Raw genomic sequence first — 72,089 nt, 5'->3', positions numbered from 1 at the left:
AGTACTTTTTTATGTCTGGGAGACCTATCCCACCGCCATTCCATTTTAAGGTGAGTTTGGTCAATGCTATACGGGACTTTCCATCTCACAGCAAGTCCCTCAGCAGGCCCTCTATTTCTTTGAATTATTATGCCAGAACACATAGTGCTTGTGTGGTTCAACAATGTCCATCGTGAATATCTTGACATTCCATTCACGGTTGAGGATGTGTGCCAGGCCATAGGCGGCATGAGGGCAGACAGGGCACCAGGACCGGATGGCCTCACCGTGCAATTTTATAAAGAATATTCTGAGGAACTTGCCCCCTATCTCCTAGCTGTCTATCAAGAGGCGCTCCAAAATGAAATCCTCCCAGGTTCGATGAGAGAGGCAATTATTATCACTATCCTCAAACCAGATAAGGACCCACAATGGAGCAAGTCTTACCACCCTCTCATTGATCAATCTTGACGCCAAGATATTTGCAAAACTATTGGCTACAAGACTCCAACCACTGCTCCCACTGATAGTCCTATCGGACCAATCAGGTTTTTACCGGGCAGAGCAACCTCACATAATATTAGAACCCTCTTTGGGCTGCTGCACTACTTATCGCAAAACTTACCAGCGGCTGCAGCGTTACTGGACGCCTCAAAGACGTTTGATTCACTGGAATGGGGATTTATTTTTCCTCCACTCAAAAGGATAGGGCTAAGCCTGATCTTCATAAAGCAAATTCAACTCCTCTACACACAACCAACGGCGTGTTTAAAGGTGAACGGGCTGATATCGGAGCCGATAACCATAACCCGAGGCACCAGGCAGGGGTGCCCTCTATTACCGCTACTGTTTGCGATTGCGACGAAACCCCAAGCCGCGCATCTGCGCCAACACCATGCAAACAGAGGGATCGGTTTTACCACCAGAGCGCTCACGGTGTCCATGTATGCAGACGATATCACGCTTTATATGGTGCATCCTAAAGACAACCTAGACCCCATGACTAGGGAGGTGTCCGCTTTGGCGGGCTCTCCAGATTAAACATCAACTGGAGTAAGTCTGTTATCCTCCCCCTCACATCTGATACACAGAAATTTGACACTGAATACCTGGTGACGGGGGCTTCTGAACCTGTTCGATACATAGGGGTCTGGCTCACCAATGACTTGCAGGAGCTATGGACAGCCAATTATGGGAAAGTAGTGGCATGGATTGAAGACAGGGTCAGGAGGTGGAAGACACTCCCCCTCTCATTGGCGGGCCGCATAGCAATCACTAAAATGATAATATTGCCTAAACTACTCTGCCTGTTTGTGAATGTACCGCTCCCACTCCCGATGCACTTCTTCCGGCGATTAAAATCGCTCATGATCGAGCTAGTGTAGGCTGCGGTCAGCCACGAATAGTGTGGGAAATTTTGACATTGCCACAGGACCAGGGAGGGCTGGCAGCCCCGGATTTTGCTCTATACGCCTACAGTGCCCTGGTGCAATTTCTGCACTTCTGGGCCCACCTCAAGCTATACCAACCACACGTGGCCATAGAAATAGACCGCGCCGCTCCCCTACCAATATCGACTGCCCTGTTTCAGTCATATAAGCGCCTGTGCAGGGTAATAGATACTGTGCAGGTCATCAGATGGGCCTGGGAAGGTATCCGTAAAAGAGCATGCCTGGAGATACTGTATGCACCATCCATGCCCCTTCCCAATAATCCCATGTTTCCCCCCTCATGGAACGCAAGGCACAGGAATGCACATGCGTACATGAAATAGCAGTGGATGGAGACCTGTTCCCTCAAAACACTTTTCTTACACTTCAACACATGTGTTCCCCTGCAGAGCCATCAGCACTTGACACGCTGCTATACTGCCAGCTCCGCGTGCCCTAAAAGAGAAAATTCCCCACCTTTCCAGACCCTCCGCCTCCCTTGCCGGTGCTTGAGAATCTGCTGGTGGTGGAATCGGTACAGGAGCTCATATCACACATCTACAGACACACTCAAAAGACCTCTCCAATAATAATCTCCCCCTCCCGTGCGGCCTGGGGCGAGGAGTTGGGTACGCCTCTCACAGACAAACAATGGCAGCTGAGATGTCAACAGTTGGAACGCCTGTCGCCCAATTACCGCCTCAGGCTCATAAACTTTAAATATCTGCATCGCCTCTATCGCACTCCCATACAAATGCATAAATGGGGCTCAGAGAGGATGATTGTTGCTGGAAATGTGGCACCCCACTTGCGTCCTTCATGCATTTAGCCTGGAGCTGCAGGCCCATAGCCAACTTCTGGATTGAGGTCTTTCAACACCTCAAGGATATTGTTGGCTTGGATCTCCCTCTCATGCCCCTCACGGCCCTGCTTGGAGTGCTGGAGTCAGTGCCCCTTAAATCAGGCAAACTACCAGCAATGCTCCTGTTGATGGCTAAACGTCAGATAGCTCTACACTGGGGGGCAACTAGACCCCCGCTAACGAAAGACTGGATCACACAGGTCACCTATTGTAGGACACAGTTATCCACCTATTGAGAACTCCAGCCGACCCAGTCCCGACCTAAAGACATCTGGGAACCATTTGTAACTTGGCTCAATTCCAGAATGGCAGTCGATTAAGGTATGGACTCCATGTTCTGTGCTACTGATGTGACACTTCTTGGATAGTAAAGTATGGACTAGTTGTATGGTGCGAAGTCAAGATGATCCGTTGAGGAAATGTATGTTTTGATGCTTTATATTGTAGACACCATTTGGCAGACCTCACAACGGGCAGATCATGAGAATCGTGGATATGTCGGATCTAACTATTACAGTACAGCACTGCAATGTATGCTACTTTTATTTTATGTATTGTTTTTGTTATGAAAATGAAAATAAAAAACAATTTAAAAAAAAAGTATGATGCTAGAACTAGGTCTAGGGAGTTCTGCAATGCATACAGAAATCAGGGCAGGGACATCATTTTGAAAAGTGCTGCATTACCCAGCAGCGAGAGCAGAATGGCTTTCCAGCTTGCTATGTCCCGCTTTAATCTTTGCAATGGCGGAAGCAGGTTTCGATCAAATCGGAGTTTCTGGTCTGAGGTGACAAAAATACCCAAATATTTGAAGCCAGTTGCAATGATTTGTATAAGACAAGCCTTGCAAAGTAACCTGCTCTTAATCCTCTGCTAGCTGCAACCCTATTGTAGCTTGCCATAAAAACTGTCAGGTTTAATTTAGAGGCAATGTGTAAAGTATGTATGTAGCACTTAAACAGTAATAAAGTGAAAACATAACACAAGAAAAATCCCACACCAATTTAGAAAAATAGAGTTATTTTATTAAATGATCTGACATCAAAATGGCAAAAATACAAACAGTAGAACCAGAGTTATGGTTTAAAAAAATTTGAAGTAAAATATAGTGCCTAAAAGGGAAGAGTCGGAGGTTATGGCCGACCGTGATGGAGCGTGCTTTGGATACATGAAGCGGATTGGGCCCAGTCTCCGCTTACCTTCAGACTTGAAGCAATTTTTGAGGAAAAATGTCTGAGAAGGTAAAGTTCAGTGGGGCATCACAGTAGGCAGTGCAAGAGGAGAAGGCTTTGTTGTCAGGGAGCCGCTGGATGAGGACACAGTGAAGATTTCTATGTTCGGACTTAGTCTCTTTTATGGAAGTTAAAAACATTCTGAAAGACAAAGCTGCAGGCGGTAGCCAACAAAGGCTGCACCAGGCCAGACACCCCGCTTGCGAGGAGCCACTGAGCACGATTTTTTGCTGCGGAGAAAAACGTAGTGGTAGATGCCAATAAGTAAGGTCAACCAGAGATTAAGTTTGAGTGGAACGGCAAGCAGGTAGGTCATGGTCTGCTCTTGGTTCCAAGAGCACTTTTTGCCAGAAAATGTTATGTCCCAAGTTTTGGATCTGAATCATCTGGGCACCTTTTGCACTACTTCCAATGACCCAGGACTGGATGGGCATCACTTGCAAAATCAGGACCCATTTAGGCTGGGTCCAGGTGCGGGTTCAAAATGGTTGAATTGCTTTCTGTCCCTGAGGTACTGATCAGAAAGTCAGCTACCTAGCCCTTGGTGCCACTCTGGAAGTCTTGGTTTCTAGCAGGAAAGCAGGTCGCAAGCAGCAGGGCAGTTCTCTGAGGGCACAAGTCAGGCTTCAGGCAGTAGGTTGTAGTACATGTTCTGACTTAAAGAAGAAAGCCGTTGTGGGCCACAACAATTTTGGCGACGATTTCTTCCATCAACCCACGCTTGGCACTACTGCTTTCAAGTCTTCACTACAAGAGCGGAACATCTCTACACCTCCACCCTCCAAATAACGGTCCTACAGTACTGTCTCAAGGCTGGGTGAATGCAAACGGATGAGCTTTCGTTTTCCTGCGCGATTAGCTCTCCGGTTTTGTTAGTCAACCCACGGATCGTTTTACGCGTCAAGCGCGAGGGAGAGCCAAACCTGTAGGAAACGATTCGCACTGGGAGAAGGTATGGACTGAGTCTAAGTGGCGTGGAAACACTCGCGACTCACCTTTGGGCCTGGTTCTGGTCGCAGTGACGATCGGCGTAGGAGTGACGGTTGATGCTGCAGGAGCTCCGCTAATCGTGAAGTTTCCCCTCCTCTGATGACATCATGGAATCTTCAACGCAGAGTGGTTCACGGCAAGAATCCTGTGACTCGATGTCATCGTAGAAGTTTCCTGGTCTGCTGTCGTCAAGCGTCTAGTTACGCTTCCACGTCTCTGCGTCATCGACGTGGCGGCCATCTTTGTTTAGTATTGTTTCCATGACAACACCTTCTCTGTCAGCCACCGAGCTACGGAACTCGGTTTTCTCGCGGATTTGGGCAGCGTTTCGTTTCAAGCAGCGACACACATGTCGTGTGTCCCATCCTACTCTCCACTGACCTGGTTTGCTGTGGATTTACACTGAATCAGGTACTGTCGTGCTGTTTTGCATTGTTCTTTCTTTTCTCTCTCATTACAGACTTCAGCCCATTTAAGTCAAATTCTCTGTTTTTGTAGAGGGCTTAGCGCGGACAGTCATGACAAACGAAAATCCCTCTATAGTTCTCCCTCCAAGTTTTTTGGCCCTTCCAGGACAACCTAGCATTTCTTGGGAGGATTGGTTCCCGATGTTCGACAACTATCTGGATGCTTTAGATGCGCAAGAATATTCCGCAAAAAGGAAAAAAGCACTCTTACTAGGTTCGTTGGGCAAAGAGGGTCAACGCATTTTTCGCTATCTACCTCAAGCACTACAAGCAAATGGGCAACCTGTTCCTGACGAATATAAAGAGGCCATTTGTAGGCTGGAGGTAAGATATGCGAAGGAAGAGAACTTAGTCATGAATAGATACAGGTTCTACACAAAGAGTCAGAGAACACGAGAGTCAATTGATGACTTTGTTGCCAGGTTGAGAGAGATGTCAGTGAAATGCAAGTTCGGTGGAATGACGGATGAACTTATTAGGGATCAACTTATTGTACAGTGCAATAACAAGAAAATCCAAGAGCGTCTTTGGGCGGCGAAAAATCCTAACCTACAGACAGCAATAGAATTAGCTAAAATCGTAGAGGAGTCTCAGGGGTGTATGAAAGAACTAGAAAAGAAGAGTTCCGGTGACGTCAATGAAATTTCCTGTCAAGAATGCTCAGAACAAACTTACTCTTCTGGAGAACAAGTTGACATAGCTGCAGTGAAAAACAAGAAGCTTGTCAAAAAAGTTCCTTTCGTCAAAAATCCCACTACACAGAAGTCGCCTGTAACTCGCATGTGCAATAGGTGTGGCAGCACTGTTCATCCTTCAGACTCCAAGTTTTGTTTTGCAGCCAAACAAGAATGTTTGAAGTGTGGTCGGGTGGGTCATTATGCGAGAGTTTGCCGTAGCAAACCTCGTTCTTCCGTGGCTTCTGTGGAGGAGGGTGCATTATTTGATGAAGAAGGTCACAAAATTCTAGTTGTTGATGGTGACTCATCTATGGTGTTGAGTGACAAACGCAAAGTCAGGCCTAAGGCACTTTTCACCATAGATGGCAAAGAAATTCACTTAATGGTGGATACAGGTTCAAGGTACACTATTATCCCACATGAACTTTTCTTGCACAACTGGGATACTAGAAATCTTTTACCTAAAGACATTTCCCCGGGTGGATATCAGGGCGAGACCATTGATATTTTGGGGTACTTTAATGCGTACATTGTTTTCTCTTACAGGAACATACAAGGAAAAGTTTATGTTTCTAAGTCAGGCCCAGCAATTCTGGGTTGGGTTCACCAGTATGACTTGGCAATTATTGTCAACCCCCGTGCTTCACCACAGGTGATGATAATTGAGGATAATGAGTTGGAGAAGATTTTGGGGGATGGTAGCTCTGTATTTAGGGAAAGCTTAGGTCAACTCAGGGGGTATTCTCATCGAATTGTTCTGAGGGAGCATTCCATCCCAGTGCAACACAAGGTCAGGCGGGTCCCAATCGTTGTTAGACAAGAGGTTAAGAACATGATTGATGAGATGCTGGCTTCTGGAGTAATTGAACCAGTTGAAGCCTCACCCTGGGTTTCTCCCATAGTCGTCACAAAAAAATCGGACGGCAAGCTCCGTTTTTGTGTTGATTTGAGGTCTTTGAATGATTGTGGGGTTGCGGACACCTTTCCCCTTCCCAACATATCTGAGTTGGTCACTACTCTACATGGCGCTAAAGTATTTTCTAAGTTGGATCTCAGAAGTGCTTACCACCAGATTAATCTACATAAGGACTCTAAGCATTTAACTGCCTTCATTACGCCTTTTGGCACGTTTCAATTTACTCGCTTGCCTTTTGGGCTCAATTCAGCTGCCAGTGTATTTCAAAGGATGGTCTCCGACCTCCTTGAGGGAGTAGGAAATACTGTCTACTTTCAAGACGACATTTTGATCTATGGGCAATCAGTGGAGCAACATAACGTCACTCTTAAGATAGTGCTAGACAGACTTTTGGTGGCTGGTTTGACATTGCGCAAAGATAAATGCAAATTCTTGTCAGAGCGTGTAGATTACTTAGGGTACACTATTAGTGCAAGTGGGGTGAGTCCGAAAGAGGATCTGTGTAGGGCAATTCGCTCTGCTCCACAACCTCAGGACAAAGATCAGTTGCGGTCCTTTATGGGGCTTATCGAATATTATGCTAAGTTTGTCAAGAATTTTTCCGACAAGACTTCATGCTTGAGGTCACTGTTGAAGAGAGGTGTTGGCTTTGTGTGGTCTACTGAGGTACAAGAATCCTTTGAAGCTATTAAAAGAGAGATCTGTGAGGCAAAAGTTCTTACCCCGTTTGACATTAAGAAGAGTTCTGTGGTGACGGTGGATGCCAGTGCCACCGGTCTAGGGGCTATGCTTTCACAAATCTCTGGTCAGGCTGAGCGTACTGTTGCTTTTGCGTCACAAACTTTAACCGAGGCTGAGAAGAATTACTCAGTTATCGAAAGGGAGGCTCTGGCAGCTTCATGGGCAGTGGAACATTTTCGAACCTACCTGTGGGGCATGAAATTCGTGCTCAAAACCGACCATAAGCCTCTCATTAAAATTCTCTCTCCGGGGGGGGACGGGTAAAGGCTCGGCTAGATTAGCTAGGCTTGCTTCCAAGCTTCAGGAATTCCAATACACTGTCCAATATATTCAGGGATGGAGGAACACACAGGCTGATTGCCTTTCAAGGTTGTCGCTAGATTGGAAGACTGTGGGAGCTCCGCCTTCATCTGAGGATGACATTGCGGTTGCTTCTATTGAAGATGCTGTATTTGTTGGTGAGGGAGTTTTTCAGGCTGCTGATTGGGAGCGTGAAATGTCCGCTGATGTCACGTTACAAGAAGTCATTAAGCTTATCAAGCTTGGCTCTAGGAGGGAGAGTACTGTTTCAGTTTCGGTATGTCCTTTTCTAAAAGTTTTGGAGGACTTTTCTCTTATCACGGATAATTTAATTGTCAAAGGAGAAAGGTTTGTACCTCCTGGTGGTTTGAGAAGGAAACTGTTGGCTCTTGCACATGAGGGCCATTTGGGTCAAACTCTCACACAACGTCGGTTGAGAGACAACTTCTGGTGGCCGGGTATGGACTCACAAGTGGTGGACTGGGTGGTGAATTGTTCTACTTGTAAGGAGGGTGAAAAGAGGCTTAAGGTTGGTCCCAGCACCTCACAAACTCACATACAAAACCCTGGTTCACCATGGCACAGTATTTGTTTGGACTTTATTGGTCCAATGGGTGAACTACATGAGAAAGATAGGTATGCTATTGTGGTTGTTGATGTGTACTCAAAGTGGTTGGTGGTGGAATTCACTAACAACATTACTACTGAAAGGACCATTGGATTTTTGGGTGATTTGTTTAAAGATGAGGGTCTTCCGTCTGTGCTTATCACGGACAATGGTACCCAACTCACCTCTTCGGAAATGCAGTCTTTCCTTAAGGGTTGTGGTGTTACTCATCATCGTACCTCCTTGTACAACCCTCAGGGTAATGGAATCTGTGAAAGAGCTAATAAAGTGGTGAAGGGTATTATTCAAATGGCTTCTTCTGAGGGTCTTATTGTAAGGAAAATGGTTAATGAGATGTTATGGGCCTATCGCACTACACCCTTGGTAGAGGGTCAACAGTCATCTTTCCAACTAATGAGAGGGCGAACACCTGGTTCCAAACTAGTTCCTGCTTGGATGAAGCGGGTGGTGTCTTTGCAAAAGAATCCCTCTTCTGTTGCTTCTTCATTCACTCGGCGTCCTTTCCGGGTGGGTGATTTAGTTAAGGTCAAGAGTGGTAGAATTACAAGAGGGTTGTCTAAGTTCAAGGGACCTTTTACTGTGAAGAAGGTTTTGGATCATTGTGTCATCCTAAACAATGGGGAGTGCTGGAACTTTAGACGAGTGGCTCTTTATGAAAGGGGTGTGTCTCTGGCCAGCATGTGTGAGTCTTCTTCAGGGGAAGATAACAGTGGTTATCTTTTGGCGCCCATGCCACACGAATCTAGCTCGGTGCCTCCTGCATCCCATGTGGTTGGTGGATGGGGGGATTCAAGCTCTTCTGGTGTTCACTCTGCTCCTGATTCTATTCCACTTCCATTGCCTTTGCCACAGAGTCGGGTTCAAAGGTTTAGAAGAGCTCTAGCATATTTGCAAGATTTTGTGTGTTGAGGTGTGTTTTTTTTTCTTCATTAGAAAGAAAGAAGATGTGTAGTACATGTTCTGGGTTTACTCTCAATGTTGAGCATTCTCTGGGTTTGTAGAATGTTCCTTTCACTATGTTCCATGTTGCTTTAGGGTTCTGTGTTCTCTCCTTTGGCAGTTGCGTTTGGCTTCTGCTGTGGAGAGTCCGCTCTTGTGTTTCCTCTGTAACTTAATAAAGCAACTTAAAGAAGAAAGCCGTTGTGGGCCTCCTTCCATCTACAACATAGGTCAGTCCTCTTGGTTCAACAGGGCAGTCCTCTGACGTGCACGGCAGGGCTCAGACAGCAGGGTAGTCCTTTGAGAGTTCACCCACAGGTCCAAAAGTGAAATGAAGAGTGGGTCTGGGGGTCTTAATGTTATATCCGGTGCCAGCTTTAAAGTGGAAGAAACTTCTGGAGTTTCCCACCACAGAAGTGTATGGAATTTTCTGCCTCCCTGCCCTGGTTCCAGGCTCTCTGCTGTCACAATAGGTTAGTGTGAAAATTCTTTGTGTGTGAGCAAAGCAGGACCTTAAAGTGCAAGTGTGGCCGTGCACATCTCCGACCCCTCTTCCTGCTAGATTGGCCTATCAATCCAATACCCAGGCCTGCTATTCTGATGCTGCCTGTTGGGAATACACAAAGGCCAACTGACAACTGCACCTAGTCATGTTACCTAGGAAACAGGCTGCAGACAGCAAATGGTTAGGACAAGAAAATGCCAGCTTTCTAAAATTGATGTATTGGGGGATTGGGCCCTTTCATGAACAGCCAAATCGGACCTCTTAAGAATTTACAGAAAACAATAATAAATGGCTGTGATTTTTTAACAACTTGTTTCCTCAAAAACAAGTCAAATTTATGTAGTTCCTTGGTCACATTTGACTCTATAAATCTCGAAATCAGACACTAAGTCAGTCATGAGTGGTAAAGGGCACCAATGTTTTGACTTTCTACAAGGTATGTGTGTGCATGTGTAAGATTGTAAAGTACAAGTTAAAAATGTTATTATGTGCAGAACAAGAAAGGCTTACCCCAGTTCTCAAAGTTTCAGCATTTCCTAATTCTGCATTTGTGTGGTACATAGGACATTGTGTACACATTTAGGTTTGCAAAAATAGACGTTCGCTTGCAGTGTATGAGAACATCATACATATTTATATGAGGGGTACACTTGCATAAGGCAGTAAAGTATATGAATGTCCAAAACATACTTTAGTAGGTAAGCAAGTGCAACATGGATCTAGGTCGGGCTTGTTTAATATAGAACCAGGAATGCCGAATCGATGCTAGATTGTCTGAGTATCCACAAAAATGCATTTAGATACATTGATAAATGTGCATCATTTAACAAAAAAAACAGTGAATATGCTGGGATTCGACCCTCCTTTGTCTATTTTGGAAATCCCTGCTGCAGAGCAAAGCAGCGACAGCTTTAATTGAAGTCGTTAATTTTTCAGACATAAAAAGATGTAAATATCTTCTTTTACCTGATTGCAGCATGTCCAGGGTGTTCACGCCATTATAGAAAACAAATATTCTTTCACTCTTTTCAGTTCACGGTTCAAAATGGCTGCTTTCCTTTTGCTATCATCTACCATTCTGTTGGCACAGACAATACTTGAGCGTCAATAAACATTAGAGGTAGTGATCCCGTCGGCTTAAAATCAATATTTACAACACAAGTGAAAGGGACAAGAACTATATGAACCTCTTAAATTATGTGCAAACTGTTTTACAGGACCGCAACAAGATGTATGAGGCACTAAACTAGTCCTACAGGCAATACACAGAAAGTTGAAGCAAGGCAATATTACGCCCCTGGGACATACTCATCCACAAAGTACCAGTTCTCACTATCTATATGTGATAAGCTGATTCCAAATAACGATCCAGAAATTGACCCTAAAGTTAAAATATCAGAAATTGTGAGTGTACGCACTTTGCACAGAAACTGTTCTATCCCTAGAAATACATCGGACTATCTGATTGTTATTTGGGCACATACACGTCTTCTATCCATTTAAATTAATGTATTTTTCCTCATTTATTTTAAATGAAAACGTAATGTATTTAAGAATATCCAGTGGCTGTCATGCTCACTACATAACCCGTTTACTGATTAGCAATAAACGCTACTCAAGAAACATCTGTGCAGGCGGATAAGGAACTGCAAAACATAGATCCCTGATCAGCATAGAAAAGCTGCTTATCAAATGATGGCATCCATGAAATGTTGGTGAAGGAAATGAACTGCATCTCCCACTCTAAAAAGTGGAACACACATATTTGTGTTACTGAACACAGATCACACACAATTCCACTGACACACATGCAATTCAGGTATACTTTGGAAATACACTGTAGAGACATCTAAGGTTCTTCGAAATGTATTTTCTAATGTAAATAAATGTCACGGAACTAAAATATTAAATAAAAGTAACTGGATCTAAGTTGAGGAAGAAAGGAGACTCATTTTGGAGAAAAACAACTCTTTTACATTAGCCGGGATTCCTAATGTCCTAATGTGCCAAGCACTTTAGGCTACAGTTTTGTGGCAGTGCCGTCCAAATTAATTTTCATCCTTATTGTGACAGTTGTAGTTGTGTGGTATGGTAATAGCAATACCTCAATTCTATGTTTGTAGATAGATGGCTACATCTTGAAAATGTGAACTTTAATGGATAAGTAAAACAGTTCTCTGGGTATGTTGCAGAAATTCGTTTTCAACAGAAGGAGTTTCCACCAGGGGCGGCTCCTCCATTATGGCGGCAGAGCGTCACCCGAATGCTTTCTCGCAGTACGAGAAGCAGAAACATAAAATGGTAAAACTACCATTTTATGTTTCTGCATCTCGCACTGCGAGAAAGTAGAACGGTATGCCTGATTGGGGCAGCCGGGGGGCGGTTTAGGGGAGGAGTGGTTTGTCCAATTCTGTGGGCCCTGACTGTTTGGTTGGCCATCTGGGGCCGCCCAAAGCAGTCATGCGCACTCTCCCTTTTCTCTATGTAGGCGGCATGCAGCCTACATAGAGAAAATGGCCTCCCCATCGGTACCCGGCTCAGCATTGTGATTGGCTTAGGGGAGGAGAGGGAGGCTGCCTGCTTCCTGTTCCTGCAGGAGAGCAGCAGGAAAACGCAAGACCCGGCCAGGAGTGGAGGCGACACATGACCCGGTAAGGTAATTTAAAAAAAAATTGTATGTTGCTTTAAAACATTATTTAGGGCTGGGATGGCATTGGATTAAATAAAAAAATTTGGTGATTTTTTTGTATTTCATGTTTTGTTTGTATATAAAATTGTATATGTGGGGTAATAGTTGATGCCTTTGGAGGATATGTGTTGTAAATTATTTATAGCTCAGTTAATTTTTGATTTTGGCATTGCTGAAATAATGTTACTGTTTTTGTCAGTGTTATCATGCCTCCATGGTCTGTCCAGTGTGTGTGTGTCTGCCATAGGCCACCAGTGATTCGTCTTTGTTCTCCTTGCTATGTAGCCATTTTGTGGCGTCTCTGTCGATAGTCCTGAATGTGTTCTCTTTGTTCCCCATGCCTCCTTGCTTGCTGTTGCTGTTTTGCCATGTGGCTGGCAGCCATTGTGTGCACCCAGCCAGGGTGCATTTTCCATAGGCTTGCATGAGTTCTTTGTTTCCATTGCCTACTTGCTTGCTGCTGTTGTTTAACCATGTGGCACTGGCTGACAGCCATTTTGGGCATCCAGCCAGTATGCCTTTGCCATAGGCTTGCATGTGTTCTTTGCTCCCCATGCCTCCTTGCCTGCTGCTGTTGCTTGGCCATGTGGCACTGGATGGCAGCCATTTTGTGCATCCAGCCAGTGTGTCTTTGCAATAGGCTTGCATGTGTTCTTTGTTCCCCAGGCCTCCTTGCATGCTGTTGTTGTTTGAACATGAGGCAGTGGCTAGCAGCTATTTTGTGCATCCAGTCAGTGTTTTTTTTTTGCCTTAGACTTGCACGTGTTCTTTGTTCTCCATGTCTCCTTGCTTGCTGTTTGACCACGTGGCACTGCCTGGCAGCCATTTTGTTCATTCATCCAGTGTGCCTTTGCCATAAGCTTGCATGTATGAATGTAATATCAGTTTAATAATATGCTTGAGAATCATTGTGTTATATAAATATGATTTTGATGCAAGTGCTTTTATATTACATGTGTTTTTTATTTGCACCTCTTTCCCACATAAAAGGTTTCTTCTCATCCTGCCATACAAACATTGTCAATAATTGATTGTTTTTTTTAAATTTTAAATTACTTTCCTATTTTATCTTTGTAATTTTTGTAATTATTGTTTTTTCATTTTGCCTCAGTCCATCCATCCATCCATCCATCCATCCATCCATCCATTCATCCATCCATCCACCATAGACACACAGCCACACAACAGCATTCAGATTTTTTAGAAAAAAATCAATTTCTTCCTGGATACCCTGGCTGTGGTGCACTGCAGACACATCAGCATCATCCGTTTTTTAATGATTATTCCATTTCCCCCGGACCTCATTGCCTGCCATAGGCGCATACTGACCTCTGTCTTTTAAAAGTTTTTTTTACATTTGCGCATGCAGTTTCCAGAGTACCAAAGGTGTCTCCTTCAGACTATATGCACATAAAGGAAAGAGCTCTATCTGTCTATTTTGTGTGTTTTCCTGGCAGGGAATTACATTTTATGGTATGGTGTTGTGGTTTGACTTTAAAGTGGCAGACAGTGAGGGAGGATGTTCAAGCGTAATTTTTAAACTTGATTGAGCTGATTTGCAATGTTTGGGACCTGAATGATGGGTGATAATTTTTTCTGGAGGTGACTGGCCTTTAAAAACTTAGGGGCATATGTACGAGGATGTGGCGGAGTGAAGCGTTAGCTGTCATGGCTCAATGCCTCACTCCTCCACTTCTGAAACACAAGGCTGCACCATATTTACAACAATATAGTGCACCTTTGCGTTTCCCCCTGCGCTGACGGTACACTTAACAGTGTAGCGCCAATGCAGGCACCCTAGCACCATAGTGCAAGAGTGTCTGCATGCAGGGGAGGATTGTTTATGTGTAGGAAGGTGTCCCTTCCTGCACATAAACAATCCTGAAATGCCATTTTGTCACTTTCATGTGTGCTGCTTAGTACAGCACACATGAAAGTCACAAAATGGCATTTATTTTAAAGATTGTTTATGCACAGGAAGGGGAATGTCCAGTACATAATCACTTCATGGCATTTAGCTTTTTCTATGTGTGCTGCACAAGGCAGCACACATGGAAAATGCAAAACCGAGAAGAAATAATGCATTTCTCCTCATTTTGCAAACTTAAGACCAGGTTTTACCTGGTCTTACCTTTGGCTCTGCCTCCTATGTACGCTGCCCTTGTACATAGCGGGCAGCATCAAAATCAATGGGTGTTGCGGTGGAATGCCCACCACAACAGCCACTGCCCACCCCTTTCACACTAGCCATAGCATGAAAGAGGGCCTTATAAATACGGCTAAGACCCTATCGCCACCAGAATGTTGATAAAAGTTGTGTTGTGGTGCCAATAAGGGCTTGTACATATGCCCCTCAGTTAGTGAAAATTACCCTGTACTGTCCCATCCTCTCATCCTTCCTTTTTTCATCAGCTAGAAGGGATGTCTCAGAAGATCATTTGATTTACAAGACTGCCAAATGTCAATCTGTTGATTGCATCATAGAGGAGATTCAATTGTGTACCTACCACCATGCTTGAATTGGAACAGGAAACTATTGCACCAATGCGTAATATATTATTGTGTGATTGTGAGGGATGATTGATGATTCATGTGGTAGCAGATAGTGAGGGGGGTGTTCAAAGTAATTTTCAACTTGATTGATATGATTTGCAATGTTTGGGACCTGAATGATGGGTGATCATTTTTCCTAGAGGTGATTGGCCCTTTCACACTTCGGCATATTTACTTGCAGGGTCCACTCCTTTTTTTTAGGTTCTTCAGAGACCAGACCAGTCACCTTATTGAACAAACAAAACTCTAATACAAAATACTACAATTATGTTTCTATACTTGATCTTCAACAGCAATGCACTACCTGTCTATCTTGCTCGGGTCGGGACTGGGGCAGAGTTACTCGGAGTCAAGAGAGGGATGAAAGAACGCAGGGAGGGAGCACCTCATGAACAGCCATAAAAAAGCAGTTTTCGACTTTGAAGGGAAACCAAGACTTTGAGGCCTAGCATTCAGCTATGTGGAATGGAGAGATTTGGTATGATTTGGGAAATGCTGCTAAGTGTGTGTGCTGCAGTGGTGGGAAAAGTGAAACTGAGTCCTCTTGTTTTTTGCTCTGCCTCTGAGTAGTCTTGGTAAACTACTCATGAAGCATACCTTCCTTCTGTCCTTCTCCTTAACTCTACATTACAGTACAGTTTCTGTTTTACAAACCACAGGCCTTCTCATCTCCTGCATGAAGAAAAGGCAAAGGCTGAGCTCAACACTCCTGCCTACCTATCCGACTGGTCCAGATAGGCACCTAAGAGTGAAGGGCATGCCCGTGGAGAATCCAGATGCACCACCCAATTTGGCAATACAGTATAATTTTTCCTTTAAAATCATATTTTTACAACTGGGTGGGTTTACTTCTCCAAAATTAGATGTTTTCAAAGATGAAAGACGGAACATTTAGATATCTGATAACTTGGGTCCCCGGGGCAGAAGGAGTGTTTGCAATGCATTTAACTGTACTGTGCATACTCATTCCTTTGTTTCCTTCCACAACAGTTTGATGATGTTCTGCACATCACCCAGATGAATATTGTCCTTGTGTAGTGTTTGTTTTTGTCACACCTTTCCCAAAATCCCCTTTCCTATCCATTTATCAAAGCCCTAACCCTCTTCCCCTGGGCTGTGTGATTTATTGAGGTGTGACTTAATTGACACCATGAAGCGATCACACACTTAGGTGCCGATTACGATTCGGAAAAATAAAATACCGTACGACTTGCATCCGTATTTTTTTACGTACGAGTCGCTCAAGTAGCGTACAAACTGGCAAGTACGATTCGCATGGGAAAAACTCCATACGAATCACATCCGGAAAACTCACCCACACGTCCTCGGGTCGGAAAATGTGTCCGACACATCCCCGGACGATTTACCGTACGAGTCGGAAAAATGAAGTCCGACCGCGCTAGTACGATCACTCCCGTCCTGTAGATTTTACAACTGTATGCTAAAAACACCGTACGGACCGAACTCCCACAGCAAGAATGGAGACACGCACCGGCATACGCGCCGAACACCCCACCACAGACCCCGCATGTACGTGCAAAATGCCCCCCCCGGCCGCGGATGTACGCGCCGAACCCCCACCGCACCCGTGCATGTACGGACCGTACCCCTACCGCACCCGTGCATGTACGGACTGTACCCCCACCCCACCAGTGTATGTATGGACCGTACCCCCACCCCACCAGTGTATGTACGGACCGTACCCCCACCCCACCAGTGTATGTACGGACCGTACCCCCACCCGTGTATGTATGGACCATACCCCCACCCCGTGTATGTACGGACCGTACCCCCCCGTGTATGTACAGACCGTACCCCCACCCCACCAGTGTATGTACGGACCGTACCCACACCCCGTGTATGTACGGACCGTACCCCCACCCCACCAGTGTATGTACGGACCGTACCCCCACCCCACCAGTGTACGTACGGACCGTACCCCCACCCGTGTATGAATGGAGCGTACCAACACCCCACCAGTGTATGTACGGACCGTACCCCCCCGTATATGTACGGACCGTACCCCCACCCCACCAGTGTATGTACGGACCGTACCCCCCCCCGTGTATGTACGGACCGTACCCCCACCCCACCAGTGTATGTACGGATCGTACCCCCACCCGTGTATGAATGGAGCATACCAACACCCCACCAGTGTATGTACGGACCGTACCCCCACCCCACCAGTGTACGTACGAACCGTACCCCCACCCGTGTATGAATGGAGCATACCAACACCCCCGTGTATGTACAGACCGCACCCCCCACCCCACCAGTGTATGTATGGACCGTACCCCCACCCCACCAGTGTATGTACGGACTGAACCCCCCACCCATGTATGTACGGACCGTACCCCCACCCCACCAGTGTATGTACGGACCGTACCCCCACCCCACCAGTGTATGTATGGACTGAACCCCCACCCCACCCGTGTTCGTACGCACCCTACCCCAGGCCCACACACCAGCACCCTCACCCAACATCGGGCATGTACGAGTCGTACTAAGCCATAGCAAAGGACAGCACTGTACAACAACATGGCCCATGTACGCACCGTACAGACGCCAAAAACACTCCTACTGAACCAGGACTAACCAAAAAAACACAAGGACTGTCAATCCGAGGCACACAACACCACTAAACATATCCAACAAGGCCAAATACATCCTATACACTGACCTGCAAATGACAAACAGAGAAACAGAGGCCCAAACCACTACCACTCCTTATAACACACCCACCCAAAGTTCAAACACAGCCACACCCACAAATGGACCAATAAAAAGGCCCAACACACACAAACCATGATCCTTTGCAACAGATCCACTGCTGCCAGACCCCAGAGAGAACGCACTGCACCATACTTCAACCATCAATACACCTTACACTTGCACTCCTTCACACAACCACCATCACAAACACACCCTCATCACATTCACACCCACACACCTGCACACCCACAACCATCCACACCCACACCCATCCACACCAGCACCCCCACAACCATCCACACCCACACCCCACACCATGCCCACCAACAAGAATCCAAAGTTCACAAAGGACGAGCTGGAGTCCCTTGTCGACGAAATCATCAGAATCGAGCCACAGCTCTTCGGAACATTGATCAGATGGACCAGCATATCAGAAAAAACTGCCATGTGGGAGAGGATAGTCAATTCCGTTAATGCTGTTGGGTCCACCAGAAGGACCAGGCATGAGTGCCAAGCCAGGTGGTACGATCTGCGGAGGACGGTCCGCTGCAAAATGACGGACGAGCACAACCAGGCCAACATCAATGGAGGAGGGCCATCCCGCAGACCGGTACACTACCATCCCTGGGAGGAGAAGGTGATGACCACGCTGGAGCCGTTGGCATGTGACGGACTAGAAGGACTCAGAGAGCCTGGTGAGTACACAAACAACTCACCTCACATGGGGGGAACGCCATATACAACCCAAATACCAATCATGCACGCAACCCCCACAAAGCCAGTACCGGACACAACCACACTCCAAAAACACACACATGCCACTAGCGCCTCCATGCACCATGCCCCAAGCAAGGCCAGGCCAAGTCACAGGCCACACAAAACACAAACACAAGACAGGATGTCCCCGATGCCGGGAGGGTGGGCCTCAAAACTAACATAGAGCAACTCTGAAGCACACAACAATGCCCTCAGCCCATATGGCTTAGGGCACAGCCATACCAACAGTGTGTCCCCACACAGTACTGTTTTGCCTGCTAATGGTGGCCGCGTTGCAGGACGACATGGGTATGAAGGCACAATTTGCACATAACAGCAGCCAATGAAGACGCAGCACACTGAAAGAGTGTCAGCACACACCGCCACAGCAGCAGTGCAGACTCACACACTCTGCCCAATGGGTGCCCGCAGAGAAGAAACAAAGCCACATGAACAAGCCAATGGCCTTTACAAGACCTGCAAACTCCGTGTGCCCAGGAAGCTGGGCTGAGGTGACAGAGGGTGACACACAGAGGGAGGGAGAGGGGCAGAGAGAGGGACAGAGACAGAGGTGGACACAGGGAGACAGACAGAGGGAGGGACGAGGCTGACAGAGGGAGGGATAAAGGGAGACGGACAGAAGGAGGAGGCTGACAGAGGGAGCGAGAAAGGGAGAGGGACAGAGGGAGGAGGCTGACAGAGGGAGGGAGTAAAGGGAGATGGACAGAGGGAGGAGGCTGATAGAGGGAGGGAGAAACGGAGATAGAGGGAGACGGACAGTGGGAGGAGGCTGACAGAGGGAGGGAGTAAGGGAGACAGAGGGAGACCAAATCACCCTTGGGTGGTGTGGCCATGTCCGCTCGTCAGCAGGTGGACTGTGTGCATGTAGACAAGGTTTGGCAGTGCCTTAACCCCCCTCCAACCTTTGATAAACACTAGACCATGTGTCAATCTGTGCACAAGTACATCGTGCTGCAGGCACAAACAGAACCGTACACCCAGTATACCTACCCACTGTGTTCGTCAGAACCCTGTCACACATTGTTAAGTTACCTACCTGCATTCTCAAATAGCATGGAAAAAACACCATTTGGCCACGTACAGTGCAACACGTAAGGCGGCTCTGCATGGTTTGCTACGCCCGCTCACTACACTGCTGACTGCGTTCACAAAATATGCATCAACTAAGATTGTGTCACACATAGGTCAGGTGTCGAAAGCTGTGGCCAAGGGACATACCCATGCACAAGTGCACTGTGTGAGGAATGCTAGCCAAATCCAACCACCCAGAGGAACTGTGCCAAATCAAACAATAATGAAACATGGATGTCGCATGTAACACAATTAACACTGTCTCTCTCACACACAGGTCAACGTCGTCGATCTCCCCCCAACACTGGGGGGGAAGAATCACAGGACCAGGCTCTACGTGAAGAGGACCCCAACGCCAGCGACGACTCTCACCACTCCGTGGATGACCCAGACCAACCTGGCCCCTCTGGTGTCCAACCACCTGCAGCACCTGCGTCAGGTACAACTGTGCCAACCACCACCCCCATTCCTGCCACATCCCAGGAGACACCCAGGAGCCCTGCCCGCACACAACAACGCAGCCAGTCTGTCCAGGAGGAACAAGGTTCTTCGGGCACCCAGGAGGAGGCAGGCGACACCGCAAATGCCATCCCTCAGGGGTCCCAGAGACTCGATGTGCCCACAACGGCAGGCCAGGCGCAAGTGGGCAGGGGTGGTGGGAGTGGAGGACGGCGGAGGCCCGAACCTGCCCAGTTGGCTCAGGACCCGGCTATGGCACACGTCAGAACCATCCTGGACGCATACCGGCGTGACTCCAGAGGCATCGCCCAGGTAGTGGAGACCCTCAATGAGATGAAGGCCCTGCAGGTTGAGCATCATGCCAGGATGGAGGCAAGACATGCAGAGCACTTGGCGGTGCAGAGGGACCTGAGCCAATCCCTCCGTCAGATCGCCCAAAGCCTGGCAAACCCTCCCTGTGCCAGCAGGCGTAGAGCAGCACCAGCCCCAGGGAGGGAGGAGGAGGAGGAATCATCTGACGGAGCGTCCCTTGCACCGTCAAGCCAGGCGTCTGAGGGTCCCCGCAGGAAGGTGGGTCGTCCACGCAAGAAAACGTGAGAGTCAGCGGAACATCACCATCTCCCAGGTCACCTGGCCTGGCACCTGGCCCTATTGCCCAACAGCAGCACAACAGCAAAGGACATTCTCTGCCACATGGCCTTGCTGGTCACTGTCTGACCAATGTTGACAAAGACTGTGGCACAGACTCTGATGACTGTCAATGGCAAGGACACCAACTCCCCCTGTGAACTTTGGATTCAACACTCCCGCCAAGCCCCTCTTGTCACCCCCCCAAACACGTACCCCAGCACTAATTAAATTCATCACAATCACAAGATGATGCCTCCATTTTGCATTATTCCACTACATGTGTGTGTTGTAAAGTCAAACCATGCCTGATTCCTGAATTAACTCCGAACCACCATACCCTGGGGTCTGAGTCTGGCACAGGACACACATGGGTCACAACGTACCATCCAAGACAGACATGGAGCACCATACTCAACCGTGATGGGCCCAACCAGCTGAGGGGGTGCCCGCACAACTATGCCCACAGACCTATTTAGAAGAGCAACAGTCATGCGCAGAGGTCAGGGATCATATGGAGTGTCCTGGGGTGGGAGTCCCAGGTATGTGTAGACACGTGGCAGAACCATGTCCTGCATGCTTGAGTCAGGTGGATGTGGCGAATGGTGGGCCAGCCAAGGTTGGATGCATGGAGATGGCACAATAGGGTGTTGGATCACAGTGCCAGAAGGTTGTGTTGTGGGTGTGGGCTGCATCCTGAGGGTGTGCGTGGATTGAGAAGGTCATCCTGCAGCTGGCAGTGATCCACTCCCCCCATCTCTGTTTGACGTTGATGTGGCCTGGTCGCCGGATGTAGTAGCAGAGCTGTGCAGATGCACCCTGGATGTGGACAAGTATCATGGGATTTGTAACGCACATGTCCGTAGAGTGAAGGGTAGGAGTAGACACGGATGTCATAGTTGACCTGGGGGATGCTCTCCCTCTTGCCTAGAGGTTGATGGAACTGGGGATCTAGTGCATGATGCAGAGTGTGCTGCCGCATGAGGCACAGATGCTGCTGATCAGCATAGCACATGTCAGCAAGCAATCCATGATGGACACCAGCTCGTTTGCGTGGACACTGGGTGCCCTTGCAGCAGGGCCTGCAGCAGCATGCGCCATGTCAAGGAAACAATGCCACAAGTAGCACACAAAGACAAGGATCTCAGGAAGGAACCATGCAAAAGGTGCATGTCAAGGAAGGAATGTCTGGTTCAACATGGCACACACACACACAATGGATTCACATGCGGCACAGTGGCCGTCGTGGAGACTGACAGGCCACAAAACCTACACAGCCATGGACATAATGCACAATACAGAATCTAATCCCTGAGAAACAGCTTGCATCTTGCTACTCTACACATAGACTCATATGCACCATCTCTGAGAACAATGCCAGACATGCCGCATGCACATTGGCAACAGACCACCATTGACAGAGATGAGGCACCTTGGAGGCAGAGGGACACCTTTATTACTCATGTGTGTTGGTATGCCAATGCAACTCTGTCTACACATACACAGGTCATGTGGATGAAGACGTGGGACCAACACTGGCACCCCCCTTAGCACCACAGATGCTGGAAATCCATGGCACTGGCACACAAGTGACGGGTGACAGCTGAGGGGGTGGCCGCACAACCGTGCCGACAGACATATTGAGTACAGCAACAGTCATGCGCAGAGGTCAGGGATCATGTGGAGTGTCCTGGGGGACACCCAGGTATGTGTAGACAGGTGGCAGAACCATGTCCTGCAAGCTTGAGTCAGATGGATGCAGAGAATGGTGGCCTGGCCATCGTTGGATGCATGGGGATGGCACATGTCACAATACCCACACAGTCATGGACATCATGCACAATACAGAGTCTAATCCCAGACAAACAGCTTGCATCTTGCTACTCTACACATAGACACATAGCCACTATCACTGAGAATCATGCCAGACATGCCGTATGCACCGTGGCAACACACCAGCATTGACTGAGAAGAGGCACCTTGGAGGCATAGGGACACCTTTATTAGTCATGTATTCCGGAATGCAGAGGCAACTCGGAGTACACATACACAGGTCATGTGGAGGAACATGTGGGTCCAACACTGGCACCCCTCTTCTGCACCACAAATGCTTGATATCCATGGAACTGGCACACAAGTGTCGGGTAACAGCTAAACACCCCCTGCTGCTCACGGAGAGGCTGCCATACACCATTGATCCTCTGATGTGGAAGTCCCACACCATGTCAAGCCAATGCAAACCGTATGTGTCCGAGGGCAGTGTTACACACATTGATGCCTTCATCACAATCCACTATCCCATTACAGATGACTGTCAACAAGTCTGACCATCTATTCAGGTGAATCCAGCTACATGTCATGTGTCCCATGGTGATGCGACATGTCTGCAGAGGAACCAAACATCGACAGGGGCAGTGTGCACACATCGTAAACAACTGCCACACCCAATACACCCCTGATGCATCCCTTACCCTAAAGAGACTTACAAACTTGTCCGTGCGAGTAACGCTGAGTCAGCACACGATGACGTGTCCATGAGGAATAGCAGTGCCACAACAATGCAACCAGCAGACGGCATGCGCAAGTACCTGGGGATGAGAGACACACAAGAAGTCAGCCACAAAAAGCTCATCCACTTGCATGTGCATGTACTCGACACATATAAGGATGACAACATGCTAGGTCACAATTATGACTGCGGAAATACACTCATCACTGGCACCATCACTCGAGTGACACATCCACACACACCTCTGACTCACGTGGCATACATGCAGATGGACACACACATTGCAACACATGCCACACAAGGACCAATGTGTGCACACTCAGACACTGGTACTCACCACTAAGCAAAGAAGTCGCGTATGAGCCAACTCCGGATGTCCTCTTGCGGCTCCACATCCTCCACATCACTAGCCCCATTGCCAAGCCCTTCGTCTTCCACGGGTGGATGGTCCTGATCATCTTGATCCAGGATGAGTGGCACAGCTTTCTCAACAGCCATGTTGTGCAGCATGCAGCAGGCCATGAAGATTTTGCAGACCTTCACCGGGGCATATGGGAGGGCGCCGCCGGTCTTGTGTAGGCACCTGAATCGGCTCTTCAGGAGGCCAAATGTCCTCTCTATCACTCACCTTGTCCGGCCATGGGCGGTGTTGTAGCGGAGCTGGGCCGGCGTGCTGGGGTTGCGGAGAGGTGTGATCAGCCATGGCATGTTGGGATAGCCAGCGTCCCCTACATGGAAACCACATGGACAAAAGTAGGACAGGAGAAGCAGTCGGGCAGGAAGTCTACGCAAAATACAGGACAGACAGAGTGTACCCACCAACAACACATGCTCGTTCGTTGCGCAGCTGCGTCATCATTTCAGGCACCCTGCCACGCCTCATGATGTAGGCATCGTGTGCTGATCCTGGAAAACGAGCACAGACATGTGAAATCACCATGTTGGACAGACACACCACAAGGGCATTGATGGAGTGGTAGTGCTTGCGATTCCTGTATGCTACCTCCTGTGCCTGTGGTGGTACCAAAGCCACATGTGTCCCATCTATGGACCCAATGACATGGGGCATCCCTCCCAGGGCATAGAATCCACGCTTGACACCTGTCAACTGTTCAGGAGTTGGGAAATGGATAAACTCATCCAGGTGAAGCAACATGGCCTCTAAAAAATCATGCAGCACACGGCTGAACATGGTCTGGGACATGCCACCAACATGAGCTATGGTATATTGAAAGGTACCCGTGGCAAAAAAATGTAGGGCTGCCATTACCTTCAGCTTGGGTGTCAGTGCCGTAGGATACCTGTGCAGCGGTTGCAGGTGTGGTGCCAGCCTTGCCGTCAACTCCTCAATCAACAGTTGGGGGAAGCGGTAGCAGCATATACAGTCATTCTCCTGCATGTCAGCCAAGTCCGGAATTGGTCGGGGAAGAGGCGGCGCTCTGCAGTAATTTGGAAGTGACAAGGAAGAGTGAGTGCACCACAACAACAATTTATATGTACTGAGCACATGTTAATCTGTCAATACACATATGCTACATACGGAGTCAGGTATGTGCTACATGCCCTGGACACGTATGGCTGCCAGGTGACACTCCTATCAAGACCCAGCTACACACGGGGATTGTGAACCTCCACATCCCATGGCATGGGACTAGCTGTGTCCCAGTGTAAGTGAACAGCCAGACGCAATACAGGAGTGACATACATCAACATATCAGCAGATGTAGGATGTTGATTGCAGAGACAGGTAGCGGACCACTAGAGCCACAGGTCACATGACAAACACTAGGACAGCCCACACACCTTGCCATGAAGGTGTACATGTCATGACTGATCACACATACATTGAGAGTATGCAGACAGGTCCTTGTTACGCTACTCCGTGTCCCATGCATACATACACACCTTACATCCGATACCACATGTGGCCTAGTGTGCGTAACAGTGTGCCATGGCCATCTACACACAGACACATGTTGGTTGCAGCAACTGCAGATGCATTTGAGGGAACACCAACATCAAGCTAATGGGAACACACCACACATACATGACATAGTCACATCGTGCAACGTGGGTAGTCACATGTCAGGTGTGGTAACCCCTGTAGCGGGCATCAGGGGACACTTGCGTGTGTTGTTGACTGTGCCATGCCAGTGACCCTTATCTCAAGTGTTCTGTACGACATGCACACATGTCAAAGGAGTGAAGGGCATGTCTGGCACATAGTGCCCCATCACACATAACATCTGTACACATCTCATCATACATCTATTGCCTTCACAACTCAGGAGTAATGTGCCACATCACAGCCTTTCACACCTGTGCCCCACACATGTAGTACTGCACAGACAATGCCTTGATGTCCATCCATGGACAAGTATGTCAGCTCTATTCCTTTCTGTGTGCTGCCTGTCACCACTGTTATGTGTGAAAGGAACCGTACATTCGCTCTGAGGGCGTGTGTACGTTCCCTATCATTATGGGAGTGCTGCCGTAGGCCTACCCATAGTGATAGTGAGCGTACACGCGTGTGTACGGTCCGTATCACTAAGGGTACGCATACACGAGCACACCCATAGTGATAGTGAGCGTACACGCATGTGTACGGTCCGTATCACTATGGGTACGCATACGCGAGCACACCCATAGTGATAGTGAGCGTACACGCATGTGTACGGTCCGTATCACTATGGGTACGCATACGCGAGCACACCCATAGTGATAGTGAGCGTACATGCGTGTGTACGGTCCGTATCACTATGGGTTTGCTCGCGTATGCGTACCCATAGTGATACGGACCGTACACACGCCTGTACGGCCCGTTGCTATGCATTTGGGGTGCCCTAGGGCCCCGGAACGCACCGTACCTGTGTGTGAATCTCCAAATTACATAGGGGACACATGAGGGACAAGTTTGAAGCCAGAGATGCATGCTGGTTGCCATGGAGACCGAGTTTAAACTTTGAATTTGTTGAATGAGGTGGCCTGCAAAAGTCGGTTTGAAATAATCTACTTTGTTGCAAAGTTGTTGTTGAAATGACATCATGCTGAATTCTAAAAAAATCTAACCCCCTCACAGGGGTAGGTTTAAATGGATTGGAGGAAACATAGGATGCAAATGTGAGTGACCAATCACTCTGTACTCCTGTGCATGAAACAGGCCAGCAAGGCAGACATAAGGCAGCCAGGTCCCATGAGAGAGCACTTGCCTGCACATCTTTTGATTCCACAACACTGCTGCTGCTGCTCGTGATTCCCTGGCACCATGTCAAGGTCTGTGGAGAGGGCCCAGCCTTTCACCCTGGAGGAGAATGTGGCATTGCTGGATGTCATCCTCCCACAGTACCCCATGCTGTATGGCCGACCAGGGTTTCAGGTGAGTGCTGAGTCCACTAGCACAGACTGTGGCCCTTTTTTGTGACTGTGACTTCTGGCATTGTGTCCAGGTGTGACACACATGCATTGTACTGCAGGGTGGGGCCCAGGGGGGAATGCCTAATGTCTCCCAGCCAGAGCATGCTGTGGTGCATGTCTGCCGTCCTCACTTGCATTGTGTTTACTGTGACAATCACTGCATGGTGCATGCCACATTCTGCCTGTCTATTCCTCCTGGGAATGTTGCTTCTACAGTCCTCATGTGATTCTGTGGCCACCGCAGTGTGACAGGTGACTGTACCCACAGATGTGTGTTTGTTCAGTGTACCTGTGCTGAGAGTGTCCACATGATGTGTTCGTACCCTGGACATCGGTGTGTGTGTAAGTCCCCTGTCATGTGGGTGGGTGCATATGTGGAGTGTAGCTGCATTTGGCAATGGCAGGTGAATGTCCTGTGCCTGTGTGTGTCTGTGTACTCTGCTGAGGTAGCGTCAGTGGCCTGTGGCATGTGACTGCTTTGAGGTGCTGCACATAATCCTGGTGTACCTTCTGATGCACAGTGTGAGTCTGGATCATTTATTGTGTCGTACCCCTCATGCCACCTGTGTACTTTCAATGGCACGTGGTGCATTTGCCCTTACACAGAGAAAAATGTCCCTATGACAAAGGTGCAATGCTTTGGCTGCATACTATGCCTTGTTGAAACCAGCAAAATTGTTCTAATGTGTGTCTCTGTGACATGTGGCAGGTGTATTGATGTAGTCTCACTTTTTCAACCCCACAGGTAGGCGCCTCTGCCAAGGAGCAGATCTGGAGGGACGCCGTCAGTGCCGTGAGGAGGACGGATGGTCGCAAGCGGCGCCTGGCCCAGGTGAGAAAACGCTGGCAGGATATCCGGTGCTGGACGCAGAGGATCGCACGGGTCCTGCTGGGGGACTCACCTGTGGGCCCTAAGAACCATGGGTGTCGCCGTCTGACCCACATCCACAAGCGTGTGCTGGCGGTGGTCTTTCCTGACATGGACAGGCGCTTACGGGAGAAGCAGCAGCAGGAAGGGGGTAGGTACATGTGTGTTTGTTGTGTGTCACCAGCATTTGTAAGTACGCAGTTGCATGGATACACTGCCAGTGTTTAAATGTGCGGTGCAGGTCCTGTCTCCCACAGTATAGCGGTGCTGTCCTTCCTCCCTTCCCCTCCTTGCCATGTGTTCCCTGGTCTGTGTGTAGTCACTCTTTCACAAGGTCATCTGGGCTGGGTGGGCTGGCAGTTTATCCACGTGACCAATGCTTGCAGCATCATGTGTGGGGGTGGTGTGTAACAGGTTTTGGGACCTTGCCTGTGCCCTGTCCAGTTCAGTACTTGTGGGGTCCATGTCAATTGGCACTGATGCTGAGTCCAGACATAGGAGTATGTCTCTGAAGTGTAATGCCTTACAGCAAGCATGTCCTATGTTGTGGTCTGTGACATGATGTGCATGAGTGTGCGATACGCAGAGTGCAGGGATGGTGGCCTGTGTTGCAGTCATTACCATTCAGGATCATGGAATATTGTGGCCACTACTGTCCCCTGGGGCATATTTTGCTAGGTATCATGTGTGTCATCACAATATGTGGACACTCTCAGTGTCTACAGCATAGGATGTGCTCTGTGCCATTGTCCCCTGGCACCATGTATATTTACGTAACGTGTTCTACAAGTGTCCACTGTACAGCCTGACCTAATTTTCCTCGTTCATACTCACGGTGGCCAGTGCCTGTGTGTCTTGTTACAATTATCTGATGATGGCCATTTGTAAATGAGATCGTTGTACAGGCGCACATGGGGTATTTTGGGTCCAATATGGGTTTCTGTCAGCCCATGTGTATTTCTCCTAGACTAAGAGATGCAAGTGCTTCCTGTGTCTCATCAAATTGTCTCATGTAGGGGGTGGTTGGTGCGGGCAAGGCCTACATGTCAACACCTGAAATCTCATTGCTCGGTCTGGCCAGTGTGTGATGTTTGTCTGGACATACACTCAAGGTGCAGTGACCCATACATGTTAGGCATGTCTTTAAGTATTACCTTTGCAGCATGTGCCTCAAGTTCATGGAGATGGTCCCTGCTCATCCCTAGTTACGGCAACGCTGTGTGGTGCAGATGCAGTGCTGGATTGTCCCCAGAGCCTGGCTCCTCTGTCCAAATACATATCATGTCATTTGCAAATGTGTCATGCTCTCCATAGTTTCTCAGTGGCATGGTTGGTGAACCAACTGTGTGTTGCAGGGCCTATATATGTAGCTTGTATTGTAGATGTTACTCATCCTTCTTTTCAGGCTATGCACTGTAACCTATGTAGATTTGACTCATGTGACATATGTATACAGGTGTCTGATTAATTCCTGTTTATTCACCTTGCCCACAGCATCGTCGTGGGACACGGATGGAGACACCGGCACGGACCGTGCGGAGGGACCGAGCACCAGTGCCAGCAGTGACATCTTAGCTGGCACATCGAGTGGAACTGAGGCCGAGGGGAGTGAGCCGGAGGACCTGTCCACTGCCACCACAGAATATGACGCAGACGGGTCCGAGGCTGAGCTCTCCGAGGGGGCGGAGGCTGCTCCAACAGCTGACAGCAGCACAACATCTCTCCCCGCCCCCTCCATTGCCATCACCGGCCTCCCACTTGCTCGTGTCCCTTCCCGGCGTGCTAGGTCACCACGTGTCTCCTTCCTGCCAGGCACCGCACCCCCTGCCCCCGTCTCCACTGCTGCCGCCAATGCCGAGTCTGTGGACATCCTGCGGCAGTTGCAGGTTGGTCAGGCTGCGATGCTTAATGTCCTCCATGGCCACAGCTGAGTGCTCAACAACATGGAGGCATACTTGGAGGGCATTTCAGCATCGCAGGCTGACCAACGCAACTTGCTACGGTCTATTGACTCGACACTGACTGCAGCAGTGAGTCTCCTGCAGCACTTCGTCCCACCCCCTACCCATGCCCCATCCACACTTCCCACTCCCATGCCTGTCCCACGTACACCCAGACGTCAGCATGCACACACCCCACCAGACACAGGCACCACACCAGCAGGGAAGGACAAGCGCACACCTCCTGGCACGCACACACAGGGTGAAGTAGGCACACCCACTGGGTCGGGGGGCAAACGTAAGACACGCAGCCAGAGTGGGAGTCCGCATTCTGCTAAATCCACTCCCTCCAAATCCACTCCCCTCAGCTCTCCTGGCCACAAATCCAGCAAGGACTCCTTCATGGCCGCTCTGTCCCTGAGCCCCACAGTGACACCACCCCGCAAGCGGTCAAAGGAGTCCCCGGTCAGGGTGGTTGAGTCCCCCCCCTGTCCACACCCTCCCCAGGTAGCGCTGCGACCCATCCCTGTGACCCCCCCCTCCTTGGGGCCTGTGGTTCCTTCAGGTGCAGGGGAGACGCTGGGCGACCTGGCAGTAGTGTGCAGCGCCGTGCTCCAATCCACCTTTGGCGCTGCCCCACCCCCTGTGTTGGAGTCGTCCGTCCCTGAACCCACAACACCTACCCTTGCCCCTCCTGTCCCTGCGGTGCTTGGTCCTTCCCCCCAACATGATGCCCCCCCCCCTGTGGAAGACAAAGGAGTCTGACTGTGCAGGCAAGCTAGGGGACACACGTACCACTGTGTCCCCCATCCGGATTTGAGTCATGGACTGCCCTATGGGCCTTGTATATATTGACATTTATGATGATTATTACTTACATCCTGCTGAATAAAGCAATTTGTTTTTTCCATTGAACACTACTGTTTATCTGGTATTGCTGTTGGTGGACCTGCTCCATGATTTTGGGTGGTGATAATGTGTTGGGTGTGTGGGAAAAGTAGTCTTGTGCTGGTCACAGGGTGGACCCTGGTATCTGTGTGCCATCACAAGCTGTTGGCTAAATTACTTTGTTCATGTAAGCAGTTACTGCATGGTGACATCGTCCCAAGGTGTGTTCCTTCCTCTGTGTAACCTGACATCTTCCCTGCAGGGTGTTTCCAATATGTGGTGCTGAGCTGTGTCTACATCAGCTGGGTGTGTGACGGACTCCTTCAACTTTGCACATGCATGCTGAGCGATGTCTCCACCTGCATCATTCGTGGCATCCTTGGTGGTCACTGTACTTGTGTATGTAGACTGTTGACATGACTTCATGTGGACATGTTCTCTTTAAGACGCTATGCATGTGTGTACTCCCAGCCTCGCACACATGTGTTACATGTATTGCAGGGTCTTTGTGCACCTGACTGACATTTGCGGGCATTGTATCTGTGGGTACTCCACCCTTTGCGTTCCATGGGCACTGCTGGGAGGACTCTGCACCCACCCCTCCTGTGTCTGGGCACTGCTGGGAGTGATAGGCACCCACCCCTCCTGCGTCTGGGCACTGCTGGGAGGACTCTACACCCTCCCCTCCTGTGTCTGGGCACTGCTGGGAGGACTCTGCACCCACCCCTCCTGTGTCTGGGCACTGCTGGGAGGACTCTACACCCACCCCTCCTGTGTCTGGGCACTGCTGGGAGGACACTACACCCACCCCTCCTGCGTCTGGGCACTGCTGGGAGGACTCTGCACCCACCCCTCCTGTGTCTGGGCACTGCTGGGAGGACTCTGCACCCACCCCTCCTGTGTCTGGGCACTGCTGGGAGGACTCTGCACTCACCCCTCCTGTGTCTGGGCACTGCTGGGAGGACTCTACACCCACCCCTCCTGTGTCTGGGCACTGCTGGGAGGACACTACACCCACCCCTCCTGCTTCTGGGCACTGCTGGGAGGACTCTACACCCACCCCTCCTGCGTCTGGGCACTGCTGGGAGGACTCTGCACCCACCCCTCCTGCGTCTGGGCACTGCTGGGAGGACTCTGCACCCACCCCTCCTGTGTCTGGGCACTGCTGGGAGGACTCTGCACCCACCCCTCCTGCGTTTGGGCACTGCTGGGAGGACTCTGCATCCACCCCTCCTGTGTCTGGGCACTGCTGGGAGGACTCTGCACCCACCCCTCCTGTGTCTGGGCACTGCTGGGAGTGATAGGCACCCACCCCTCCTGCGTCTGGGCACTGCTGGGAGGACTCTGCACACACCCCTTCTGTGTCTGGGCACTGCTGGGAGTGATAGGCACCCACCCCTCCTCCTGCGTCTGGGCACTGCTGGGAGGACTCTGCACCCACCCCTCCTGCGTCTGGCCATGTATGCTCCATACATACACGGGTGGGGGTACGGTCCGCACATACACTGTTGGGGTGGGGGTATGCTCCATACATACGCGGGTGGGGGTACGGTCCGTACATACACTGTCGGGGTGGGGGTACGCTCCATACATACGCGGGTGAGGGTATGGTCTGTACATACACTGGTGGGGTGGGGGTATGCTCCATACATACGCGGGTGTGGGTACGGTCAGTACATACACTGTTGGGGTGGGGGTACGCTCCATACATACGCGGGTGTGGGTACGGTCTGTACATACACTGTTGGGGTGGGGGTACGCTCCATACATACGCGGGTGGGGGTACGGTCTGTACATACACTGTTGGGGTGGGGGTACGCTCCATACATACACGGGTGGGGGTACGGTCCGTACATACACTGTTGGGGTGGGGGTACGCTCCATACATACGCGGGTGTTGGTATGGTCCGTACATACACTGTTGGGGTGGGGGTACGCTCCATACATACGCGGGTGGGGGTACGGTCCGTACATACACTGTTGGGGTGGGGGTACGCTCCATACATACACGGGTGGGGGTACGGTCCGTACATACACTGTTGGGGTGGGGGTACGCTCCATACATACGTGGGTGTGGGTACGGTCCGTACATACACTGTTGGGGTGGGGGTATGCTCCATACATACGCGGGTGGGGGTACGGTCTGTACATACACTGTTGGGGTGGGGGTACGCTCCATACATACACGGGTGGGGGTACGGTCCGTACATACACTGTTGGGGTGGGGGTACGCTCCATACATACGCGGGTGTGGGTACGGTCCATGCATACACTGTTGGGGTGGGGGTACGCTCCATACATACACGGGTGGGGGTACAGTCCGTACATACACTGTTGGGGTGGGGGTATGCTCCATACATACACGGGTGGGGGTACGGTCCGCACATACACTGTTGGGGTGGGGGTATGCTCCATACATACGCGGGTGGGGGTACGGTCCGTACATACACTGTCGGGGTGGGGGTACGCTCCATACATACGCGGGTGAGGGTATGGTCTGTACATACACTGGTGGGGTGGGGGTATGCTCCATACATACGCGGGTGTGGGTACGGTCAGTACATACACTGTTGGGGTGGGGGTATGCTCCATACATACGCGGGTGTGGGTACGGTCTGTACATACACTGTTGGGGTGGGGGTACGCTCCATACATACGCGGGTGGGGGTACGGTCTGTACATACACTGTTGGGGTGGGGGTACGCTCCATACATACACGGGTGGGGGTACGGTCCGTACATACACTGTTGGGGTGGGGGTACGCTCCATACATACGCGGGTGTTGGTATGGTCCGTACATACACTGTTGGGGTGGGGGTACGCTCCATACATACGCGGGTGGGGGTACGGTCCGTACATACACTGTTGGGGTGGGGGTACGCTCCATACATACACGGGTAGGGGTACGGTCCGTACATACACTGTTGGGGTGGGGGTACGCTCCATACATACGCGGGTGTGGGTACGGTCCGTACATACACTGTTGGGGTGGGGGTACGCTCCATACATACGCGGGTGGGGGTACGGTCTGTACATACACTGTTGGGGTGGGGGTACGCTCCATACATACACGAGTGGGGGTACGGTCCGTACATACACTGTTGGGGTGGGGGTACGCTCCATACATACGCGGGTGTGGGTACGGTCCGTACATACACTGTTGGGGTGGGGGTATGCTCCATACATACGCGGGTGGGGGTACGGTCCATACATACACTGTTGGGGTGGGGGTACGCTCCATACATACACGGGTGGGGGTACAGTCCGTACATACACTGTTGGGGTGGGGGTATGCTCCATACATACGCGGGTGGGGGTACGGTCCGTACATACACTGTTGGGGTGGGGGTACACTCCATACATACGCGGGTGAGGGTACGGTCCGTACATACACTGTTGGGGTGGGGGTACACTCCATACATACACGGGTGGGGGTACGGTCCGTACATACACTGTTGGGGTGGGGGTACGCTCCATACATACGCGGGTGGGGGTACGGTCCGTACATACACTGTTGGGGTGGGGGTATGCTCCATACATACGCGGGTGAGGGTACAGTCCGTACATACACTGTTGGGGTGGGGGTGCGCTCCATACATACACAGGTGGGGGTACGGTCCGTACATACATTGTTGGGGTGGGGGTACGCTCCATACATACGCGGGTGAGGGTACGGTCCGTACATACACTGTTGGGGTGGGGGTGCGCTCCATACATACACGGGTGGGGGTACGGTCCATACATACACTGTTGGGGTGGGGGTACGCTCCATACATACGCGGGTGAGGGTACGGTCCGTACGTACCCGTGCCCACGCTGTGGAATGCTTGTGCTGCCCGTACCCAGGCCTTTGGCACATGGGTACGGGCCGTACTGCCATTGTTGGGGTGACGTGGGTGTGGGCGTGGTACGACTCGTACCCACGCTCTTAAGGCGTGGGTACGGTATGTACCTGTATTGTTGTGTTGCCGGTTCGTGTCGTCGCCCACTTCCTTTGTGGCGGACGCTGGCGTTGCTGGACACGCCTCCACCCCCTCGAAGTGACCAGGGCCTGGAAGTCAGGTATGTCCAGGGCATGTGTGCTGTGTGACTTGGGTGGGGGTTTTGTGTCCTGCCCCCCCTCCCTTTGCCCCTGGGTGTTGTTCTGACCTTCTGCGGCGTCTGCGTCGGTACCTGTAGAGGAGGTCGACTGCTATGAGGGCCGGGATGACACGTAGGTTCGGGTCCATGTCTGTCCATCGCGTACAGGTGCTCCTTGTGCGCGTCGTCCTGATTTCCCGGCAGTTTTTGGCTGCCATAAAATATTCTCAGTGCGGGATGACGTCGGTGCGAATCGTACTTCCTGGTTCGTGGAACGTAGGCTGCATGCGTCCCGACGTCACGTCGGCGCTTTTCGGGATGTCATTTGTATGTTTATTTTCCTCGGTTGGTGTTTTGTACGAATCGTACGGAAATAGTGTTTCCGTGCGAATCGTACTTGCATGTTTGTAAAGTTTTACAACCGGGTACGAGTCGGACGGAGAAAACCCTCCGACCGACGGTTCGTACCCGGTTTCTCCAGGATCCGAATCGGCAACTGTGTGTTCAGTTAGCAATGCATTTAAAACTTTGTAAATGCAGCATTAACTGAAGCAGATGCACTTTGCACAGCCATCACTGCAGTCTCAAATTGAACCAAACTGCACTTCCGCCATGGGTGGTGAAATGCCATGGGCAGGGAGGGGGGTGATGAATAATGATGGGTGGGATACATATCTGCCTTGCTTACCAAATACAGTGAGTCAAGGGATGACTTTGAACCATAGCTTTGATAACCATAAAACAAAGTAAGTGAAGTAGGTACACAGCATACTCCCCTCCCAGCATACTCCCCTCCAGAAGAGCTCCCTTGTTTATTCATCCAAGCAATTATTCAATCAAACTTTCATTCATTCTAGCATATTTACCCATCACCACCATGATGTATGCTTTACTTCCTCTCATCCATTCTTTCACCAAATTTTCCAAACAATGATCCATTCAGCATCTACCCTTTCTTTCAATCATCCTTTCACGCATCCATCCATTCACCCAATACTTACCCATCCATCTTTTCACCCACCTACGCATCCTTTCCTTTCACTCATTTTCCATTTCGCCCATCCTTTCTTTTAACCTTCCGTTCTTTCCCGTTTCCATCAAACCATCATTTGTAGTGTACATTAAGTGAGCTTTTGCTGAGTTGCAGATAGAAGAGGCAAACACTCAACAACTGCTGCAACTGGTAAAGCGGGGGGTTCATGATCATGAGTCACAATGACTTCCTTGTAGCTAGTGAGTATAATAGTAACTGTCAATAAGCAAGCAATGTGACTTACCACCACCCATCCCTGCCGCTGCTTCCCCCAAACGAAACTCTGCCTTCTCCTCCTGCAGTGGCACTTGAGCCTGGGGCACTCTGTGTGGCTGAAAAAAAATATTATAATTTTTTTAGATGCCAAATGTGTCTCACTTTAATTTTTTTAAATAAAAGTAATACAACTGCAATACATCACTACAGTTTGGTTAGCACGGCAGTGTCTTTATCAAAATTATCACTGTGGGCATTTGGTTGGTTCACAATGTTAGAAGCCTGGTAGTCAAGCCAAACAACACATTTCTTGACAGAGGGGCAGGGCTATAGCCTATGATGATGACGACCCTAAGTCACCAACGCTCTTTGAAGAGGTGGAATAATAATGGGCAATGGAAGAAATATGGTGTTGGTTGACAAAAGCAATGGGACCTCATACTTTCCAGCAATGCTGAAATGTCATGGGAACTGCTGGTGTACTGTATAAGTGAAGTACACAGCACAACATTGGGGATTGGGAGATTGGTCCCTGACCATGGCCAATCTCTTGCTAACTGTTAGAGCATGAGCAAGAAAGAGAAAGCCTTCTCAGCAAACATACATGGTGAATATTATTTATAATTCTAGCTTACTTGGGCCTGCAATCTTCACAGTGGACAGTAGAGTACTAAAATTCTGTTCTGAGTCTTACAGTACCACAAGATATATAGAGAAAAGGTCAAGATGAACAACAAAGCAGAACACTACAGACTAGCATAGACTGGAAAAAGTCAGCTATCAAAAACAAAAACATGAAATAAGGAAAAAAACATAAAGCAGGGATAACAGTATTGGATAGGGAAGCTGGAGAAAAATGGAGACAGTGTAAAAAAATAAACAAGGCAAAATTAAAAGTAGTATAATAGTGGGCAGAGGTAAAATGTATGGAAATAATAATAATAATTAATAGGAGGACATACTGGGCTGAGCAGTGGTGCTGGTGGTCGACGCCTCCTCCCTAGCTCTCACCTGGACCCTTCTGTGTGCTGCCACTCTTCATGTCCTTGGGTGCTGATGTAAGAAATAAAGAAGATTAAAAAAAAATAGTGGTACAGTTACTCTCCACAAAATTATTAAGACAGGAAAATCCAGTAACATTGTACTTATCTAAATCAGATCACCTATAGCACTATTATCAACTATCACTGAGTTGGCCATACTAATCCTAAAGTCCCTAGCCCAGATTTCCTTTATAAAAACTACACTTGGAACTAATGCATTGAAAAGAATGATCTTTGATTCTCTTTTTGTTTCTCAACACCCTAGATGGACCCACTCAGTCTCCCTTTTTTGCAATGCATAAATGCATACTAGTACTACACATCACTGTAAAATTACTTGGAAATGTATGCGCTACATAAAGAAAGTCACAGAGAACGCTAACTCACTGATATCACTAATTCACTGTGGAGTCAGGAAAACAGAGGAGTATGCAATGACTTCCTAAATAATCAGCCAAAGCAAGCATCAATGAATATGATTAGGTAGCGCAGAGCACCTGCCCAGCTCAAACTGGATAACATAATGATATTCTTAACATAAACTAAATGCAACTTACCTCTGAGTATAAGCAGTATGCTATTCGGGATTTGTTATCTAGGTGTTGTGGAACAGAAGCACAAAACAAATATTAAATTTTCACTGAGCCCCGCAATATTAGGTTGAACTGGTCCTGTTCATGGTCTAAGATATCCGCCCAGCAGTACGTCAGTTACTGAGTGGTGCGCTGGACATGGCTAGTGCGCCGCATACACCTGCGCACCTTCCCTAAATGCAGCTGATGCTCCCACCGGGGGTACCCACTGCTGAGCCTGCCACCTGCAGCCAGCATGGAAGGTAGGTGATGTCGCATGTAAAAAACAGTGCTACCAACTCCACCCCACAAAAATTGCCTTTGGCTGCACCCCTGGGCATCATCGCTGTGCGCGAGGGACAAAGCAAGCGCAAGGACATGATGGACAGAGAGCTGAAACTTTTCAGACACTCACCCCCAGTCACTATTAGATCTGGGTTGAATCCATCATTGTTCTTTAGCTCACTTCACCACCCCAGTTTAGACTCAGCCCTATGCAAATCAGTCTTGACCCTGTTCCTCATGGGAACAGTCCAGCCCACATTGCCAAGCCAGCTCTTCCCTGGACAGGAAACAAGCATCCTGAGACCGGTTTCTCTGGCCTCCTTTTGTTTGCTTTGTTCGCCGTAAGTTGGCAGGGTATGCAAGGTAATTGTAAGTAGATGGCAATACAATGTATATACTATTTGCCGTCTACTTACAATTTGGGAAGTAGTTTGCCTATGTGGCACTTACTGGGATTGTGCCACTAGAGGTCTATGCGATTTCCCATGAGGTTATCTATTTCATACGATATTTCCCAGTGCGGTATCATTACCTTGTACTCCACCACTATGGGTTGTCCTATTCTGAGTACTCAAATCTGAGGCACAAGGCCGGTACTAACTGCCACTGTTTATGGACCTAGACTGGGCAGCATTGCTCCGTCACTACACAGACCAGGATGCACCACATGGTCGGTTTTCCACCTAGTCATGTACCTTTTAGCAGACGTATTATTGATGCCGCAGCAGTGACTCACGTGCAATTTTGACACAATGCCGACCCTGACACAGTGTCGACTATAACTCTAGGGGGTTCCCAATGTCACCAATTCTACTTTTCTATAAACTAACATCACTTACGAGCGTACGCACGTTATGCTACACACCATTCAAGTGGGACGCTCACATTAGGTTGCATTACACTAGATGCCTGATCTCTCTTCCAAGCTCCAGTATTGAGTATGAGAAATATAGGGGTTAGCCACAACTAGACAGTTGGCACGTGTACACTATGTTTACTATGTATATACTTTACCCTTCCATCATGGGGTTCATGTTTTCAAAAATATGTCAGTACATGTGCTTAGTCCTTTGTTTATTGTTACTCAGGAAGTGTATGTAAGGACACAAGTATTTTCACTCTGGTGTGTGATCAAGACCATCTCTGCTCAAAACGCGTCACAGAGGATTCATGATGCTTGACTAAATCCCCTTTTTTGCTGATTGGAATGTTTCCTGACTTATTTGCCTGAGAGTGCAGTTCTACTGGTGTTTATGCAGGATTTGAAAGCCGATACATCTCCGCCGGCAAACGCGCCACCCCCAAGGGCTCTGGTTTTTGGAAGGAGTTCTTCTTTACCTGGGTTAAAAATGAGAAAACCGACTGCTGGCCGGCAGGATCATGTGCGACAGCTGAACTGTACTGTCTCTGTGGAGGATTGCTGATGAAGATGCAATCAGTGAACAACAACCAGATCTGCTTCTACGCTATCCTTGCACTGTGATACACCATAGAGTTAAGCCTACCGGAGATCAGTTGCGGGAGGTTACAGCTCGCATCCCGTAACGCGTAGTGGAGAGCCACTTCGTGAACGATCCAGGGCAGCTTTGCTGCATGGACCGAGAAGTGAAGAGACTGTTGAATTTTGAATTCTAATGATCCGTATAAACGAACATTCTATGGTGATGACCTTACATATCAAAGGACACGACAGGCGCACAAGGTCCATACTGGGATATGTCTCTCTACCCCCATGTATGACCGCACGTGTGGAAGTGCCACAGACCTCTGTTTTGTCTAGTAGGTGCAGGCAACAGGATAGTGCACACCAGTACAGAATCAGCCACACCCACAGTAGGGGGAACTCTGCATTGTCGCAGAGGGGCTAATTACAGGAAACGTTTCAGTCTCTGAGACTTGCGATAGTAATGATCTGACAACACATTGGAGGATGACAAAGAGAGGCGAGCAGCTGCGCAGACTATGTTTGCACGCGCTCAAGTGATCGGACAGAGCCAAACTGTGGTGAATAGCAAGGAATCCAACCATTGACTTACTAAAAAAATATGAAAAACTACACAAACAAGAAATGTCAAAATGGTGGGAAGCCAATTCCCTCCAAAATTACATTGACAAGAAGATGGTCCCCAGGGGACAACGGATCTACATTACCCCCTCACATGATTCCCCCGACCCATGCATGTTAGAGGAGTGGACAGCCAACTCGCCCAACAGCTCAAAGATTATGCTAAAAAACCTAGTGAAATATGCTTGGTCGGATAGGGAGAACATAAAGAAAGAAATCGGTCACATCAAGGAAGAACTGACTGCGTGCGCCGAGCAAGAGACAATCACTAAATTCTTGGAAGACGTAAAAAAGATACCAAAAATTGTAGAGGATGACATAAAGGCAAGGAAGCAAAGGAAGTTGCACCGTGACTTTGGCGATAACGAATCAGGAAGAATCCTCACCTACAGTCAAAAATATGACCATCTATATGAGGAGGCCAGTGGCACACAGACCTATACACCAAGGGCACATGAGGACCATAAAGAAGAGCAAACAAGCTCGAGCAATACCAACAATGACTTTTCAGTAACATCTCAAACCTCGGAGAGCTTGAACTCTGAAGGTGACTCTACCACACTTTCGAAAACTTTCTTAGACAAGTACCGGCTTCTGCGGAGAGGCCGGCAGACTACTCGCATGACACCAAAACACAGGAACGAGAAACAGATGTTGATTGGAAGAGGAAGAGGAAGGGTACGAAGCCAAGAGAAGGAAGAGGCTCAAAGAAAGAAGAGAGAAGAGGGAGCGATACAGAGCAAAAGGGAAGCAGAAAAATACACTCCAAGAAAACACAATGATGGATGATGCCATGGTAAACCAGACCATTATTAATTTATCCGCCAGACCTATGACCAATCTGGAAAAAAGAACATTGTGTCTAGGTTTGTCCTTTTGTCAATCGGAACCCAAGAACTATGTAGATACTCAAATTGATCTATTCAAATTTTGCAGGAAATTAAATTTAAAACAATGACATAAATTGAAACCTGCTAGAAGTAGTGACCCACCAGCCTCATGCAGTGGCATTACTAGCAGTGACCTAAATATAGGGGATATTGACATTTTGGTCGCATTACACGAATTGGAAGGTGGGGGCGGGGATCCCAATACCAATGTGTGCCAGATACTTGATGCTCTGGAGATATCATACGACAAGGCAGCTGATACAGAGTTCAAACCGAAATCTACATTCCTAAGGAACATCTCCCATGACAATATTGACACTTTCCAAGAGATGGTTGGGACTGAGCTATTGAAATACAGACAAAAAAACTGGGCCAAGAAAATAAGAATTTTTAAACATAACTTGAATTTGTCCCAGAAAAAAGGCCCTGATAGATCTGGCCAAAGACAGCAGTGTGATAATTCCGCCTGCCGATGATGGAGACAACATTGTTATTTTAACGAAAGAGATGTATGTTAGTGAAGCAATGCACCAGCTCTGGGACACCAGCTCCAACACGGTTACCAATAGAGTAGAGTACAACAATAGCATCACCAACATCTGCTGTAAGCTTGAGAATTGGAGAGACAGGGGTCTGTTAGAATGGGAGGAATACTGCTTCCCTAAAAAAGATCATCCTATACTTCCTATGATGTACCTATCACCTAAGGTACCCAAGAACAAAACCAATCCCCTAGGCAGGCCTATAGTTCCCTCCAGAGGCAGTGCCCTGGAGAATGTATCCCGTTATGTTGACCACTTTTTGAGAGACTTCGTGGTTACACTGCCCTCATACGTGAGGGATACCAAGGATTTCCTAAACAAGGTCAACAATCGGGACTGGCATGATGAGTATTTCCTCATGACCATGGATGTCAACTCACTCAATACAGTGATTGATCATGAGCAGGGTGTATCTACATGTGCGAGATACCGTGCACACAGATCCATCAGGCATATGGAGCACACACAGATGCTACTGGACATGATAAATCATTGTTGACATAACAACTTTTTTATGTTCAATGGCCAGGAGTACAGCCAGACCCTTGGCACTGCCATGCATACGTGCTTTACATCTAGCTTCGCCATTCTGTTCTTGTGGGGCATGAGAAGAGGAAATCAGGAGGGATGTCAACCTATACACCGATCTAGCCAATGTCATTTTGTGGCTCAGGTACATTGACGACCTGTTCGTAGTCTGGAAAGGCAGCAAACAGGGAGCCCATGATTTAACTCCAATTCTATCAACCTCAAACTCACGAGTGTCCTCAGCAGGAAGGAGGTGGAGTACCTTGACACCAAGGTGGAGGTTATTCCAAACAAGATCCACACATGTCTATTTAGAAAATGCACAGCTGGAAACACTGTGCTCCACGCTATGTGTAGTCACCCTGATGACCTCAAGTGGAACATTCCCTATGGGGAATTGCTCAGCGCAAAATGGAATTGTAGCTCTGAAATTGCTTTCTCTACTGAACAGAAAACCATGATTGCGAGATTTTAGGATAGGGGTTATCCCAAATGGGTTCTGAAAAGAACCTTGGACAGGATCATGGTTATCGAAAGGAACACTACTCTTGAGGAAAAGCAACTACGACCAGGTCAACGATGAAAATATGGAAACCAGAGTCATACTCACACACAATGGCAACTCTGATAATTTTCAGAAAACCATTGCACGTAACTGGGACATGCTTAAGGAAGATACCATCATAGGGAACACCATCACAGCGAGACGTAGTATCACCTACAGTAGGGGTCGGAACCTACGAGATTTGCTGGTGCATAGTGACATCACCAACATTGAGCGAAACAGGGGAATCAATCTTCAGTTTTGTTTCCCTTTGGCCATTGCAAGGCCTGTTGCCGTAGCCGCATGAAAAAAGATTCCTTAACACCAGCACTAACAGCATTATCCCAATCAAGCAATTCCTTACATGCAGCACTACTTTTTTGGTGTATGTATTGGAGTGTCCATGTAACTTGAGGTACGTTGGGAGGACCACTCATATGGCCAAGAAGGGAATCCTTGAACATATGAGAGCCATATCAAACAATATCCGATTGCCAGACATTTTGAGACACACCGCTTCTCAGATTGTTCAAACGTATGTATTATGCTATTGAACAGGTGACCAGCAATAGCAGGGGTGGCAATCGGATACTCAAACTCAGACAACGGGAGTCTAGGTACATCATAGGCATGAACACCGTTACCCAAATAGACACAACATTGATGAAGAAATGGCTGTTCATCTACAAATGTCGTAGAACTCCTTTTTCTCCACCACCCCAACCCCCGCCAGGCCTAACCCCCCCTTTTTTCTCCCCCCATTTTCCTGCCACCCCCCTTCTCGCGAGTGATTTTGATAGGAACTAATTCTCTTCTAAACTTCCATTTGTCTTTCACATGCATGTCCTCTCTTTTGCCATGAGTGTGCTTATCATGTTGCTTTTCAGATGACTCTCTGATTCTTTACTCTTCTGGTATATTTCTTTCAGGAGGAAAGGAAGGGATCTGAGTCTTGTACCTGTAACCACGGGGTCACTACCCTTTTCTTCAGGACATCCTCGTGTTGCATCACATCTTTCAGATCAGATAACTTCACATGTTTTTAATTGTTTAATTTTGTTTTGATATTAAGCACTACAATGAGGTTACATATGGGGTGTAGATAGAACCTTATGTGTTTACATTTTTCCTTTGTACTTTCGGTGTACCTACCTTCTATTGTAGAATTGGAATCCTAGAAGAGACCGCCACACAGCCACTGGAGTGCACCACATTTTATTGCCGTCTACTTACAATTTGGAAAGTCGTTTGCCTATGTGCCACTAATTGGGATTTTGACACTAGGTCTCGACGTGATTTACCATGATGTTATCTATTTCATAAGACATTTCCCAGTGCGGTACCATTACATTGTACTCCACCACTATGGGTTGTCATATTCTGAGCACTCAAATCTGAGGCACAAGGCTGGTACTAACTGCCACTGTTTACGGACATAGGCTGGGCGGCATTGCTCCATCACTACACAGACCAGGATGCACCACACGGTCAGTTTTTCACCTAGGCATGTAACTTTTGGCAGATGTATTGTTGTTGCGGCTGCAGTGACTCGCGTGCAATTTTGACACAATGCCGACCCTGACACAGTGTCAAGTATAACACATGGGGATTCCCAATGTCACCAATTCTACTTTTCTATAGACTAACATCACTTACGAGCGTACGCACCTGATGCTATGCACCATTCACGTGGGACGCTCACATCAGGCGCCATTACACTAGATGCGTGATCTCTCTTCCAGGCTCCACTATTGAGCATAAGAAACATAGGGGTTAGCCACAACTAGACTTTTGGCACATGTGTACACTGTGTTTTCTATATTCTATGTCTACACTTTACCCTTCCATCATGGTGGCCATGTTTTAAAAAATGTTAGTACATGTGCTTAGTCCTTTCTCTACTGTTACTCAGGAAGTGGATGTAAGGACACAAGAACTTTCATTCTTTGTGATCAAGACCATCTCCGGCCGAAACGCGTCACAGAGGATTTATAATGCTTGAATAAATCCCATTTTTTTGCTGTTTGGAATATTTTCTGACTTATTTCCCTGGGAGAGCGATTCTACTGGTGTTGATGCAATATATATATATTTATATACCAATAACATAAAATCTATTTTTTTTTTTTAAAAAACATTCTATTATAAATTAAAACATTTCACTATTTAAAAATCTTTAATATTAAATTTACAACTCCAGTCAGTGCAACAGTAGAGCAAGTGTTGGATGGCGAAGGGGTAGAAATTGCCAATCCCACTCCAGTGAGTCTAACAGTACGGAAAGTGTTGGATAGCAGAGAGGTAAAACTTACTATTCCCACTCCAGTCAGTGCAAAAGTAGGGAAAGTGGTGTATTGCGTAGGGGTAAAAATTACTATTCCCACTCCAATGAATGAAACAGTAGGGAAAGTGTTGGGTAGCGGAGAGGTAAATCTTACTATTCCCCTCTCAAGTGAGTGCGAAGGTAGGGAAAGTGTTGGATTGCGTAGGGGTAAAAATTACTATTCCCACTTCAATGAGTGCAACAGTAGGGAAAGTGTTGGATAGCAGAGGGTTAAAACTTACTATTCCCATTCCAGTGAGTGCAACAGTAGGGAAAGTGTTGGATAGCCAAGGGGTAAAACTTACTATTCCGACTCCAATCAGTGCAACTGTAGGGAAAATGTTGGAATTCAAAGGGGTAACAATTAATATTCTCACTACAGTCAGTTCAAAAGTAAAAACAAACAAAATATTGACAACAAAAATATTTTAAAAAACTAAAATAAATAAAAACATATATAAATATATTAAAGATAAAAATATATTTAATAATATACATTTTTTAAAACATATTATAATGTTAAATGCATATGACAAATACCTACAAATATCATATTAAATAAAATAAAAAATAATTTTCAAACAAATAATTATTTTTAATTAGAAATTATATAGAATCAAAAACATTAATTATGACATGAATTTACTTATTTTATTCCCTACCCTATAATACCACACAATTCACAACCCATATCTAAATATTATTTAAAAAAGTACTTACATAATTAACATAATTATTACCAATTAAAGACATATTAATAATTAAATAGCAAATTCAAACTCATAAACATTAATCAACTTCCCACACTTTACCCCATAATCCCCACAATCCACTCGTAAAATTAAACTGTAAAAAAATTAATTGCGCAATTCAAACTTATTTTCAATAAAAAAATATTAGTATATAAAAAATAATTATAAAGTAAGTAAAATTAATTTACTTCCCACCCTTTACCCCTGAAAAAGTAAAACCCACACACAAAAAATATAAACAACTACCCTAATTAAATATAAAGTAATTAATTAACATTAATGATCACCAATTATTATTTAATTAAACATAAAGTACTTCCCACACTTTACCCCTATAAAACCCATCACCCACGTCTAAAATTAATTACACAAATTCCGTATTTATTTTGCAATAAATTAATCAATATTAATTAAAAACTCATTATTAATTCATTACAAATAAATTGCTTTCCATACTTTACCCCATAAACCCCACAACCTTCACCTAAAAACAATCACACGATTACCATAATTAATTATCAATTAATCAGATAATGTAAATTAACAACTAATGATTAATTATGTAAACATAAATTACTCCCCACCCTTTACCCATCTAAACCCCACAACCCGCACCTAAAATTAATTACACAATTTCCATAATACTTTTTCAATCAATTAATTAATATCAATTAACAACTAATTATTAATTAATCAAAAATAAATTACTTCCTACCCTTTACCCGTATAAATCCTATAACCCACACCTAACAAAAATGACACAATTGCCATAATTATTTATCAATTAATTAATAATTACAAATAAATTACTTCCAACAATGAACACTATAACATCTAAATTAAATAAATACAAAATAATCATTAATTTATTGTAATAAAATTACGTCCCACCCTATTCCCCTATAAACCCACAACCTGCTATGGAACTAAAAAACGCAAAATGTAATTAAAATCAAATTGATAATTACTAGAAAATTTAACACACATAAAAAACATGAATAATACTTATACATTTAAAATATAAACTAAAACACATAACACATATAAAAAATATATACTTTTGCGAACAAGATTAATGACTTCTATAGTTTTTTAATGATATTTCTTACCTTAAATCGAGATATTTCTGAATCACGATATTTCCGACTTGATATTTGTGTAAGTCGACATTTCCTACTCGATATTCCTTCTCAAAATCATTTTAGGGGCCTTGAACAGTCTGAATTTTTAGACTCATATTCGTGTGATAGTTAATAGTTAGGCAGGTATGCCATTCGAAACGCTAGCAGCACAAATGCATGGTGCAAGCTGTAGTGGCCTACTGAGGAGGACTCTATCACTTATTTTTTTTTACAAATTATACACTGATTGATACAGAAGAAGATCAACAGACATCAAGGAGATTTAAGAAAGCAAGAGTATCTTGTCATAGGTATTCAGCACCTTAATGGACTTATTATATGTAGAAGGTGCCTAATCTGATGCCAGTGATCCCAATAAACTGAGAACAGATCCACTTGTGCCGCCATGAATCTCCATATTATTACAGCATATGAGTCAAGATTCTTGAAAGAAAAATCCAAAATAAAGTCTGAAATCTGAGACCTGCTGATTCAATACAAAAATACCAGATATTTCAAACTATGAATGGTGTCTAAACAGAACAAATGAAAAAGACTGCTATAAATGTTAAAGGAACATGACAATTATTGTGTAAATAAAATAAAACATCTTTGTGGGGACCTAAAGAAAAACCGGCCTATCTTTATCTCCTTAGCTTATGGCTGGGGGTTCATTCTTTTGTTAAGAGGGACTTCAGAAAGGACACAATCAAATCTCCTCCACTTGAATCACTCCAACATCTCGGCAACCCCAAATCCTCATACCATAAGTCACAGTTGGGCGGCATTTCCATTTATAAATTTCTAGGATCGGGGTAGCCGTTTTTCTGCCAATACAGGCAGCCAGCGAGTGATTCCTACAGTGTGAGGGAAGCGAATCAATCTATTTCCAAAGCAGGAAGAACAGGTGCAAGCGTCATCAAAGTCCAGGCAAAAGTACAGGAAATAATTCCCCCATCTAATTTCCTTCCTCTTATGCATAGAGTACAGGTTTTAGTGTTTCTGGGACCTCACACCATTATGAATGCTATCGTAAATTTGGTCTCCAGATCAAGTCCCTTCATGCATGTCGCAAAGCTTGAGATTAGTCGTCCTGGCGAGAAGTACAGTGTCATCCGCATATAGTAAGGCAGGTATAGCCTTTTTCCCGCCACATGGTACATCCACCCCGGCTGGCACCAATGTCCTTTTTAGACCATTAATATAAAGTAAAATAAATACATTAATTCGAAGTGATTTTTGCAATGTGTGCATGCATTAACCCCATTGCTTCATAGGTCTTTCCCATGTGCCTTCTTTACTAATCACTACACCCTTATCTACTACCATACTCCTTTTGCTAACTGTAAAACAGTTTTTAACTTTTGCATGCAAAGGTCATTGACTGATTGTAATAAAATGTAATTGAGCGACTTTCTAAGTTTGTTTCCTTTTGTAATATTACCACTATTTGTAAAAACAATTTGAGTCCTTAATTTTGGTGTGTAGATTTACACGTGAACTAATTTCAGTTACTGTACAAACAGGCCCTCTACAGGAGTTAGTATTTCTACAAGAGATGTTCACAAGCTTGACCAAGGATAACAGTTACTTTTAAAACATTTTAGTATAAGAACATACTATTGAATTACCTGGATTAAGATGTACACCTGGGAAACATTTTTATAATGCTGGCATGATCTTGTGTAATTTCTAGTATTTTGTGTTATTCTTGTTGAGCAAAACTCTAGAAACTATGCCATTATATGACATTGCGTGATTTCAAGTCTGTTCTGGTAAAAATCCTGTAGCAGGAGCGGCTGTTGTTCACAGCACTTGTGTTTTAATGCACTTCTTAACACAAAATTAGTCCTAACATCCAAAGTACTGTGAAGATGCATTTTGTGCTAAAATATAGCATTCAATGCCAGATTTGCAATTATTCTAATTTTGTGTAGTTTTTTTAAATTTCGCAAAATTACCCAAAAGAAAATTATGCAAATTTTTCATAGCCTTAGAAAAAGTGTTATGAACTTGTTGCCTAATCAACACCATTTGTAGCTGATTCATACGAGAAAATAAAATAAAGATGCCTTTACTTGAATGTAATGCGGCCGACCATCAGGTCTAACTTTATTGGTTTCTAAAATATTGTTTTCATGCAGTCTTACATAAGGGTTATCTGACGTATATTGGTTCTGTATGTCTTTCATTGCTCCATTGCAGTATGGTTTTTTGTTGTTGCCCTTTTGAGCTTAGTATGCGTCATGCATTGCTTGTATCTAGAAACTGTCACCACAAACGTCTCATTGGGAGGGAGGGGGACAAGCCAAACCGAGACCAATTTTTGTATGTGTAAAAGGCCGCTTTATTGAAACAGGTGCATATCACAATGTCCAACCTAGGCAACTGTCTTACAAACTAAAACCTCACTATACATAAAATAACTGATCCCCCCGTTCCCCTCACCCCTACGATCCCCACATCACATCCCCAACCCCCCCCACCAATAACATCATAACATTCCATAACGATCACATTACACAGTATTACATTTACATGTCCTGCCCTCCAATGAAACCCAAACCCCTACCTGTCTTTCTGCAACTGTAACTACCAAACAGCTAGTCTAAACTTAGCCTACCTGCCTACCCTTTTCCTGCCCCTGCTCACAAACTTCCAACACTTAACTAAAACCTCCTGCCAATCTTGGCCAACATTTACATCCCCGCCTGCACCTGTTCCAAGCGACAACTATACAAAAATTCTCAAAAACCCCTATGCACCTGTCCCCACAAAATATGGCCTCTAAACAAAATTGCTGAACCCCAACATTGACCCCCGAAAAAAAAAAAATTACAGGGTGGGTGGGCGGGACAAAAAACGACAATCTACAGAAACGCTCCCACCCACCAGGTCACCAAACCTAAAATGGTGTCTGGGAGCGTGCCAGATCACCAGTTATATGTATTGGGCTACAACATTAATTGGGCTTCAATTGGGCTAATCCCAATGTAGCCCAAAGCACAAAATGACCGGTACCGGCCAGCCCCTCCCCCTCCCAATCTGCCCAGGGGGCAGACCTCACGGGGTTTGGCTGACCCCCAAATCTCCCTTGGGAGGGAGGGGGACAAGCCAAACCGAGACCAATTTTTGTGTGTCGAAAAGGCCGCTTTATTGAAACAGGTGCATATCACAATGTCCAACCTAGGCAACTGCCCTACAAACTAAAACATCACTATACATAAAATACCTGATCCCCCGTTTCCCCCTGCCCCTACAATCCCCACATCAAATCCCCCACCCTACCGATAACATAATAACATTACATAACAACCACATTACACAGTATTGCATTTACATAACCTGCCCTTCAATAAAACCCAAACCCCTACCTGTCTTTCTGCAACTGTAACTACCAAACATCTAGTCTAAACTTAGCCTACCTGTCTACCCTTTCCCTGCCCCTGCTCACAAACTTCCAACACTTAACTAAAAACTTCGGCCACTCTGGGCCAAATTTTAACAACCCAGCTACCCAAGAAAAAGCGGGAGCGTAGGCGGAAACGCCGCCTCCCCTTTTGACTGCCCTCTTTGACCTAAGGGGAATGCAGGCCTAGTGCCTTTGCACATTCAACACTCTAGCCAGCACCTCTCCGATTTCCAACAAATATAGGTCCATGCCCAAATGTGACAAGTGCACACCATCACCCCTGAAAACTTCCGGCGCGTCAAATCTGATCTCCTTATGCGCGATCCTATGAAACCCAAGTTCCCTACGAAAAAGGACCATTTCCATATTAAGCTTCCTCCTGGCCATTTCCACTGCCCCTGGGTTAACTGTTCCTCTCCAAACCCTGCACGGCACAAACTCAGTCCAAATGACCGAGCACCCTGACCACTGCTGCTTTACCAGGGCAAGGTCCCTCTTCATGCTTCTCATAAGTACTATCTCCTTTTCCCTGACCATGTCATTCTCGCCCAGATGAAGCAACAAAATGTCGGGGCACCTACCAGCCACCAACAAACCGTACACGCAAGAGCTCATTCCAGTGCATGCCCCTGCCTGGATCTGGGCCCACTTCACAAATGAATGCCCCACTATCCAAATGGACATCTCTCTGGCAAGGGGACCAGCCACCGAACCTAAAACAAGAAAAACTGAATGAACAGGAGAAAAACCAGAACCGAGCTACACCCCCCCTGCTGCGCCGCAAACATATTGCTGGTAGCAATCTGAAGACTGTCTCCCCAACCTCATGATGTCCCCTCACCCCCACCCCCTGTTACTTGCTTCTGATGCCACCCCAATCTTAAGAGAATGAGTCCCAAAACCCTTGCCATCCATACCTAACTCTGTTAGCACTTTATGCAACACTGTCGATAGCTGAAATGCCGTAACCCTGCAACCATTTTTGTGTAAAAATACCAACCCAACCTGTCTGCCCGAAAGCTCCCTCCACCTTGTCTCCCACTAGCAAGGGTAAGTCAAAGGGGGGTCTGCAGCCAAGAGGGACACCCATTTTCCAGCGTCACGCTGATCTGTCTTTGATTTACGTAGCCATATACAGACTCTGTCCACATACACCCATACAATAACTCCCTTAACATTTTGACTCAACAATTCTGACACTCAAAAAGCCCTAAAGAACATCCATGTCATCACGTGGAAAAAAGGCACGCCTCAAAACCGTCTGAGCATACCGTGGGCAATACCCGAATCACCCTGCCCAGCAAATTCCATGATAAAGGCTGTCTCACCCGGCTTACCTGACCTTGCTCCCTATCTCACCCCTATAACATCCGTGAGCCGAGTTCTCCAGCGGATGGAGCATAACCCTATTACAGTTTTCCTACAAATGCAATTCCCGCTAACTTGCCCGTGATAGTCACCCTAGATAACCCTTTGTCAATCAAATCAAGAATAAACTGTATCACATCTTCCCTCCTATGCTCTGTCATGGACCGCCGCTGGGCTCCTGAGAGCAGAAATTCCTCCCAAGCTAAACTGTATGCAATCCTTGTGGAGTGTGCCAGGGACCCTACCACCAGTTGCAGCATCCTGTGTCGCCTACATACCACAACTGCTGCGGCATGGGGTTCGGGGTCCTGTCTGTATCCTTGGGTAGCCCACGGAATCTCCCCCACTGTGAACGAGACAAGGCATCCCCTATGTCATTGTCCACACCTGGCACATGCACCGCTTTAAAAGCTACATCAAAGCACAAACATCCCAAGACGAACACTCTCAACAACTTCATACCTGCTCATCCCTGGCGGACTGTCGGTTGACAATCTCCACCACTGCCATGTTGTCAATCCTGAAAATGACTTTCTTATGTGCCAGTTGCCCCCATACAAAGTCACCGCCACTACTAGGGGAAAAAACTCCAAGAATGCAATACTCCTACTCCCCCCACTCCGCTGGCCACTGCTCCGCGCACCATTTTCCTTGCCAATAGAGGCCAAAGCCTTTGCTGCCTGTGGCATGTGAAAAAATGTGAACATCCCAAACCGTTTTATTCCCCCTTGCCAAAGGAATGCCATTGAAATCCTGAAAAAAAAACTTCCACATCCTCAAGTCTTCCTTCACCCCAGCCGACAAGCAGACGTGATGATGTGGTGGTCTCAGTCCTGTAGGTTGCCTACCTAGTCGTCTACAAAATGTCCTTCCTACTCTCACCACCCGGCAGGCAAATTTGAGGTGTCCCAGTAACACCTGAATCTTCCTCACTGTGACCTTGGCTCTAGCCAGCATTGTCTCTAGCAGCCCCAGCATTTGCTACTTTTTGTCCTCCGGCAGTTGCGCCTCCATTGATTGAGAGTCCAGCTCGATACCCAAAATTGACAGAGCCGTACTGGGATCCATCATCTTTTCTGGCGCCAAAGGCACCCCGAGTACCCTCATGATCTCTTGGAAGTTGTGCAGCACTGCCCGGCACTCTGTGGAGTCTGAGGTGCCGACAAAGAAAAAGTCATCCAGGTAATGAGTTACCAAGTGATGACCCATGCGCTTTGAAAACAACCACTGGAGGAACGTGCTGAAACATTCGAATAATGTGAAAGACATAGAACAGCCCATCGGTAATGCTTTGTCCACGTAGCATTTACCATTGAAATGGATACCCAGGAGATCCCAATCATCCGGGTGAACTGGAAGCAATCAGAAATCTGATTTTATGTCGCATGTTGCCATTTCTGCCATTGCGCCCGCGGTCACTACTAGTGACATGGCCACCTCAACTGACGAATAGGACACAGCAGCCTCCCTTTCATCAATGAAATCATTCACTGAGTTCCCTTCTGGCCAAGATAAATGTTGGATTAATTGGAACTGCCCCTGTTCCTTCTTTGACACAACACCCACTGAAGAAATAATCAAATTCTCCAAAGGCCAATCCTCAAATGGGCCCGCCATGTGACCCTTACACACGTCTCTGTCCAATTTCTCTTGTACAATTTCCAGGTGTTCCTTTGGAGATTGTGAATTGTCTGCCCAGCGTCTAGTCATGGGATGCCCATACCCTAACTTAAAACCTTCTTGAAAACCTGCTTGTAACATTTTTGCAGCCTTATGGTTGCCGTAACCCTGTAAGGCTGTAACTAACGTGTCCACCCTAACCGGTGTATGAGCCCTTTGGCCCAGTCCCCTTAGCCCCTGTCCTCCCGCGAAGGGCTGCTGCTGCAGTCTGCCCGCATGGAACCCCCCATGCTGCCACAGCTGGCCCCCTTGCTGCTGCCCTGGCCCTCCCCCGCTGCAATGGACCAAGGCGTGTCTGTCTCCACATTCTACAGAACTCCCTGGTGCACATGCCCTGATTAAAATCTCAGCAGGCCCCTCCTGATCCTGTCTGCCCTCTGCCTGTACCACCCACCCCACCGGGTGGGTCGCCCCTGAAATGGTGGATAAACGAGTGGTAGCCCACTGGCTTTGAAGATCGTCTTCCCTGCCCGGGACGCCCCCGTTGTATGCTGCCCCAAGTCTGTATCTAACACCCTCCATTTTTCTCAGCGTCCCATGCCATGCATGCCCTAAATTCCTTGTTGTATTGAGCCCATGTGTATCCACCCCCAGTGATCTGTGCCTTCTGGACCACATCCATATACTTAAACAGCGCCATACACCACTCTGGGTATTTTTCACAGTACACACTTGCGTATATTAAAAAGGCCGCTGTCCAGTTCTCAATTGTGAGAGGCACCCTTGGCCGCTTGGCCAATTCGTACTCCTCCTTCGATCCCTCCTTCGCGCGCACTTCCCTGTGCAGCAGTTTGAGCATCTCTACATACTCACCTTTCCATATCCGCTCTTTAGTGGCCAACATTAGGTGTGCGCCCAGCAGTTTGGTTACCCCCATATAAGGCAGTCTTTTTATTTTTTACTCTTTGCTCTCTATCTTGTCATCCGTCTCAACTGTCTTTGTTATACCTGCATCGCCTTTCGTCTTAGTATCTTCAACTGCGCTTACTAACGCCTTACCCGCGTCGTTTGTGCCCATTCCCACGTCCAAAACATACTTGCCATTTCGTAAATTACCCCCCTCCTCCCACACCCCTTCTCGGCCCCTGCTATCCCCACTGATACCATTGTTGGTTTCACCCCTCCATCCCGCATTTTACCTGACTCTAAGGAGCCTTGCCAAGGGAGCTGTAGGTTCCGCCAACCTTGATGTCCGACCCATAGGCTCTGCTGGGCGTCGTGACACCTGCAACATACTAGAAGAACTATTACTCGGCCCCCCCGCACCCCCTTCCTCGCTTTGATGTAACTCGCCCTCTTCCAGGCTGTCCTCCTCATAATCTAACTCCTCAGGCTCCCCGTGTCCCCATTTCCTCTCAACCAGAGGTGCAGACCACACTCTCCTAGGCCCACTAATACTTTTTCCGCGTGCGCTCCTGTGTCCTCGATGTCCCGTGGACTGCTGACGGCCATCAGGTGTTGGGGCCAGGGAGACCGCACGGGGCCTACTTGCACCAGCCGCGTCGAGATACCGCACCGGTACTGTACACGCCGTGGGTGGCTCCACCCTCCCTTCTCCTTGGCGCCTCTGAGCAGCTCCCAGCTCTGCCAAATCTTGCTCCCGCTGTTGCTCCACTGCCTGAAATAAAAAGGACTGGTCTCGTGTGCTGGGCCCACCTTCCCTATCCCCTCCCTCCCAATTCCTCTTTCTACCAACCCCTAAAGTACAAGCCACCCACGCACGCCCCACTTTGCTAAGGTCTAAAGACTCCCCTGTTCCCCTCTTCTTCCTCCTCGTCGCTCCACTCCAACCCCGCAGGGCCCCCAGCCCTAGCCCAACTGGGCCCAGCCCTGGCCCTCAAGGACCCCTTACCAAGACCCCACCCCTCCCCCTGCCGGCCCGCGCACTACCCTGCCACAAACCCTGAGACCCCCTTGCGTCATGTAAGCATCCAACTGGCCCACTCTATCTAAACCCCTCACCTCCTTGTTCCAGGAGGTGAAAATGTCCAGGCCCTCCCACTCCCGGGTACCCTGGCTGCCTCCAGCTCATCAGGCAAACAATCGCCTTCCTCCTCTAATAATCAGGTGCCCTCACCCCCCACAACTCCCTCAACCCCTGCCGCCCCAGGGAAAACCTCTACATCCCCCCAAGCCCTTCCCACGTCTACTGCCTTCCCCACCTTCCCAGCAGGGGTGGGCCAGAATCCCAGCTCCATGCCCCCCCTGTGCAGACTGTCTGCAACCCCATATGGCCTGCATGCCCACCCAAACTTGGAGCTTCCACCATCAGCACGCCTTCATCAAAGGGGGCTGCAAAGCCCACAACCCCCTTTTTCCTCTTTATCCCTCCCTCATTGGCCTTCCCACCCCTCGCGGTCCAAGGTGTGCCCTGCCCCTCCCCCACGGCATAATAAATCCCGGGGTCCCAAACGGGGAGCCACGCCAAGACGCGCTCTTCTGGCCGGCCCCACCCCATTCCTTCCCACCAGAGCTTCTCCCACAGCGGGAGGTTCCGGTGTATTTTGCACACACGAAGTGGCTCTCCTAGCATAGGAGCAGCCCCGGACCTTGGGAGACCCGGCTGGGGAGACGCTTGATGCGCTCCTCCACTGGGCCACACCCCGCATCTCTGCCACAGCCTCCCCACTCCCATCATGCTGCAACTCAGAAACAACCAAAGGGGTCGCACTTTTACAACCCACAAAGACCCAGTCACTCACCTGACCCTTTCTGGCCACCTTGGGGGACAAGCAAGCCGTGACGTCGGCTGCCACACCCGCGGATGAGCGCCTCGCAGGGCGCGCGCTCCCTGATGCCTCTGGCAACAGGGTATCAAGCAGGCCGGCCTCACTCAAAGGCCGCACCGCATCCAACAGTCGATAATCTTCTCCTGCCATCTTAAAACTACACCTGTCAATTAAGGGATACCCACAATGCAAAACACGAATCTCCCAAAAAAAGCTAAGCTACAGAAATGCTCCCAGCTACCAGGTCACGAAACCTAAAATGGTGGCTGGGAGCGTGCCAGATTGGCAGTTATATGTATTGGGCTACAAAATTAATTGGGCTACAATTGGGCTAATCCCAAAGTAGCCCAATGCACAAAATGGCCGGTACAGGCCAGCCCCTTCCCCTCCCAATCTGCCTGAGGGCAGACCTCACAGGGTTCGGCTGCCCGCCAAACCCCCCTTTGGTGATATAATGCAACATGCTACATAGGACATTGGTGTCTTCTTGTCAGCTCAGCGTCACATCTATCTATCTGACTCTCGATCAATCTATCTATTACTGGCAATTTAGTTAAACCCAGCAGTTTCTGTAGGGCTGGGCAGTCTACACACCGAAGTGAAATAATAACAAGAACCCTGTGCTCATGCTACTGTCATCCGAACGGAAAGAAAATGGCAGCTGCAAAGAACGAATCCTGCCTGACCGAGATGTTCATGGCCTCACCCGGATACAATGTTCGGGATTTTGGGAGTGTCTGAGATTTTGGGAGTCGCGTGTACAAACAGAAAGTTGACGATAAAGTACAACGCATTTCATAACATCTCATTTGGAAATTAAACTGAATGTGAAAATTAGAAATGTGAGGATTGCACATTTCACCATAATGATCTCATTAAGATGTACTTGAAAGCAGTGAATGTAAAAGCAGTGTTGAAGTGTCATCCCACAACCCATCGGTGAATAATTAGAGACTGTAGAGATTTTCTCTACCTCCAGCATTCAGTTCTCCCCCTCAAATGATCTTCTTAAGCAAACGATTTAAACTATAGGCACTCTGAGTCATATTCACACAAAATAAATATTTATAAACTAATGCAAAGCAAAGAGGCACTTGATAAATAATTCCATATGCAAAGCACTTTAGAATCTCTTTGGGCTATCAAGTATGCAGTTTTCTGGAGGTCCCCGGTCACTAAGGAAAAGGACTTGATTTGATCTTGTTGTTTGTATTTTAATTTTGTTTGATGCACAGTCATCCTTGTGACATATGAATGAAGTGGGTCAGCTGCTCGTTCGTCTTGGATTTAATCATATGTTATGTCATGTTTTTAGAGTGCTCAACCACATAGCTTCTTGGCACGGAAAGAAGGCAACAAAAGATACACTTCTTAATACTTTGTAAAGAAAAATTGGCGTTTAAAAAGCTAACATTTTAAAAGTATATGAAAACTCCCAAAGTATGTTTCGACATTCAGGTTTAGCGAGAGAATATTCCAGGCCTTCACTGCAGTGACAGCTGAGACCCTGTCCATGAATGTAGCTGGCCTGAATACAGGAACATCTAAAAAAAATAGGTGGGTGGGACACAAATGGCGTACTAGACTGTACCATCCTAATCTGACTGCTAGAAAACTAAGGCTGGCTTAATACATGATCATGAGGTCAGTGGCGGCCGTGCAGGTAAGCGCAGTGAGGCAGTGGGGCAGGGGGATGAGAGTGACATACGACGGGTTACTGAAAATGAATAAATAAATAAAACCACTTACCATGCGCTCGCCGGATCCCCGACTCGCAATGCGGTGAGCACAAGTTAAGTGGTTTTATTTATCGATTTATTTATTTGTTTTCACTAATCCGTTATATGTCACTTCCACCTGACCCACCCCTGCCCCACAGCCCTCTGCGCTTACCTGCACGGGCCGCCACTGCTTGAGGTGATGATTATAGCTTTGAACAGTGCTCTGTGTCAAACAGGGAGCAAGTGAAGTGCCCAGTGAGCAGCCTGGCTAAACTTTAACCAGCTGCATCCAAACATTGTTTCAAAACATGACACTCTTCTTCTTTATGCCCTTTTGGAAGCTTCAACCCAGGACTATGTGTGTGTTATACTTGACATCCTTTGCATGGTATTTCCTCAAGTCTTTTGTCATCATCACTCCTGTTTTCCTGAATTTGTTTTTGTTGGCTTTTGCACTCTGTACACCTTGACACTGCTAACTGGTATACAAGTGTGTGGGCTCCCCCCTTCAAACATGGTAAAGTTGGCTTACATTTAATTAGCACATTTAGGTGCCGATTCGGATCCTGGAGAAACCGGGTACGAACCGTCGGTCGGAGCGTTTTATCCGTCCGACTCGTACCCGGGAAATAAACATTACAAACATGGAAGTACGATTCCCACGGAAACACCATTTCCGCCCGATTCGTAAAAAACACCGACCGACGAAAATATACATACGAATGTGATCCGGGAATGCTCCGACGTGACGTCGGGACGCATTCAGGCTGCGGTTCACGAACCAGGAAGTACGATCCGCACCGACGTCACCCTGCACGGATTATATTTTCCGGCTGCCAAAAACTGCCGGGAAATCAGGACAACGCGCACAAGGAGCACCTGTATGCGACAGACAGCCATGGACCCAAACCTACGTGTCATCCCAGCCCTCATAGCAGTCCACCTGCTCTACAGGCACCGACGCAGACGCCGCAGAAGGTCAGAATAACACCCAGGGGCAAAGGGGGGGGCAGGGGCAGGACACATAACCCCCACACAAGTCACAAATTACACATGCCCTGGACATACCTGACCTGCAGGACCTGGTCACCTCGAGGGGGTGGGGGCGTGTCCAGCAACGCAAGCGTCCGCCACAACAGAAGTGGATGTTGACGCGAACCGGCAACACAACAATACCGGTACGTACCGTACCCAGGCCTTAAGAGCGTGGGTACGGGCCGTACCACGCCCACCACTACGTCACCCCAACAATGGCGGTACGGCCCGTACCCACGTACTAAAGGCCTGGGGACGGGCCGTACCAGCATTGTTGGGGTGATGTAGGGGTATGCGTGGTACGACCCGTACCCACGCTCTGAAGGGCTGGGTACGGTGCGTACCCCTACGGCACCCCATTGGGGGTCTGCACCGTACCCAGGCCCTCAGAGCGTTGGTACGGGTCGTACCACGCGTACCCCCACATCACCCCAACAATGCTGGTACGGCCCGTACCCAGGCCATTAGAACGTGGGTACGGGCCGTACCGCCATTGTTGGGGTGACATAGTGGTGGGCGGGGTACGACTCGTACCCACGCTCTTAAGGCCTGGGTACGGTACGTACCCAGGCCTGCAAATCGTGGGTACGGGAATGTACGGAGCGTACCCCCACCCGTGTATGAATGGAGCGTACCCACACCCCACCAGTGTATGTACGGAGCGTACCCACACCCGTGTATGAATGGAGCGCACCCACACCCGTGTATGAATGGAGCGTACCCCCACCCGTGTATGAATGGAGCGTACCCACACCCCACCAGTGTATGTACAGAGCGTACCCACACCCGTGTATGAATGGAGCGCACCCACACCCGTGTATGAATGGAGCGTACCCACACCCCACCAGTGTATGTACGGAGCATACCCACACCCGTGTATGAATGGAGCGTACCCACACCCCACCAGTGTTTGTACGGAGCGTACCCACACCCGTGTATGAATGGAGCGCACCCACACCTGTGTATGAATGGAGTGTACCCCCACCCGTGTATGAATGGAGCGTACCCACACCCCACCAGTGTATGTACGGAGCGTAGCCACACCCGTGTATGAATGGAGCACACCCGTGTATGAATGGAGCGTACCCACACCCGTGTATGTCCCGACCGTACATGCCCAGACACAGGAGGGGTGTGTGCAGAGTCCTCCCAGCAGTGCCCCGACGCAGGAGGGGTGTGTGCAGAGTCCTCCCAGCAGTGCCCAGACACAGGAGGGGTGGGTGCAGAGTCCTCCCAGCAGTGCCCAGACACAGGAGGGGTGGGTGCAGAGTCCCCCCATCTGTGCCCATGGAAAGAAAGGGGTTGAGTACACACAGATACAATGGCCACAATTGTCAGTCAGGTGCTCAAAGACCCAGCAGAACACGAAACACATGTGTGCGAGGCTGGAAGTACACACATGCATAGTGCGGAAAAGGTAACATGTACACATGAAGTCCTGTCAATATACTCCAGTCACAAGTACAGTGACCCCCAAGGATGACACAAATGATGCAGGTGGAGACCTTGGCCAGCATGCATGGCCAAAGTTGAAGGGGTCCGTCACACACCCAGCAAATGTAGACACAGCACTGCACAAATGTCTTCACAACACCCTGCAGGGAAGATGTCAGGGTCCACAGAGGAAGGTACACACCTTGGGACAATGTCACCATGCAGTAACAGCTTACATGAGCAAAGTTTGATAGCAAATACCGTGTGATGGCACACAGATAACAGGGTCCACCCCACGAACAGCACACTACAACATATCCCAGACACCTAACACATTATCGCCACCCCAAATCATGGAGCAGCACCACCAACAGCAATGCCAGAAAAGCAGTAGTGTGCCAAGGAAAATAAAATCACTTTATTCAGCAATGTTCTAAAATGAATTGTATGAAGAGTTCCATATGCACAAGGTCCATAGGGCAGTCCATATTTCCAATCCAGGTGGGGGACACATTGGGATGCGTGTCCCCTAGCTTGCCTGCACAGTTCAGACTACCTTGTCACCCACAGGGGAGGGGCATCATGTGGGGGGGAAGGACCAGGCACCGAAGGGACAGGAGGGGCAAGGGTAGGTGTTGTGGGTGCAGGGACGGACGACTCCAACACAGGGGGTAGGGCAGCGCCAAAGGTGGATTCGAGCACGGCGCTGCACATTACTGCCAGGTCGCCCAGCATCTCCCCTGCACCCGAAGGAACCACAGGCCCCAAGGAGGGGGGGGGTCGCAGGGATGGGTCGCAGCGCTACCGGGGGAGGGTGTGGACAGGGGGGGGACTCAACTACCCTGACCGGGGACTCCTTTGACCGCTTGCGGGGTGGTGTCACTTTGGGGCTCAGGGACAGAGCGGCCATGAAGGAGTCTTTGGTGGAATCCTGGCCAGGAGAGCAGAGGGGAGTGGATTTGGAGGGTGGTGGTCGTGAGGGATGTGGACTCCCACTCTGGCTGCGTGTCTTCCGTTTCCCCCTGACCTACTTCACCCTGTGTGTGCGTGCCAGGAGGTGTGCGCTTTGCCTTCCCTGGTGGTGTGGTGCCTGTGTCTGGTGGTGTGCGTGCATGGGGACGTCTGGGTGTGCTTTGGACAGGCATGGGAGTGGGAAGTGTGGATGGTTCAGGGGTAGGGGGGGACGTAGCACTGCAGGAGACCCACTGCTGCAGTCAGTGTCGAGTCTATGGACCTCAGCAAGTTGCGTTGGTCAGACTGCGCAGCTGAAATGCCCTCCATGTATGCCTCCATCTGGTTGAGCACTCGGCTGTGGCCATGGAGGACATTAAGCATCGCAGTCTGGCCAACCTGCAACTGCCGCAGGATGTCCACAGACTCGGCATTGGTGGCAGCAGTGGAGACAGGGGCAGGGGGTGCGGTGCCTGGCAAGAAGGAGACACGTGGTGACCTAGCACGGCAGGAAGGGACACGAGCAAGTGGGAGGCCGGTGATCGGAATGGAGGGGCGGGTAGTGATGGAGTGCTGGTGTCAGCTGTGGGAGCAGCCTCCGCCCCCTCGGAGTGCTCAGCCTCGGACCCGTCTGCGTCATAGTCGGTGGTGGTTTGACTGGACAGGTCCTCCGCTGAACTCCCGTCGGCCTCCGTGCCACTCGATGTGCCAGCCAACTCAGCACTGCTGTCACTGGTGCTCGCTCCCTCCTCACGGTCCGTGCCAGTGTCTCCCTCGTAGTCCCCCGACGATGCTGTGGGCAAGGTGAATAGACAGGAGAAATCAGACACCTGTATACATATGTCACATGAGTCAACTCTACATAGGTCACAGTGCATAGCCTGAAAAGCAACAAGAGCAACATCTACAATACAAGGTACATATGTAGTCCCTGCAACACACTGTTTGTTGACCCACCATGCCACTGTTAAAATATGGAGAGCATGACACAATAGCAAAGAACTTGATATCAAATTGTACAGAGGAGCCAGGCTCTGGGGACAATCTAGCACAGCATCAGAGACACACAACTTTGCCAAGAAAGGGATGAGCAGGAACCATGTCTATCAACTCTTGGGACATGCTGCAAAGGTAATACTGAAAACCATGGCCAACATGACTGGGGCACTGCACCTTGAGTGTTTGGCCACACAAACATCAGACACCGGCCAGACCGAGCAAGGAGACTTCAGGTTTGGACATGTAGGCCTTGCCCGCACCAACCCCCCCCCCCCCCCCCCCCTACCTGAGACAATGTGATTGAGACAGAGGAAGTACTTACACCTCTTAGTCTGGGATGAAAACACATGGCCTGCAATTAATCCTGATCGCACACAAACTACCCCTGGTGCGCCTGTCCACATATATCACTGACAAACAACCATCATCAGATAGTTGTACCAAGACACACAGGCACTGGCCCCTGTGAGTATGCACCAGCTAAATTAGGTCACCCTGTACAGTGGACACATGTAGCACAGTATACGTGAATACAAATGAGGCCAGGGTACTATGCCACAGGGCCCAAACTATGCTGAAGACACCGAGAATGTCCACAATGTCTGATGACACACATGATACCTAGGAAAAGGTGCCCCAGGGGACTGTAGTGGCCACACTACTCCATGGCCCTGGATGGATATGACTGGAACACAAGCCACCATCCCTGCAATATGCATATCTCACACTCAAGCACATCATGTCAGAGGGCACAACATTCGACATGCAGGCAGTAAGGCAGTACACATGAAACACACACTCCCATGTCGGGACTCAGCATCAGTGCCAACTAACATGGACCCCACAATGACAGAACTGGCCAGGGCACAGGCAACGTGCAAAAACCTGTTACACACCACCCCCACACATGATGCTGCAAGCATTGGGCACTTGGAGTAACTGCCAGCCTAGATGACCTTGTGCAAGAGTGACTACACACAGACCAGGGAACACATGGCAAGGAGGGGAAGGGAGGAAGAAGAGCACCGCTTTACTTTGGGGAACAGGATATGCACTGCACATTTAAACCCTGGCATTGTATCCATACAACTGCGCACTTCCAAAAGCTGGTCACACACAACAAACACACATGAACCTACCCCCTTCCCGCTGCTGCTTCTCCGCTAGGCACCTATCCAAGTCAGGGAAGGCCACCGCCAGCACACGCTTATGGATGTGGGTCAGACGCCGGCGCCCATGGTTTTTGTGGCTCACAGGTGAGTCCCCCAGCAGGACCTGTGCGATCCTCCGCGTCCAGCACCGGATGTCCTGCCAGCGTTGCCTCACCTGGGCTAGGTGCCGCTTCTGACCCTCCGTCTCCCTCACGGCACTGACGGCTTGCTTCCAGATCTCCCCCTTGGCACAGACGCCTACCTGTGAGGATGCAAAAGTGACAATACATCAATCCACCTTATCAATGATACAGAGACACACATATTACAAATTATGCATGTTTGAACTGGCCATAATATGCAGCCAACTCATTGCACCTTTGTCATAGTGACATCATCCTCCTGGGAATGGGCAAATGCAGTAGGTGCCATTGAAAGTACACAGGTGGCATGAGGGGTGCAACACAATCAATGATGCAGGCTCACACTGTGCATCCCAAGCTGCAACAGGAATCTGAACAGTACCCCTAAGCAGTCACATGCCCCAGCCCACTTACACTACTTCAGCAGAGTACACAGACACACACAGGCACTGAACAATCACCTGGCATTGGCAACTGCTGCTACAAACCTCACTCTGCACATGTGCCACTAGACTGGGGGTGTCACAGATGTGGGGCTGTCTCAGCACGGCAGACATCCAGCACAGCTCCCTGCTCACATCAGATGGGCAGGGTGTATCCATCCCACATGCAGCTGGGGTACAACACTCCACATATGCACACACCCACATGACAGGGGACTCACACACACACACCAATGGCCAGGGGATGACCACATCATTTGGACACTCTCACCACAGGTACACTGAACAGACACACATCTGTGGGTCCTGGCACCTGTCACCCTGGGGGGAGCACAGACTCACATCAGGACTGTAGAAACAACATTTCCAGGAGGATTAGGCAGTCCGAAAGCGGCATGCACCATGCAGTGATCGTCACAGTAAGCACCATGCTAGTGCGTTGTGCACACAGGAACTACAGCATGCTCTGCATGGGAGACATGAGCCCTTCTCCCCCCTGGGAACCACTATGAAGAACCCTGCATGTCTGTCATACCTGGACACAATGCCAGAAGTCACAAAAAGGGGCACAGTTTAAGCTAGTGGAGTCTGCACTCACCTGCTCCCCTGGTCGACCATACAGCATGGTGTACTGTGGGAGGATCACATCCACCAACGCCATATTCTCCTCCATGGTGAATGGCTGGGCCCTCTCCACAGACCTGGACATGGTGCCAGAGGAATGACAAGCAGCAGCAGTGTTGTGGAATGAAAGGATGTGCAGGCAAGTGCTCTCTCAAGGGACCTGGCTGCCTTATATCTTCCTTGCTGGCCTGTTTCATTTACAGGAGTACAGAGTGATTGGCTTAGTCACATTTGCATCCTACGTGTCCTCCAATCATTTTAAAACTACCCCAGTGACAGGCTTTGCATGGTTTTAAAATTGAGCGTGATGTAATATCAACAACCACATTGCAACAAAGTATATTGTCTCCAACCGACTTCTGCTGGCCAAATGATGCAAAATTCAAACCTGAAACTCAGTCTCCATGACAACCAGCATGCATTTAGGCCCCTATACTTGTCCCTCATGTGTCCCCTATGTCAATCCTATGTCACAACACAGGTATGGTTCCTTCCACAGCCCTAGGGCACTCCAAATGCATTGCAACGGACCGTACACGCGTGTGTATGGTCCCCATCACTATGGGAGTGCTGGCGAATGCGTACGCCATCGTGATACAGACCGTACACGCGTGTGTAGGGTCCCTATCACTATGGTGGTGCTGGCGTATGCGTACGCCATAGTGATAGGGACCGATCCTACACACGCGTGTGTATGGTCCGGACTACTATGGCGTACACGTACGCTAGCACCCCCATAGTGATAGGGACCGTAAACACGCGTGTGTACGGTCCAGACTGCTATGGCGTACACGTACGCGAGCACCCCCATAGTGATAGGGACCGTACACACGCGTGTGTAGGGTCGGTCCCTAGCACTATGGGGGTGCTCGCGTACGTGTACGCCATAGTAGTCCGGACCGTACACACGCGTGTGTTGCGTCGGTTCCTATCACTATGGGGGTGCTCGCGTACATGTACGCCATAGTAGTCCGGACCGTACAGACGCGTGGGTACGGTCCCTATCACTATGGGGGTGCTCGCGTACGTGTACGCCATAGTAGTCTGGACCGTACACACGGGTGTGTACAGTCCCTATCACTATGGGGGTACTCGCGTACGTGTACGCCATAGTAGTCCGGACCATACACACGCGTGTGTAGGGTCGGACCCTATCACTATGGGGGTGCTCACGTACGTGTACGCCATAGTAGTCCGGACCGTACACACGCGTGTGTATGGTCCCTATCACTATGGGGGTGCTCGCGTACATGTACGCCATAGTAGTTCGGACCGTACACACGCATGTACGGTCGTATCACTATGGCGTACGCATACGCCAGCACCACCATAGTGATAGGGACCGTACACACGCGTGTACGGTCCGTATCACTATGGCGTACGCATACGCCAGCACCACCATAGTGATAGGGACCGTACACACGCATGTACGGTCCGTATCACTATGGCGTACGCATACGCCAGCACCACTATAGTGTTAGGGACCGTACACACGCGCGTACGGTCCGTATCACTATGGCGTACGCATACGCCAGCACCCCCATAGTGATAGGGACCCAACACACGCCCTCGGAGCGTATGTACGGTGGGATTCACACCTGACAGTGGTGACAGGCGGCACACAGGAATGAATTGAGCTGTCATACATGGCCAAGGCATTGTCGGTGCAGTACTACATGTGTCGGGCACAGGTGGGTCAGGCTGTGATGTGGCACCATACTCCTGAGGTGTGAAGCGAATTACAGTATGCTGAGCTGTGTACACATGTCACGTGTGATGGTGCCCTATGTGCCACACATCCCCTTCACTTCTTTGACATGTGTGCATGTAGTACTGACTTGGTGGGCCATGCGTCACTGGCATGGCACAGTCACTGACACCCGCAAATGTCCCCTGATGCCAGATACACGGAATGTTACCCCTGACAAGTGAATGCCCGCGTTGCACGCTGTAGCTATGTCATGTGTGTGTCATGTGTTCCCATAGGTTTGCTGTAGGTGTTTGGTCGAAAGCATCTGCAGTTGCTGCAACCAACATGTGTCTGTGTGTAGATGGGCATGGCACACTGTTATGCACACCAGCACACATGTGTAATCCGACGTTAGGTGTGTATGTATGCATCCACACGGAGTTCCAAAACAAGGACATATCTGCATACTCTCAATGTATGTGTGATCAGTCTTGACATGTAATCCTTCATGGCAAGGTGTGTGGTCTGTCCTTATTCTATGACATGTGACCTGTGCCTCTAGTGTTCCGCAACCTGTCTGTACAATAAACATCCTTCTTCTGCACATATTTGGATGTCTGTAACTCCTGTAATGCGTCTGCCTGCTCACTTACACTGGCCCACAGCTAGTTTCATGGCATGGCATATTGAGGTTGAGAATCAACATTTGTAGCTGGCTCTTGGTAGGAGTGTCACATGCCTGGCATACGTGTCCAGGGCATATTGCACAGACCTGACTCTGTATGTAGCATATGTGTATTGCCTGTTGAGCATGTGCTCTGTACATTGACATTGGTGGTGTACTGTACTCACTCTTCGTTGTCCCTTCTAATTCACTGCAGGGCTCTGCCTCTCCTTCGACCAATTCCGGACTTGGCTGACATGCGGGAAAATGACTGTATACGCCGCTACCGCTTCCCCCAACGCTTGATTGAGGACCTGACGACACGGCTGGCACCACACCTCCAACCGCTCCACAGGTATCCTACTGCACTGACACCCAAGATGAAGGTGATGACAGCCCTACATTTCTTGGCCACGGGTACCTTTCAACATACCATTGCCCATGTCGGTGGCATGTCCCAAACCCTGTTCAGCCGTGTTCTGCATGATTTTTTAGAGGCCATGTTGGAGCACCTGGATGAGTTCATTAAATTCCCAACTCCTGAGCAGCTGACAGATGTCAAGCGTGAGTTCTATGCCCTGGGAGGGATGCCCCATGTCATTGGGTCCATAGATGGAACACATGTGGCTTTGGTACCACCACAGGCACAGGAGGTAGCCTTCCGTATCCGCAAGCATTACCACTCCATTAATGCCCTTGCAGTGTGTCTTGCCAACATGGTGATTTCACATGTCTGTGCTCGTTTTCCAGGATCAGCACACGATGCGTACATCATGAGGCGTAGCAGGGTGCCTGAAATGATGCTGCAGCTGCGCAACGAACGAGCATGTATTGTTGGTGGGTATACTCTGGCAGTCCTGTATTTAACGTCATCTTCCTGTCTTACTGCTTCTCCTGACCCACTCTTGTCCATGATGTTTCCATGTAGGGGACGCTGGCTATCCCAACATTCCATGGCTGATCACGCCTCTCCGCAACCCCAGCACGGCTGCCGATCACCGCTACAACAACGCCCATGGGCGGACCAGGCGAGTGATAGAGAGGACGTTTGGCCTTCTGAAGAGCCGATTCCGTTGCCTCCACAAGACCGGTGGCGCACTCCCATATGCACCGGTGAAGGTCTGCAAGATATTCCTCGTGTGCTGCATGCTGCACAACATGGCAGTGGAGAAAGCTGTGCCACTCATCCTGGATCCAGATGAGCAGGACCATCCACCCGTGGAGGATGAAGGGCTTGGTCACGAGGCAAGTGATGTGGAGGAGGAGGAGGCGGTAGAGGACATGCGAAGTCGGCTCATACGCGACTTCTTTGCTTAGTGGTGAGTTCCAGTGTCTGAGTGTGCACGCATTGGGTTGTGTGTGGCAAGTGTTGCAATGTGTGTGTCCATCTGCACGTCTTCCAAGTGAGTCAGAGGTGTGTTTGGATGTGTCACTCAAGTGATGGTGCAATAGAAGAATGTTTTTCCAGAGTCATCATTGTCACCTAGCATGTTGACAACCTAATACGTGTCGAGTACATGCACATGCATGCGGATGTGCTTCTTTTGGCTGACTTCTGGTGTGTCTCCCATCCACAGGTACTTGCGCATGCTGTCTGCTGGTGGCATTGTTGTGCTCCTGCTATTCCTCATGAACACAGCAACATGTGCTGAATCAGCGTTACATGCACGGACAAGTTCGAAATTCTCCTTCGCATAAGGGATGCAGCACGGCTTTTTGGGAGTGGTATTTGTTTTGAATGTGTGTGCACTGCTCCTGTTCATGTTTGGATACTTTACATACATGTAGAATCACCAAGGGGCACATGACATGGAGCAGAATTCACCTGAATTGATGGTCAGACTTGGTGACAGTCATCTGTAATGGGATTGTGGATTGTGATGGAGCCATCAATGTGTGTAACACTGCCCTCGGAAACATACGGGTTGCACCGGGTTGACATGGTGTGTGAATTCCCCATTAGGGGCTCAATGGTGTATAGCAGCCTCTCCGTGAGCAGCAGGGGGTGTTTAGCTGTAACCCCTCACTTGTGTGCCAGTGCCATGGATTTCCAGCATCTGTGGTGGTAAGGGGGGTGCCAGTGTTGGTCCCACGTGTTCATCCACATGACCTGTGTATGTGTTGACAGAGTTGCATTAGCATTCCGACACACATGAGTAATAAAGGTGTCCCTCTGCCTCCAAGGTGCCTCATCTCTGTCAATGGTGGTCTGTTGCCACTGTGCATGCAGCATGTCTGGCATTATTCTCAGAGATGGTGCATATGAGTCTATGTGTAGAGTAGCAAGATGCAAGCTGTTTGTCAGGGATTAGATTCTGTATTGTGCATGATGTCCATGGCTGTGTAGGTATTGTGGCATGTCAGTCTCCACGACGGCCACTGTGCTGCATGTGAATCCATTGTGTGTGTGTGCCATGTTGAATCAGACATTCCTTCCTTGACATACACCTTTTGCATAGTTCCTTCCTGAGATCCTTGTCTTTGTGTGCTACTTGTGGCATTGTTTCCTTGACATGGCGCATGCTGCTGCAGGCCCTGCAGCAAGGGCACCCAGTGTCCACGCAAACGAGCTGGTGTTCATCATGGATTGCTTGCTGACATGTGCTATGCTGATCAGCAGCATCTGTGCCTCATGTGGCAGCACACTCTGCATTATGCACAAGATCCCCAGTTCCATCCACCTCAGGGCAAGAGGGAGACCATCCCCCAGGTCAACTACGACATCCGTGTCTAATCCTACCCTGCACTCTACGGACATGTGCGTTAGAAATCCCATGATACTTGTCCACATCCAGGGTGCATCTGCACAGCTCTGCTACTACATCCGGCGACCAGGCCACATCAACGTCAAACAGAGATGGGGGGAGTGGATCACTGCCAGCTGCAGGATGACCTTCTCAATCCATGCACACACTCAGGATGCAGCCCACAACCACAACACAAACATGTGGCACTGTGATCCAACACCCAATTGTGCCATCTCCATGCATCCAACCTTGGCTGGCCCACCATTCTCCACATCCACCTGACTCAAGCATGCAGGACATGGTTCTGCCACGTGTCTACACATACCTGGGACTCCCACCCCAGGACACTCCACATGATCCCTGACCTCTGCGCATGACTGTTGCTCTTCTAAATAGGTGTGTAGGCACAGTTGTGCGGGCACCCCCTCAGCTGGTTGGGCCCATCACGGGTGAGTATGGTGCTCCATGTCTGTCTTGGATGGTACATTGTGACCCATGCGTGTCCTGTGCCAGACTCAGACCCCAGGGTATGGATGTTTGGAGTTACTTCAGAAATCAGGCATGGTTTGACTTTACAATACACACATGTAGTGGAATAATGCAAAATGACGGCACCATCTTGTGATTGTGATGAATTTTATTAGTGCTGGGGTACGTGTTTGGGGGGGGTGACAAGAGGTGCTTGGCGGGAGTGTAGAATCCAAAGTTCACATGGGGAGTTGGTGTCCTTGCCATTGAAAGTCATCAGAGTCAGTGCCACAGTCTTTGTCAACATTGGTCAGACAGTGACCAGCAAGGCCATGTGGCAGAGAATGTCCTTTGCTGCTGTGCTGCTGTTGGGCCAGAGGGCCAGGTGCCAGGCCAGGTGACCTGGGAGATGGTGATGTTCCGCTGACTCTCACGGTCTTTTTCGTGGACGACCCACCTTCCTGCGGGGACCCTCAGAAGCAGGCCTTGACGATGCTAGGGACGCTCCGTCAGATGAATCCTCCTCCTCCTCCCTCCCTGTTTCTAGTGCTGCTCTACGCCTGGTGGCACAGGGAGGGTTTGCCAGGCTTTGGGCGATCTGACTGAGTGATTGGCTCACGTCCCTGTGCACCGCCAGGAGCTCTGCCAGTCTTGCCTCCATCCGTCCATGGTGTTGTAGATGACTGGCATGATGCTCGACCTGCAGGGTCTTCATCTCATTGAGGGTCTCCACTATCTGGTAGATGCCTCTGGAGTCACGCCGGTATGCGTCCAGGATGTTTCTGACGTGTGACATAGCCGGGTCCTGAGCCAACTGGGCAGGTTCGCGCCTCCGCCGTCCTCCACTCCCACCACCCCTGCCCACTTGCGCCTGGCCTGCCGTTGTGGGCACATCGGGTCTCCGGGACCCCTGAGGGATGGCATTTGCGGTGTCGCCTGCCTCCTCCTGGGTGCCCGGAGAACCTTGTCCCTCCTGGACAGACTGGCTGTGTTGTTGTGTGTGGGCAGGGCTCCTGGGTGTCTCCTGGGATGGGGCAGGAATGGGGGTGGTGGTTGGAACAGTTGTACCTGACGCAGGTGCTGCAGGTGGTTGGACACCAGAGGGGCCAGGTTGGTCTGGGTCATCCACGGAGTAGTGAGAGTCGTCGCTGCCGGTGGTGTCCCCTTCACGCAGAGCCTGGTCTTGTGAGTCTTCCCCCCCAGTGTTGGGGGGAGATCGACGACGTTGACCTGTGTGTGAGAGAGACAGTGTTAATTGTGTTACATGCGACATCCATGTTTCATTCATTTTTGATTTGGCACAGTTCCTCTGGGTGGTTGGATTTGGCTAGCATTCCTTTCACAGTGCACTTGTGCATGGGTATGTCCCTTGGCCACAGCTTTCGACACTTTACCTATGTGTGACACAATCTTAGTTGATGCATCTTTTGGGAACGCAGTCAGGAGTGTAGTGAGTGGGCGTAGCAAGCAATGCAGAGCCGCCTTACGTGTTGCACTGTACATGGCCAAATGTTGTTTTTTCCATGCTATTTGAGAATGCAGGTAGGTAACTTAACAATTTGTGACAGGGTTCTGACAAACACAGTGGGTGGGTATACTGGGTGTAAGGTTCTGTTTGTGCCTGCAGCACGGATGTACTCGTGCACAGATTGACACATGGCCTAGTGTTTATCAAAGGTTGAAGGGGGGTTCACGCACTGCAAAACCTTGTCTACATGCACACAGTCCACCTGCTGACGAGCGGACATGGCCACACCACCCCAGGGTGATTTGGTCTCCCTCTGTCTCCCTTTCTCCCTCCCTCTGTCAGCCTCCTCCCTCTGTCCGTCTCCCTTTCTCCCTCCCTCTATCAGCCTCCTCCCTCTGTCCGCCTCCCTTTCTCCCTCCCTCTGTCAGCCTCCTCCCTCCCTCTTTCTGTCTCCATGTGTCCACCTCTGTCCCTCTCTCTGCCCCTCTCCCTCCCTCTGTGTGTCACCCTCTGTCACCTCAGCCCAGCTTCCTGGGCACACACAGTTTGCAGGTCTTGCAAAGGCCATTGGCTTGTTCATGTGGGTTTGTTTCTTCTCTGCCGGCACCCATTGGGCGGAGTGTCTGAGTCTGCGCTGCTGCTGTGGCGGTGTGTGCTGACACTCTTTCAGTGTGCTGCATCTTCATTAGCTGCTGTTATGTGCAAGTTGTGCCTTCATACCCATGTCATCCTGCAACGCGGCCACCATTAGCAGGCAAAACAGTACTGTGTGGGGACACACTGTTTGTATGGCTGTGCCCTAAGCCATATGGGCTGAGGGCATTGTTGTGTGCTTCAGAGTTGCTCTATGTTAGTTTTGAGGCCCACCCTCCCGGCATCGGGACATCCTGTCTTGTGTTGGTGTTTTGTTTGGCCTGTGACTTGGCATGGCCTTGCTTGGGGCATGGGGCATGGAGGCACTAGTGGCATGTGTGTGTTTTTGGAGTGTGGTTGTGTCCGGTGCTGGCTTTGGGGGGGTTGCGTGCATGATTGGTATTTGGGTTGTATATGGCGTTCCCCCCATGTGAGGTGAGTTGTTTGTGTACTCACCAGGCTCTTGGACTCCTTCTAGTCCGTCTACTCCCAACGGCGGCAGCGTGGCCATCACCTTCTCCTCCCAGGGATGGTAGTGTACTGGTCTGCGGGACGGACCTCC

This window comes from Triturus cristatus, chromosome 3_2 (genome assembly GCF_964204655.1).
Source record: "Triturus cristatus chromosome 3_2, aTriCri1.1, whole genome shotgun sequence".
NCBI lineage: Eukaryota > Metazoa > Chordata > Amphibia > Caudata > Salamandridae > Triturus > Triturus cristatus.
Note: the sequence above shows the minus strand (reverse complement) of the source record.